This window comes from Nicotiana tomentosiformis, chromosome 5 (genome assembly GCF_000390325.3).
Source record: "Nicotiana tomentosiformis chromosome 5, ASM39032v3, whole genome shotgun sequence".
NCBI lineage: Eukaryota > Viridiplantae > Streptophyta > Magnoliopsida > Solanales > Solanaceae > Nicotiana > Nicotiana tomentosiformis.
Genome location: NC_090816.1, coordinates 106,428,674 through 106,500,762, shown reverse-complemented (window position 1 = coordinate 106,500,762; position 72,089 = coordinate 106,428,674). Strand labels below are relative to the sequence as shown.

General features: G+C 38.0%; 4 protein-coding genes across 4 annotated transcripts; 2 read left to right on the top strand and 2 right to left on the bottom strand.

Moving 5' to 3' along the window:
• Window positions 1–11,201: 11,201 nt before the first annotated feature.
• Window positions 11,202–12,084, bottom strand: LOC138892947 (uncharacterized). The gene is made up of 2 exons (XM_070176708.1): window positions 11,837–12,084; window positions 11,202–11,745 (listed from the first exon to the last, which is right to left on the bottom strand). The coding sequence occupies exons 1-2, from the start codon at window positions 12,082–12,084 to the stop codon at window positions 11,202–11,204; spliced, it is 792 nt and encodes a 263-aa protein (XP_070032809.1).
• Window positions 12,085–29,806: 17,722 nt separating this feature from the next.
• LOC104111606 (bifunctional aspartate aminotransferase and glutamate/aspartate-prephenate aminotransferase) lies at window positions 29,807–37,808 on the top strand. The gene is made up of 10 exons (XM_009621340.4): window positions 29,807–30,089; window positions 33,746–33,980; window positions 34,080–34,173; window positions 34,252–34,355; window positions 34,964–35,212; window positions 35,322–35,435; window positions 35,579–35,662; window positions 36,582–36,752; window positions 36,868–36,981; window positions 37,436–37,808. Exons 1-10 carry the CDS (start codon window positions 29,959–29,961, stop codon window positions 37,574–37,576), a joined length of 1,437 nt encoding a protein of 478 aa, XP_009619635.1. The 5' UTR covers window positions 29,807–29,958; the 3' UTR covers window positions 37,577–37,808.
• A 1,333-nt stretch (window positions 37,809–39,141) lies between these two features.
• On the top strand, window positions 39,142–40,954 carry LOC104111605 (protein NEN4). Its single transcript, XM_009621338.4, has 6 exons — window positions 39,142–39,665; window positions 39,757–39,803; window positions 39,887–39,950; window positions 40,054–40,131; window positions 40,230–40,403; window positions 40,502–40,954. The coding sequence occupies exons 1-6, from the start codon at window positions 39,213–39,215 to the stop codon at window positions 40,589–40,591; spliced, it is 906 nt and encodes a 301-aa protein (XP_009619633.1). The 5' UTR covers window positions 39,142–39,212; the 3' UTR covers window positions 40,592–40,954.
• Window positions 40,955–41,338: 384 nt separating this feature from the next.
• Window positions 41,339–54,493, bottom strand: LOC104111603 (low affinity sulfate transporter 3-like). Its single transcript, XM_009621337.4, has 12 exons — window positions 53,934–54,493; window positions 53,794–53,842; window positions 53,484–53,691; window positions 53,224–53,395; window positions 53,047–53,115; window positions 52,100–52,330; window positions 51,852–51,978; window positions 47,791–48,077; window positions 42,394–42,587; window positions 42,220–42,308; window positions 41,852–41,928; window positions 41,339–41,720 (listed from the first exon to the last, which is right to left on the bottom strand). Exons 1-12 carry the CDS (start codon window positions 54,405–54,407, stop codon window positions 41,577–41,579), a joined length of 2,121 nt encoding a protein of 706 aa, XP_009619632.1. The 5' UTR covers window positions 54,408–54,493; the 3' UTR covers window positions 41,339–41,576.
• Window positions 54,494–72,089: the final 17,596 nt, after the last annotated feature.

The following is a 72,089-nucleotide window of genomic DNA, read 5'->3' as shown; positions in this document are numbered from 1 at the left end:
TCTATGTAGTCGGCGATGTCGTTCTCCCATCGGATGGTTTGAGCCCGGTGAGGCTAAGTTATATGATACTGATTTGTAGAAGGATGCCTTGGAAAAGGTAACATTGATTCATGAGCGACTTCGCACAGCACAGTCCAGACAGAAGAGTTACGTAGATTAGAAGGCGCATGATTTATCATTCATGGTGGGCGAGAATGTTCTCTTGAAAGGCTTGCCAATGAAGGGGATCATGAGTTTGGGGAAGAAGGGCAAGTTGAGCCCAAGGTTTATAGGTCCATTCGAGGTGTTGAGATGAGTTGGGGAGGTTGCTTATGAGCTTGCTTTGTCTCCCAACCTATCGGGAGTTCATCCGATTTTCCACGTGTCTATGCTCCGAAGGTATCATGCCGACAGGTCACATGTGTTAGACTTCAACACGATTCAGTTAGATGAGAGCCTGGGATATGAGGAGGAGCTTGTTGCCATTGTTGATAAGCAGGTTCGCCAGTTAAGGTCCAAGAGGATTTCCACGGTAAAGGTTCAGTGGAGGGGCCAACCAGTCAAGGAGGCGACTTGGGAGTCCAAGGAGGACATGCTGAGCAGATATCCATACTTATTCAGCACTCCAAGTACAATTCTAGACCCGTTCGATGATGAAAGTTTATTTAAGAGGTGGAGAATGTAACGACCCGACCGGTCATTTTACTTTCTAGAACCCCGTTCCCCTAAATAAGGCTCCCCGTATATGCTTTTACTATTTTATGACTTGCGAGGATGGTCAGTTTGGGATTTGGAAGAGTTCGGGTTGAAATCGAAATACTTGGTTCCTTAAGGTTGGCTAAAAAGGCTAAGTTTGACTTCGGTCAACATTTTGAGTAAACGACCTTGGAATCGGGATTTGTCGGTTCCAATAGGTCTGTATGATGATTTCATACTTAGGGGTATGTTCGTATTGGGTTTTGGATGACCCGGGAGCATTTCAGCGCCCAATAGTGAAAGTTGGCTCTTGGAAGGTTTTAAAGTTCTTTAAATTTGGTTTGGAGTAGATTTTGGAGTAATCGAGGTCCGTTTGGGACTCCTAGCCCGGGAATAGTTCCATATGGTGATTTAAGACTTACATGCAAAATTTGGTGTCATTCCGATTAGTCTAAGTATGATTCGGCGCGTTCGGGGCGATTTGGAATCTTAGAGTTCAAAAACTTGATTCAATTTGGTTTTGGGGTGTGATTCTTGGTTTTGTTGTTGTTTTACATGATCCGAGAGTTTGAGCAGGTCCGTATTATGTTTGTAGACTTGTTGGTGTGGTTGGACGGGGTTCTAAGGGGCTCGGGTGTGTTTCAGACCACCCGGAGCCAAGTTAAAGAAACAGATTTTTCCAATTCTGCTTTCCTTCTTTGCGTTCGCGTTCGCGTTCGCGTACACCCTCTCACGTTCGCGAAGATGGATTTTGGCAATGGGGCAATTAGCCCTTCGCATTCACGAAGTCCCCCACGCATTCGCGTAGAAGGAAGGGACCTAGGGAGGTCAGTGTCATTGCTCTTAGCGTTCGCGAAGGTGCCCTCGTGTTCGCGTAGGGCAGGGCTATTAAGCCTTCGCATTCGCGAGTCCCCTGTCGCGTTCGCGTAAGCCAAGTTTTCCTGGGCCTGGACCATTTGCCTTCGCGACCATGAGGCATGTTCCGCATTCGCGAAGAAGAGGGCAGCTGGGCAGAGAGTTTTAAAATCAGGACTTAGCCATTTGCTTGGGTTTATTTATTGCACTCTTGGACGATTTTGGAGCTTCAAAAAGGGGGATTTCAACCTAGTTGTTGAGGGAAAGTAATTTCTACCTAATGTGAGTTTAATACATAGATCATGGGTAGATTTTAACATGTAAATGTGTGAAAAATATGGGTTTAGATAAAAAACCTAGGTTTTGATAAAAATGGGATTTAATCACGAAAATAGTTATGGGATTTAGTGAAAAACATATATATGAGTTCATGAGGTTATGGGTAATAACTTTCTTCAAATATTTTCGGAATTCGGGAATGTGGGCCCGGGGGTGAATTTTAGAAATTCTTCAATTGGGGTTGGGTAATCACTTTAATAATTATGATATGAACTTTTGAGCATGTATTGACTGTATTATATAATATTTGATTAGTTTCAAGTCGTTTGGCACCGAATTGAGGGTTTAAGCACAATCTTGGATCGGAAAGTAGGCTTTGAGACGAGGTAAGTCTCTTTTCTAATCTTGTAAGAGGGAATTAATCCCATAAATGAATTTAATTAATATGTGCTTCTATTTGTGGGGGCTACGTACGCACGAGTTGACGAGAGTCCACACGTAGCTACTAATTACGCTTGTGTCCGGGTAGTTTTCCGGTTTACACCATACTTTGTTGACACCGTTAATTGATTATGCTTATTAATTGTCTTGGATAGAGCTGAGGTTGAGGATTTCAATATTTTAAAAGCTTCCAGTTGAATTTCTTGTTTTGGAAACAGTTGAGGGATATTATCATAACTTGAGAAATCTATGTTCAACCGCGTCGCAAGTATATTCCGCGAGCGGGATAAATTTCCACTACTCTCATGGGAGCAGGCCGTTCGCTTCGGCAGGTTAATAGATACATCTATGGTTTATTTCGTTCGACCCTCGGCAGTGCACACAGTATATGTATATGTATTTTGGATCGGGTCATACGTCCTCGGCATAATTCGTGCGTAATAATACTGGGAGCCCAATTATAATTGATATTGTTTCATTGGTTTAAGAGGTTAAATGGTTAAATGAGGGAAATTGATTTGGTACTAACCATCAGTGAAAGGATTATTTATTTATCTCTTGATTCCGAGTTCTATTGCCATTTACATATCCCATGTTTAATTAGAATTTTATATCTTTTATTGTTGGCCCATAGTAAGTGTCGAAGTTGACCCCTCGTCACTATTTTTTTGAAGTTAGACTAGATACTTATTGGGTATATGTTATTTATGTACTCACGCTACACTTCTGCACTAAATGTGCAGTATCTGAGGCAGGTGCATCTGGATATCAGTCTGGCGCGCATCCTTGACTACTACGAGACTTTGTAGTGAGCTGCCTTTCGAGTCGTTCTGCAGCAGCTGAAGTCTTTCTTTTGCTTTATTTTCTGTCTATTTCATCACGGACAGTAGGGTAGTACTCTTTTGTATATTCTACTAGTAGCTCATACACTTGTGACACCAGGTCTTGGAGATTTATGCTAGTAGACACTTCATGGTTTTGGGTTATTTTACTCATCTCACTTGCTTTAAAAATGTGATCTCTCATTTTCATTAAACTCTTACTTCTTATTTATGCATAAACTAAAAATCAACTATTTCAAATCTTTAAAAGTGAGGATCACAGAGTTAGTTCATGGTCGGCTTGCCTAGCGGTGACGTTGGGCGCCATCATGGCCTATAGGAGAATTTGGGTCGTGACATAAATCCTCCCTTGGGTGCATCCCTGGCCATGATATGCAATACATAAAGCTCTCAGCCAGGTGTACAACCAAATTGACAGAATTCAGAGAAACATCATATGGGGTATCACTGTAGCTAAAAGGAAAATGCACCTAGTTGGGTGGAAAATTGTTGTCACACCTCCTTTTCCTGAGGGATAGGGAGTTTTTTCAATTAAAGTGATATTAATCGAAATGAGATTATTTATTTAATTAGAATCACCACTTAGAATAATTATTATGATGTCCCAAGTCACCGATTTATTTTAAAATCCCAAATCGGAGAAATTGACTCTAATTATGGTCCGCGAACACAGAATATCGGGTAAGAAATTTGATTAACCCGGGAGAAGGTGTGAGGCACTTCCGAGTTCCGTGTTTTAGCACGGTCGCTCAACTATTAATAATTGGCCTAATTATCTGATTTATTACATGTTTAAAATCTATTGTGTATTTTATCTTTTTACCACTTTTAATTATTTTACAACAATTACGCAATTTATTTAAACAAGTCGCGGTTTTGCGCACTTGTTATTTTTGTACACATTACAAATCACGTCACATGAAACGTACCCGTTATTTACAACATGTCTATTTTTATTATTGAAAGTTGTGGTCAAGTCGCGTGAACGCGCACTCGAATTGGGGATTATGTATCATGACTATGCCACGGGAACCGTACCTATAGTCATAATAATTTATTAATTGCGCCTAAAGCAAACTACGATGTTTATAAATTATTTGAACTAATTTGAGATGATCGTGAAAAGGCAAGGATTATGAATCTCATTTTGGACAAAGTGTATGCGAATTGATAAAAGTCTAAAAGAATATGTGAATATTTAAAAGAAATTGTTCCTCTAACATAACTTAGTTTAACTAAATTGATGGCGAAACTAAAGGGGATAAAATCGTTTTGGATTATGTTTAAACCCAGGGTGAGTCCAAGGTGAATAACACTAGGTTTATGATGAACCCGAAGCTCCAAATTTAACTTTAGCATTCTATTAATTCTAATCTCATATCCGGCCTTGTTGGCTCATAAATAAATGTTCAAATTCTAAAAGAACGTGAATGCAATGCTTATCCTATCCACTGAATTTTACAGACTATCAAATACATGATAAAAGAAGAAGCAAAGAAAATTGCAAGCTCTTCACCAAATAGCCACTTCTGTGAATTCACAAGGTTGTTGTTGCTTAATAGTGAGCAACGGTAGGGATCAATGACAAAGCCAAAGAAAATCATCATGGTTAGTTCTAAATCGGCATTCAACTTCAAAAGAAAAATTTGACTGAACTCTCACATTTACAGTTCTGGCCATTTCAATAATGATTCTCAATAATGGTAATGGGCATAAATTGTTCTGAATATATACATGAGTTGTTCACAATAATGGCTAACTTAAACAGGATATGATCGATCTTCGGCTTAACTTCCATTCACCAATGACTCCAAATCCACCTCTTAGCCTTAGAGTTCACTGATCTGACCAACTAGTGGTCAAATCTGCAAATCACAGCCATATATTCAGTAATAACAACTCTCTTGCATTCCAAAATTAACACAAATCCACATATTTCACACACAACACTAAAGTAAAGCCTCTATTTAAACTACTGCCAAGTCTACATGATTTAAACAAAACTTCAACCTTGTTCAAGACTAAAGAAAAGGTTTAACAACTGATGCCACATGCTTGAATGACCATAGATATCAGATTGACCCATACGAGTGATCTACTTCATTATTTTCGCCCAGATTAAAGTGAAAAACATATTTAAACTAACACATTAAGAGAGCAACGAACAAATACTCATAAATCAATCAAGAATAATAACATTTGATCATTCGATAAAAATATAACAACATAGGGAACTTGGTACTAACCTAGCTAAATAGGAAAACACTAAAGGATAATCCAAAGAAGAGTAGAATCTGATTCAAGTTAAAATTCTAGCAGCAAAATCAGCAGTAAAACCAAGGTTTCAACAGTTAATCACACTTGTAAAACCCAAAAGAAATGAAGCATGAGGACAAAACAGAGAAAAGTTTGGAATTTATTTTTCTATATTTTTTGTTTATCTGTATTTAGACTGAATGTTTCAAAGTGTTCTTTTCTTTGAGAGAAATTCAGAGAATTGACGTTTGTCTGAGTGAAGGAATGGGGGTCTTATATAGAGAATGATGTGTAAGAGGATATTGAATAAGAAAGAGTCTAAGAGGAATCTGTCAACTCCTAAATTTCAGGGGAATGACATCTTTTTTTAACAACTTTTTGGACAATTGTCCTTGTTTCCAGATATTTATCTTTTTTTCAGCATCTTTGCTTAATAAATTAGGACAACTATCCTTTTTTTCTAGCTGCTCTTTTTCTAGTAACATCTAAAAGATTCTCCTAAATTTGTTTATTTCAATTAACTCTATTAAGTTCGTAATATTTACAAAACAAGGTTATCAAAAAAATACAAAAATCAAACGAGGCAAACAGTGAAGCAATTTATCCTAGCAAACAATTTTAACAAACAAAATGTCCCAACATCTAATTAAATTCAAAACTTGATTAAACCTGCAATTTGCATTTAAAACTAGTTAACATGCAATTAAGGACTCCAAACACACAAATGTGTTAAACTAGGTGTTAATATACGGGTTAATTAACTAACCTATGTGCTAAAGCTAATCTAATTAGGCTAATTTTAACACTCAAACAAGCAATTTCAATTATGCCTAAAGGACTGTTCCTCTGCTCTCTTTTTTTCTTAAAACAAATAAAAACCAAAATGAGATAGAACAAGGTGAGGATGTACCTAATGAAAAGAAAAATGGTTCAATTGAAGCGACTTCAACGAGATTCGGCCGGATTCCGATGTCTTCGACATGAACTGAAATTAACATCGAGAACAATCGATTAATGTGATTTTTTGCTCGAATCAAACCTTGAAACTTGAAGAATCAAAAAGGAAAGAACCTAGGGTTTTTGGGATTTTTTAGATCTGGAATTAGTGGAAATCTAAATGGTTTTTGAAAAAACAAAAGGGTGATATAGGGTGAGGATGAGACGAGGATTGTAGGGTAAAGGTTTGGGGCTGTTTAGAGTGGTGGCCGTTGGTGAGGGATTTGGGGATTTTAGGGCGGCTGGGTTTGAGTGAGAGAGATGAGAGGGAATAAAAATGGGGAAATGAACCGGTCTCTAAGGGTTTGGGGGAGGGGGTATTCGGATAGTTAAATGTAAAATGGGGTTAGCTTTAGGGCCGTTGGATGGGGTTTGATGGACAACTGAGATTCAAAAGGGCGAAACAGGGTCGTTTGGGGGTCTTTGGGGCTGGACCGACTTTAATGGGGTCTAGGCTAGGCAAAATTGGAGCAAGATTTGGGTCGTTTATCACTGGCCCAGTTTGAAAATAATAAAGTAAAAATCCTCTTTCTTGTCTAAATATTTTTCTAAATTAACCAATCTAATTCTAATTAAAACTAACTTTGCAAAATTAACCTAATTATCTATTTTTCTAATAATTAACTAATCATTTAACTAACGAATGCATGTAAAGTTACTAATGTATTTTTGGTATTTTAGTATTTTTTTTACAAATGCAATTAAAATCTAAAAATATAAAGATTAAAATATTTTTGTTATTTTTTAATATTTAAAATGCTACTAAAAATGCACCAAACAAAAATACGCACAAAACAAATCAAGTAAAATATAGAAAAATTTCTAAAATTCTATAAAATAATTAAAAACTATTTTTTGAGATTTTTAGGAGTAATTTCATATTTTGGGCAAAATTTACATGCTCACAGCTGCCCCTCTTTGCTCGAGAATATGAAAAGTTTTCGGGCAAAGATAAAGTGAGCAATTATGAATAATATTTTGCCCTCTTGACACTCCATGGGAAGCATTTTGAAAATGTTTGACCGAACCTTTCTTCCGAGGTTGCCTACATATCCTTGGCTATAAAGGAATTAGGTTAGTGTAGTTCTGGAAGTTTTGGTAGCAGGGACTACCGAAAAGCAGTGATTTCACTGTTGTTACTACTGTTACTGCTTGCTGAACTCCTTATTACACCAAAATTAAAATGAAATTAAACTAAACAAGCCTATCAGTTATGAGTTACAAGGTTCCTATCTCTAAGTCTTCTGAAACTAGATTTTGAGTCTTGGTTGGTTCTTCATGCAGACTCTGATCTGAACCTTGATGCTTGCTAGCTGCAGGTGCTAGTTCATTATTCCACGACTTTTTTTTTATCAAAACGGGAAATGCAATGCTCGTGACCTCAGTCATGTCTTGAGCAGTCCACGTCCCTTCATCCGCTTCTGCATTTTGGATTCACTTCTTTTTATTTTTATTTTCTTATTTTGGATTGATACTTCTTCTTTTGGTCACCTCGAACCCTGTGCCTCGAGGGAAAACCTACTTAGACATCAAAACAAACAAGCAAACGAAATTTTTCTGCCCCAATTTTCACTATAAAAATTTCATGAGTTATTTGTAACAAAACTCTATACTACTTCATTATTGAAAGCGATAAAAGGGTCAGGAATGGTGTACCCGGAGAAAACATGGTCCAAAATAAAATTAACTAGGGAGTGGAGACCCTATATTGGAAAAGCGACTAGGGAGTGGAGACTCTATGTCTAAAATATAATCAACTAGGGAGTGGAGACCCTATGTTTGAAAAGCGACTAGGGAGTGGAGACCCTACGTCTAAAATAAAATCAACTAGGGAGTGGAGACCCTATGTCATAAAAACGACTAGGGAGTGGAGAACCTATGTTGGAAAAATGACTAGGGAGTGGAGACCCTATGTTGGAAAAGAGACTAGGAAGTGGATACCCTATGTCTAAAATAAAATCAACTAGGGAGTGGAGACCCTGTGTTGGAAAGGGTGACTAGGGAGTGGAGACCCGATGTATAAAATAAAAATTAACTACGGAGTGGAGACTCTATGTTGGAAAAGAGACTAGGAAGTGGAGACCCTATGTCTAAAATAATATCAACTAGGGAGTGGAGACCTTATGTTGGAAAAGAGACTAGGGAGTGCATACCCTATGTCTAAAAATAAAAATCAAATAGGGACTGGAGACCCTATGTTGGAAAATATACTAGGGAGTGAAGACCCTATGTTGGAAAAGATACTAGGGAGTGGAGACCCTATGTCTAAAATAAAATCAACTAGGGAGTGGAGACCCTATGTTGGAAAAGAGACTTGGGAGTGGAGACCCTATGTCTAAAATAAAAATCAACTAGGGAGTGTAGTTCCTGTGTTGGAAAAGATACTAGGGGGCGGATACCCTATGTCTAAAATAAAGCTAACTAGGGAGTGGAGGCCCTATGTTTGAAAATAGACTAGGGAGTGGAGACTCTATGTCTAAAATAAAATCAACTAGGGAGTGGAGACCCTATATTGGAAATGGCGACTAGGGAATGGAGACCCTATGTCTAAAATAAAAATCAACTAGGGAGTGGAGACCCTATGTTGTAAAAGAGACTAGGGAGTGGAGACCCTATGTCTAAAATAACATCAACTAGGGAGTGGAGACCCTATGTTGGAAAAAAGACTATGGAGTGGAGACCTTATGTCTAAAAATAAAAATCAACTAGGGAGTGGAGACCCTATGTTGGAAACGCAGCTAGGGATTGGTGTACCCTATACTACTATGATTTTGAACTTTCTTTCTTTTCTTTCATTTTCATCATTTTAATGTTTTTTTTTCATTTTCATTTTTTTTAAAATTATGTTTTAGAGAATGAGTAAATGTAGGAAAGAATTTGAAGAAGACTTCCCTTTTGGAGTTGTTGCTGCAGAGTTGTTTCTAGCTCCCGTGCGGTTTCTTCTTCTTCTTATTCTTCTTCTTCTTTTCTTTTTTATTTTTTGGCTTCACCTACTTCTTGCAAGGTTACTTTTGGGTTGCACCTATTTCCTATTTTTTCAAACAAAGGACAATTGTTAGTTTGAAAGGGTGGTAGGTTTTGCGGCCTTGTGTGTTTCAGTCATTTGATCTTGGCCCATATTCTTTTGATGATGATTTCAACCTGCCACTAGTTGTTTCCTGGATACCACTTGCATTTCTGTCCCTGGAGAGCCTTTGACCTTTCAAACTTTTATATGATGGTTGGCCACGTGAGATTTAACCTTTTCAACTTTATTTTGCCTTTGTGGTATTTCACTTTCGACTTCTTTCCTCCAAAACTTTTAATTTCAGAGCATTGGGGAACCTTTGGCTTTTCAAACTTTGCCAAAACTGTTAGCCACTTAGGACTTAACCTTTTCAACTTCATTTTTCCCTTGTAGGCACTTTCAATTTGATTGCCTCCTTTTGAGAGTTTTTGATTTCGAAACATTAACCAACATGGCCAGTGGGGTCGACTTGATGCCCCTGCCGAGGCTGGGTTCCTCTTGAATATTAGCTTGTATCAAACAAAAGCCCTGTAAATCAGTATTGCTATCCCTTCTTTGCCTTAGTTTTTGGAACAAACTTAGACCGAAAAGGATTCAAACAAAAACAAACAATGGAATGGAAAATGAGTTTAAACAAGAGATGTCCCTTTCGGGGAAAGGAAAGAAGGACTTATCTGGAGTACATGCGTACTTCAATGAACATGACATGCCTTTTGGACTGGATGCCTGATCTGTGTAAACCATCCGACTCTCAGCAATTCATCACAACGTTTGCCTCAAAACTAAAAAACCTTGCCCAGGATTATGTCAATGCCAATGGCTATAAAGATCCTCATTTCGATCAGTAGTGCCCTTTGCGGGTTTTTACCAGCTGACCTCTCTCATTTCTCTTCTCACCATCGTATAGTGCCCTTTATGGGTTTTCACTAACAAGACTCTCATTTTCATTTTCTCTTCTCGCTATCGCCCTACGGTGCCCGTGAGGGTTTTCACCAATAAGACTCTCTCATTTTGGTTGCATCAGATCCAAGTGACTGTATCCTCCAATTCTTGAACATTCTTCTTGATTGATCGGAAGGACTTGAAGAGGATTTGGGTTAAAATGATTTGGATTGAATTACAACTTTGAAACCTTTAAGGGGAAACCATCGCCGAACCATTGTAACATCTGCCCCAGTTTTAACTTTTGGGGGAATGTGGATTTTTATTTTGGTGTGACTGAATCCTAGAGAGAGGCTGCCTACGTATCCTTTCAGAATCAAGTTGAATATAGTTCAATTAAGCTTCGTTTCTGATTTTGTTTTTTGTCAAACATAGTAAATTTCAGGTTCCAAAGAGGGTAATCAAAGAAAGGGAACCGACTCAACGGATATGAAAAGGGTTGGTAGTGTTTAGATAGCGAGAAAGAAAGCCTTCGTCATCCCAATTGGAGCATGTTAAAGCTGTGAAAATGGTCAAACATAATACCTTTTGACCGCGTCTGCATTGACAGCTGTCTCGGGGTCATTTCCTTCGATGTCTTCCAAATACAGTGCTCCCTTTGGCAACATTTTTCTTATAATATATGGACCTTTCCAATTTGGAGCAAAATTTCCTTTGGCTTCTTCATGATACGGGAGAATACGTCTCAGAACGAGTTTTCCCACTTTGAATTTTCTGGGCCGCACCTTCTTGTTGTAAGCACGGGCCGTTCTTTGTTGGTACAACTGCTCGTGGCAAACTGCGGCCACCCATTTTTTTTATCAATCATAGTCAATTGTTTCAATCGGGATTTGACCCATTCATCATCCTCTATCCCAGCTTCAACAATGATTCAAAGAGAGGGAATCTCAACTTCTGCAGGTACAGCTTCAGTGCCATAAACCAATAAGTAGGTGTGGCCCTAACGATGTGCGCACGATTGTGCGATATCCCAATAGTGTAAAAGGCAGCTTTTCATGCCATTGTCTTGAACCCTGAATCATTTTCCTCAGGATCTTCTTTATATTCTTGTTGGCAGCTTCAACAGCACCATTAGCTTTGGGTCGATAAGAGGTAGAATTACGATGTGTAATTTTAAATTGTTCACATACCCCCCTCATCAAATGGATGTTCAGATTTGCAGCATTGTCTGTAATGATAGTTTTAGGAATACCAAAATGACAAATAATGTTAGAATGCACGAAGTCCACCACTGCTTTATTGATGATAGCTTTGAAAGTGACTGCTTCGACCCACTTTGTGAAATAATCAATGGCAACCAAGATAAATCTGTGTCCATTTGAAGCTTTTGGCTCGATTGGCCTAATAACATCCATGCCCCAAGCAATGAACGGCCAAGACACTGACATAGGATGTAGCTCTAAAGGTGGTGCATGAATCAGGTCACCGTGTAAGGTCACCATGTATCTGGCACTGATGGCATTTCCGGACAAAACTGAAACAATCTTTTTCCATAGTCATCCAGTAATAACTCGCTCGGAGGATTTTCTTTGCAAGGACATACCTGTTCATGTGAGGCCCACATACTCCCAAATGCACTTCATTCATGATCTTTTCATCTTCTTGGGAATCTACAGACCTCAAAAGATTCAGATTTGGAGTTCGTTTGTCTAGGACCTCTCCACTCAGAAAGAAACTGCTTGCAAGCCTTCTGATAGTTCTCTTTTGATCTCTACTGGCCTGCTCGGGATATTCTTTTATTTTCAAAAACCTTTTGATATCATGATACCATGGCTGAACATCTGGCTCCATTTAAATTGCGTTACAATAACCATGCCTTTCTTGAACTTGGATTTCTAGCGGGTCTATATGAACATTACCCGAGTACGGAAGCATTGAGGCCAAAGTAGCTAGTGCATTAGCTAGATCATTGTGGAATTTGAGGAATATACCTAAACTCGATGGACTTGAACCGTTTGCTAAGATATTCCAAATATTGCCTGTACGGGATGAGTTTGATGTCTCGAGTTTCCCACTCACCTTGGGCTTGCCGAATGATCAAATCAGAATCCCCCATGATTAATAATTCCTCCACATCCAAATCAACTGCCACATTCATGCCCATGATGCAGGCTTCATACTTGGCGGTGTTGTTTATACAGAAGAACCAAAGCCGAACTATGGTCGGATAGTGCTGACCTGTGGGCGAAATCAGAATTGCTTTGATCTCGACACCTTTTACATTTACGCCCCATCAAAGAACATTTTCCAAGCATTAGTGTTCTCTAGAACTACTTCAACTAAATTTACCTCCTCATCCGCAAAGTAAGTGCTTAGGGGTTAATATTCATTATCGACCGGGTTCTCAGATAGATGATCCGCCAAGGCTTGGGCTTTCATTGCCGTGCGGGTGACATAGACTATGTCAAACTCGATGAGCAAGATCTGCCATTTTGCTAACCTTCCTATAGGCATCGGCTTCTGGAATATATATTTCAAAAGATCCATCTTGGTTATGAGATATGTGGTGTAAGCCAGCAGATAATGTCTTAGCTTCTGGGCGACCCAAGTTAGGGCGCAACAAGTTCTTTTCAACGAAGTGTACTTGGCTTCATAACTGGTGAACTTATTGCTCAGATAGTATATGGCTTGCTCTCTCTTCCCGATCACATCATGTTTCCCCAAGACACAACCAAAATAATTTTCCAAGACTGTCAGGTACAAGAACAAAGGTCTTCCTGGCTCGGGTGGAACCAAAACTGGCGAATTTGACAGATATTCTTTGATTTTATCAAAAGCTTCTTGGCACTCATCTGTCCATTTGATTGCCGCGTCTTTCTTAAATAGCTTGAATATGGGCTCACAAGTGGTAGTAGCTGAGCAATGAATCTGCTGATGTAATTCAATCTCCCTAGCAGACTCATGACCTCTTTCTTGGTCTTCGGAGGTGGCAAATCCCGAATAGACTTTATCTTTGTTGGATCTAATTCGATACCCCTCCGACTGACTATAAATCCCAAGAGCTTCCCAGACAGAACTCCAAATGCACATTTAATTGGGTTCAATTTCAAGCCATACTTGCGCAGGCGCTCAAAGAACTTCCTCAGATCTCTCTTCTTGCGTTCTGGATTTAATGATCACATCATCCACATATACCTTAATTTCCTGATGCATCATGTCATGGAAAATGGCAGTCATAGCTCTCATATAGGTTGCCCCGGTGTTTTTCGGACCAAATGGCATGACCCTGTAACAGTAAGTGCCCCAAGGCGTGGTGAAAGCAGTCTTTTCTGTATCTTCTTCATCCATCAGAACCTGGTGATACCCAGTATAACAATCCACGAAAGACTGTATCTCATATTTAGCATAATTGACAACAAGGATATGGATGTTTGGCAGTGGAAAGTAGTCCTTGGGACTTACCTTGTTCAGATCCCGGTAATCAACACAAACTCGGGTTTTTCCATCTTTATTTGGCACCGGCACCACATTAGACAACCATATAGTGTATCAAACCACTCGGATCACACCAGCTTTCAGTTACTTGGTGACTTCTTTCTTGATCTTATCACTGATGTAAGTTTTGCACTTCCTTTGCTTCTGTTAGACTGGTAGATAACCGGGATAGGTAGGCAATTTATGTACCACCAGATCAACACTCAGCCCTGGCATATCACCATAAGAACATGCAAACACGTCTTTGAATTCAAACAAAAGTTGGATCAAGTCATCTCTGGTTCTTTCATCAGGGTGAATGCTTATCATGGTTTCTCGGGCCTCTTCTGAACTGCCCAAATTAACTGGATCAGTTTCATTTAATTTTGGCTTAGGCTTATTCTCAAATTATTCTAATTCTCGATCTATTTCCCTAAAAGCCTCGTCTTCATTATATTCTGTCTCTTGATTCATTATTTCAAGGTTAGACATCATTAATCTGGGCATGAGGTCCGCAAGCATGTCATGTTATTTAAGTTCGCATTATTAGAAGTGAAAAGAAAAAGATAAGAAAATAGCAAAATTAAAATAAAGAAAAAGAGATATCTATGGACGATAAAATATTGATTCCATTTCATTGAATTAAAGATATGAGGGTTTACATCAAAATCAAAAGACAGTAAAATAAAACATTCGAGTTACACTCTGAAATAACTCGTAATGTAGAAGAGATGGCAAGACTGGACTACCGGGACTCCCGTCTTACAGGGAATGGGGTAGCTTTCCAATTCTAGAGATTGAAATCTGGCCCCATATACTGCACCTCGGCATTGCTCGTGCCTTCTCCTGGCTGGACCATATAGGACTCATATAGAATTTGTTTCAAGGCTTCACAAATATCATCGATTTCTTCGGCCGTGAAGGCCTCTTCTTCTTCTTCCACATATTTTGGCTTGACAAATGATTGGTCGAGATGTGGAATAGGCTGGGCTAGGACCCACCCTTTTTCTTTGCGCTTATCAGCCCATTTTCTGTCGGCCTCTGTAGCTCGAAAACCCACACCGAAAAACTTCTCACTGGCGATTGAAGTAATAGGCTCTATGATGCCCTGCAGAGACACCCCAAGCCCATTTTCGCACTTGTACCCATGTCTAATCATTTGAGTGGCGACTATGACCGAAGCATTAGACAAACAAGGTTGAGGTAGTGGGGGCCCTTCTTCATATTGGTCGACGACCACAATTTCGAAGGCTTGGTATACAATATGCTCACTGCCTTCCCTAGCTTCGAGATGTGGGACTGAAGGGTCCCGGTAGATGGATTGCTTGTCCTCTCTATAGACAATAATTTTTTGATTTTCATATTCAAACTTGATCATTTGGTGGAGAGCGGAGGGAACAGCTCCGGCAACATGAATTCATGGTCTACCCAGGAGGAAATTATATGAGGTTTCCATGTCCAAAACCTGAAAAGTCACCTCAAAATCCACGGAGCCAATAGTTAGAATTAGATCAATTTCTCATGTGGTGTCTCTTTTGACCCCATCAAAAGCTCGCACACAGACATTGTTAGCCCGAATTCTTTCTGTTCCAATCTCCATTCTCTAGAGTGTTGAGAGAGGGTAAATATCGACCCCAGAACCACCATCTAACATCACTCTCTTCACATAATAGCCCTCGTATTTGACAGTCAAGTAGAGGGCTTTGTTGTTGGCGGCTCCCTCTGGGGGCAAATCATCGTGGCTGAAAGAAAATCCTATTGACCTCAAAGAATCTTTCAGCCATTCTCTCCAATTATTCAACATAAGTATCAACCGGCACATATGATTCATTTAGTGTTTTCAGGAGAACTTTCTGGTGTTCATCCGAACTCAGCAGCAGAGATAAGAGTGAGAACTGGGAAGGAGTCTTCCGGAGTTGGTCAACTATTGCATATTCTGAAGTTTTCATCTTTCTAAAGAAGTCTTCTGCTTCCCCATTGCTTATAGGCTTCTTGGATGGCAACTGTTTATCAGTTTGGACTTCTTTATCTCTTCTAGGCTATGGTACTTCCCAGACTGATTCATTTCATTCACTTCTCTCATGACATATTTCCTCTTGTATGTGACCACGATTCTGTTGCAGTTCCAGGGGACTATGGTGGGATCTTTCATAGGACTCTGTAGTGCGCGGTTGATAACCACGGGCTCAGTCAGCCTTGGTGAAATTACAGGCCCCCGTGCCACATAGGTCCCCTTTAGCACATACAATCTTGGCACATTCAACGTAGCCTTCCTTTCCCCGATTTTGATTGTCTTATCAAATGGTTTGCCCAAAGCGGACATCTTATTCTGAAAATAATCAGCCTCTTGGGCCTGCAGGAAGACTGTAACCATTCCGGCCTCTTCCATGGGTGGTTTTACTCTGGCGGCCTGCTCGCGCCATTTGATAGCATACTCGCGAAAACTTTACGCGATTTTCTTCTTTAAGTTAGACAGGGAGTTTCTGTCCAGAGTTATGTCAACACTGTACTGGAATTTTCTAACAAAATCTTGGCTAAATCATACCATATGTGCCAGTGGGAGATTTCTTGATCCATATACCATTCCGAGGCGATTCCTGTCAGGCTTTCTCCGAAATAGGCCATCAATAACTCTTCCTTCCCACCAGACCCTCGAAGTTGATTGCAATATCTCTTAAGGTGAGCAATTAGGTCTCCGTGCCCATCATACTTCTCAAACTTTGGCATTTTGAAACCGACAGGTAGATGAACATTTGGGAACATGCATAAACCTGAATAGGAAACACTTTTTTGGCCACTCAGGCCTTGTATGTTTTTCAAGCTTTGTTCCAAGCTTCTCATTTTCCGAACCATTTCTTCCTGCTCGGGGTTCCTATCGCTCTTTCCTGTTCAATTGGGGACTCATATTGTGGTTGTTGAGCGTATGAGTCTGAAGTAACATGAGTTATGTCCGGCTAAAATGGCACGCCCTGGAAGGTGAATGTTGAAGGCTCAAAGCATGGCCTGGGCCCAGTTGGTTGTGCCATGGTGAAAACCGGTGGTGCAGAGAATAACATTGATGGTACTCTGGAGAACAGTGCCTGGGGGCAGACCATAGAAGGCACACCGATGAAGGATGATGTAGAAGGGTACCCAAATGGAACAAATGGGTTAGTCATGGGGATGTTGGTGGTTCCAACTGTCCTCGGGACCAGCTCGGGGAATCCGTAAATTACGCTTGGCATTTCCCTACCGTTGGACCAGGCGTCCCACATTTCCAACATGTGGAGACATAGCATCTTGTTCTCTTTGGCAGTTGCCGACTCGGGTTGTGAAATAGGAAGCTCAAGGCTATCCTCAGTGTTAACAAGGCAGAGATTTCTTTCTAAAGCCATTGGGACTCTTCCTTTTGATCTTGTAAAGTAGGGGTGAGAAGCTAGAGTACCGTCAAAACCAACCACCTGAACAAGACCTAATAATTTTTCACACACAACACACTTGTCAATTTTGAGACATTTAACAGATAGGGAATCGCACATTGGGGATACAATGCACCGGAACAGTTAAACATTTCTAAATATTTTTGCAATGGCTGTGTCTTTCATCCCGGCTTTCACTACCTCTTCTGTAGCTCTTTTCTTTCATTTTACTTCATATATTGGTTTCTTTTTCTTTCTCTTTTTGTTGTTTTTCACTCTTTGTTTTTCTTTGTTATTTTTGTCACTCTTTCTTTCTTTTTTTCTCTCTTTTTTTTACTCAATTTATTTAATGGCTATGATTGAATCCGATGGGGATTGCCTTTGTATCATAACGCCGCATGAATCAGATCATTATGTAGTTCAGGGAGATAAATGCAAAAATGAAAGAAAAGAAAAATTTTGGGGTTTTTCAATATTTCATTAAGAAAAAATATTTCTGGTTTTTGCTATTACATAAACTCGAAGACACTAATAACTGAAAAGGAAAACATACAGACTCAAAACAAACAACAAACAGACTTGACATGGATAACAAGACAAACAGACTCGATAAGGGTAAAATACAGACTCAAAAACTGAAAAATCAAGAACAAAGATGATGCTTAAATGTTATTCCGGGAGCCCGAGTGGCTTCAGTTGGTCTCGGCGCAGGCCTTCTTGTAAGCTCTTCTTGAAGAATCTCGAGGTCGGCCATGATCTGGTGAGCGAAAGATAGTACCGAGTGGAAGAACATAGCTCGAGTCATATTTTCACATTCATGGCATTTCATTGCCGCGTAGTCGGTTATTTCCTTAATTCTAAGCTTGATGGCGCCTTTCTCCTGGAGCAATCGCCCAAACTGTTGCTCCCAAACTTCTACTATTTGCATGGCCTCATTGTTTTGGTTTTGCAACTGCATCGCCCTTTCTTCCAATTGGTTAATCAGTGCATAGAAATGTTCTCTCTCGGCCCTGAAGTCTTTCATTTGTTGACCTATCTTGTTTTCAACAACGACCGACTCTTTCATTAAGATCGCGACATCTCTATCATAGCTTTGCTTCACCTAGCGGGCTAGCCTTGTTTGTTCTTCTGCATCATTTGCCAACTTTGCTCGAGCTTTTACCAAATCTTTCTCGGCCTTTTTCAGATCGGCCGCATAATCATGCACTTTTTGCCTCAAGTTGCTTATGATTTTTTAGTCCCTCTCACTTCTTACCGGCGTCTCGGCGGCTATCTTTATTTCCTGAAGCTAAGCTCGGAGGGTTTCATTTTCCTGGGCTAACCTTTTATTTTCCCCCTCATCTTCAGTGGCTTGCAACCCACTTTCAAATTTGATGGTTCTGGCTTGATGTTTTAGTTTGCTAACGGTGGTCCGATGCTCCTTCTCTTTTGCCAACCAAGCCCACTGTTCTTGTGTTGTATCAATAAATTCCTGGACATGGGGCCTTTTAGATTCGTCATTTGTTGTGACTCTCTCTCTGTACCAAGAGATGTACCCAGGTAGAACCTTGCCTTTGGACAAATTATGTACTCAGGTATTTGCCCCCAAATACTGTCTCTCGCTCCAATTTTGACGGACCATGTCTTCGGGGAATTGAGCAGCATAGCGAATTATAACCACATAAGTACTGAGGTCCATATCCTTGGGAACTCTCTAACATCTTCCAAGTTGTCTGATATAGTTGGATGCTATGGAGACCCATCAGAAGGAAGTAAGGACCCGTGGCCGGCATATGAACAATCTCATCGACAGGGAGCCAACCTATTATCCATTCTATCTTATCTGCGGTCAAAGTCTGAAGGCGGGTGATCCAATTTTTGACTCCCTTTGGCATTACGAATCTTGTCACCCGCGTACCAAATTCTTCGATACAGCTTTTCCCGGTAGAACCGTAATTCATGTATCGGGGACGGTGACAAAGGTGTTCGATCATCCACATTTGTAATAACAGATTGCACCCCTCGAAAAACCTAACTCCGCCTTACATGATGTGAGGTCTCGGAATATATCTGATATGATCATGGGTGTGAGGGCACTCTTGTCCTCAATAGTCAAAAAATGGACAACTCCAGTTACACGTAAATCAATGTGCCCGTCCTCCCTCGAAAACACCAAAAGGCCTAAAAATGCTACCACGAAGGCGAAACATCTATGCATTTCCCACTTTGACCGGTTGCCTTTACTATAGAGTCCATTTTCTGGGTCTTCGAATCCTCTTAAATGCCTGTGCTGCTGGTATAGGAAGTGAAAAGTGGAATCTCCACATGCCAAACTTTCTATTTTGATCTATCTACTTATTTTCAGTAAGTCTAGAAACTTGTGGGGAGTGACGGTCCTTGGAGACACCAGGTACTTGTGTCTCAATCCTTCCGTACTCCCAGCATAGCCTGCCATTTCTTCCAGAGTGGGTGTAAGCTCGAAGTCTGAGAAATGAAAAGCATTGTGGGTTGGGTCCCAAAATGACACTAGTACCTCTATCAGATCACTTCTGGGTTGAATCTTTAATAGTTCGGTGAGCGCCCCCAAGTATTGATTGACCCTGTCTAGTCCTTATTTTCCCAAATCTTCCCACCACATATGGAGTGACAATGAAATTTGATCCATAACCCTCACGGGTAAATTATGAACAGTGCACATTTTTAAATTAGGGTGACTGGGTTAAAACATGTGAATTTTGTTTAAGAACTGACCATGAAGAGATTAATTTTTTAAATCCAACAAATGACGGCTATTTTTGAAAATACGACCCTTCAGCACTTCAGAAGGGAAGGTTTTAGGGTTGTGCTTGCTAAGTGGCCTAAAAATTAGAAAAAAGAACCATAGGCGGCTATTCTTGCAAAAACAGCCTTTCGGTATCCCGTCGAAACATTTATGGCTATTTGGAAAAAAATGGCATCACCTCACTTTATTTATGACAAAATGACAACATTTCATATTTTTAGTTATTTTTGCAAAAACGGGGCTGAACCTGATGCAGGTTGCCTATGTATCTCACATCCGGTAAGAATCAAACCCGCGTAGTTCGGCAAGTTTTGACACAACAGGAAAATATGACTTTTGGACACAATGACTTTTTCTTTCTCTTTTTTTTTTCAAAATTTTGGCAGAGTTTTGGGATATTTGGAATACCGCAGTTTTCAAAATCGGGTGAATTTCTCTCTCCTACTTCACTCTTGACTTTTTTTGATTTTCTTTCCCTACTCTAGAAGCCGGTCAACATACAATCCGAAACAAATAAATGCACAAGTAGCACGTAAAATGTATTATGATGGTCTTTTTAGTTTCGGGTACACCTGTCCTAGACGGACCCAACCACTGTGTTGAGTCCCCAAAGTCAAATGCACGTGATGCAAACAAACGTTCCTACTAGGGATCTGGCATGAAGCTTTGTTATTCTAGGTTTGAATCCTGGGGGTGTGTTGTTCTAGACCTGGCTTACCTGAGCGGACAACTCGAACCGAGATGGGGGGGATAACGTACCGGGAACCAAGAGGCCATCTGGCTTTGTAACTGATCCTCGTTCTAAAATAAGGATATGACACTCTAACAGAAAAAAGAAGCCACGCCAGCATGCGCTTCCCAGAAGATTTAGAAGACTCAGAGAGAAGCGGTAATATCAAAGCGGTAAAGAGCGGCAATTAGCACATTAGGCCCAAGCATGTAATATCAGACAATCACAAGAAATCCAAGCATAACAGTTATTCTAAGTTCGAATTCTGAACCCTGAATCAGAGATTCTGGGTTCGATCCCCAGCTGAGTCGCCATAGCTGTCACACCTACTTTTTCCCGAGGGATAGGGAGTTTTTTCAATTAAGGTGACATTATTCAAAATGAGATTATTTATTTAATTAGAGTCGCCACTTGGAATAATTATTATGGTATCCCAAGTTACCGGTTTATTTTAAAATCCCAAATCGAGGAAATTGACTCTAATTATAGTCTGCAAATATAGAAGAACGGGTAAGAAAATTATGTTAACCCGAGAGAAGGTGTGAGGCACTCCCGAGTTCCGTGGTTTTAGCACGGTCGCTCAACTATTAATAATTGGCATAATTATCTGATTTATTATATGTTTAAAACCTATTATGCATTTTATCTTTTAACCGCTTTTAATTATTTTACAATAATTATGAAATTTATTTAAACAAGTCGCGGTGTCGCGCACTTGTTGTTTTTGTACACATCGCAAATCACGCTACGTGAAACGTACCCGTGATTTACAACATATCAGTTTTAATTATTTAAAGTTGTGGTCAAGTCGCGTGAACGCGCACTCGAATTGGGGATTATGTATCATGACTATGCTACGAGAACCATACCCATAGTCACGATGATTTATTAATCACGCCTAAAGCACATTACGATATTTATAAATTATTTGAACTAATTTAAGATGATTGTGAAAGGGCAAGGATTATGGAATCTCATTTTGGACAAAGTGTACGCGAATTGATAAGAGTCTAAAAGAATACGTGAATATTTAAAAGAAATTGTTCCTCTAACAGAACTTAGTTTAACTAAATTGATGGCGAAACTAAAGGGAATAAAATCGTTTTGGATTATGTTTAAACCCAGGGTGAGTCCAAGGTAAATAGCACTGGGTTTATGATGAACCCGAAGCTCCAAATTTAACTTTAACATTCTATTAATTCTAATCTCATATCCGGCCTTGTTGGCTCATAAACAAATGTTCAAATTCTAAAAGAACGTGAATGCAATGCTTATCCTATCCACTGAATTTTACAAACTATCAAATACATGATAAAAGAAGAAGCAAAGAAAATTGCAAGCTCTTCACCAAATAGCCACTTCTGTAAATTCACAAGGTTGTTGCTGCTTAATAGCGAGCAACAGTAGGGGATCAATGACAAAGCCAAAGAAAATCATCATTGTTAGTTTTAAATTGGCATTCAACTTCAAAAGAAAAAGCTGATTGAACTCTAACACTTACAATTCTGGCCATTTCAATAATGATTCTTAATAATGGTAATGGGCATAAATTGTTTTGAATATATACATGAGTTGTTCGCAATAATGGCTAACTTAAACAGGATATGATTGATCTTCAGCTTAACTTCCATCCACCAATGACTCTGAATCTATCTCTTAGCCTTAGAGTTCACTGATCTGACCAACTAGTGGTCATATTTGCATATCACAGCCATATAGTCAGTAATAACAACTCTCTTGCATTCCAAAATTAACACAAATCCACATATTTCACACACAACACTATAGTAAAGCTTCTGTTTGAACTACTACCAAATCTGCATGATTTAAACAAAACTTCAACCTTGTTCAAGACTAAAGAAAAGGTTTAACAACTGATGCCACATGCTTGAATGACCATAAATATCAAATTGACCCATACGGGTGAAAAACATATTTAAGCTAACACATTAAGAGAGCAGAGAACAAATACTCATAAATCAATCAAGAATAACAATATTTGATCATTCGATAAAAATATAACAACATAGGGAACTTAGTACTGACCTAGCTGAATAGGAAAACACTAAAGGATAATCCAAATAAGAGTAGAATCTGGTTCAAGTTAAAATTCCAGGAGAAAAATCAGCAGTAAAACCAAGGTTTCAGCAGTCAATCACACTTGTAAAACCCAAAAGAAATGAAGCATGAGGACAGAACAAAGAAAAGTTTGGAATTGTTTTTTCTATATTTTTTGTTTGTTTCGTATTTAGACTGAATATTTCAGAGTGTTCTTTTCTTTGAGATAAATTCAGAGAATTGACGTGTGTCTCAGTGAGAGAATGGGAAGGTCTTATACAGAGAATGATGTGCAAGAGGATAGGGAATGAGAGAGAGTTTAAAAGGAATCTGTCAGCTCCTAAATTTCAGGGGAATGACATCTTTTTCTAACAATATTTGGACAGCTATCCCTATTTCCAGATATTTATCTCATTTTCAGCGTCTTTTCTTAACGAATTAGGACAGTTGTCCCTTTTTCCAGCTGCTCTTTTTCTAGAAACATCTAAAAGATTCTCATAAATTTATTTATTTCAATTAACTATATTAAGTTCCTAATATTTACAAAACAAGGTTATCAAACAAATACAAAAATCAAACGAGGAAAATAGTGATGCAATTTATCCTAGCAAATAATTTTAATAAACAAAATGTCCCAACATCTAATTAAACTCAAAAGTTGATAAAACCTGTAGCTTACAATTAAAACTAGTTAACATGCAATTAAGGAATTCAAACACACAAATGTGTTAAACTAGATATTAATCTACGGGTTAATTAACTAACCTATGTGCTGAAGCTAATCTAATTAGACTAATTTTAACACTCAAACAAGCAATTTCAATTAAGCCTAAAGGACAGTTCCTCTGATCTTTTTTTTTTCCTTAAAACAAATGAAAACCAAAATGAGATAGAACAAGGTGAGGATGTACCTAATGAAAAGAAAAATGGTTCAATTGAAGCGACTTCAACGAGATTCGGCCGAATTCCGATGTCTTCGACACGAACTGAAATTAACATCTTGAGAACAATCGATTAATGTGATTTTCAGCTTGAATCGAACCTTGAAGCTTGAAGAATCAAAAAGGAAAGAACCTAGGGTTTCTGGGGGGGGGGGGGGGGGGGTTAGATCTGGAATTAGTGGAAATCTAAATGGTTTTTGAAGAAACAAAAGGGTGATATAGTGTCACGACCCAAAATTCACTAAAGGTCGTGATGGCACCTAACACCGTCGTCAGGCAATCCAATAGTGAATGATTAACTTAATTACTCATTTTATTATTTTTGAAATCATAATTTTCATCAATTAAATAGTAAGAAATAGGATTTACAGGGTAAATGGTAATGTTTTCACGATTACAATAAAGAACAACCCATAAACACCCCCAAAACCCGGTGTCACAAGTGCATGAGCATCAACTAGGAAATATAATACAATGTAACCCCTGTATGGCATACAAATTAGATAGGAGAATATAAATAACTCTGATAGAAACTCTGCAGGCTACGGATCGTAACATGAAATGCAGCTCACGGTAAGTCCCCGCAATAGTCGCGCCTCTGCGTCCGAAAGACCACCTGACATATATGTACCTGCACAAAATGTGCATCAAGTGTTGCATGAGTGCGTAAATCAATGCGTACCCAATAAGTATCTAGCCTAACTCTAGAGAAGTAATGATGAGGGGTCGACATCGACACTTACTAGTGGTCAAATAAGACAAATACATTAAGAAGTAAAATAGATATGGGGCAGAGTAAACGAACAAAATAAACAAGTATAAATACGTAGTACAATCCTCCTCTCTATGATAAACTCAAGCTCTCAATTAGCAATTTCCTCCTCAATTGGGCATATATACATATATATAATGGATCTCACTAGATAGGTTCATAATCCAAATTAGGAAGACTCATAGATACACTGACTTTTTGTCAAATATTACTCCCGATTCCATGAGAGTATTTTATAGAAATGCCGAGGCGTACAGCCCGATCCCATCATAATCTGTGCACTGCCTAGGGTCGAACGACACAAACCATAGATGTATCTATTATACTGTCGAGGCGAACTACCCGCTCCCATGAGAGTGTGGTATATAAGCCCGCCGAGGCGAGTGGCCCGATCCCATTAGAATAAGAAACTTAAACAGGTCCTTGACCCCACTCACGAATAAACGTGTGAGTTATAATTTTAAGGAAAAACCTTTTGTCGAAAATGCATAGCGCGGGAGAAATCCGAAAGAGGAAACACAATTATTCTGCGGCAAATCATGAAACTCGTCAAATCTCAATAATAGCAAATCTATCACTCTACGCATGTCTAGTCTCAAGTCGTAATGTGAAGTAAAAGTATTTAATAGGCAAGAGATAACTCGAACAGTACAGTTATAGCATGGCGTGAACCTGAGTCTACCTGGACAATAACATGAATGTAGCTACGTACGGACTCTCGTTACCTCGTGCGTACGTAAGCCCCCACAACAAGTAACACATATAAATTACAACACCTAGGGGTAGTTTCCCCCTCACAGAGTTAGACAGGAGACTTACCTCGCTCCGAAGTTCCATAACTGACTCCAAGCCGCTCTAACACCTCAAACTGGTGCTTGTAGCTCCAAAACTAGTCAATCAAAATGAAAATCCATAAATATATACTCTTATACTTATTATAAATCAAATTATAACAAATTTCCAACTCCGCTCGAAAAAATCGATAAATTCAACCCTCGGTCCCACGTGCCCGATTCCGAATTTTTTGAAGATAAACATTACCCATACTATTACTAACTCAAATATATGATTTATTCCCAATTGCATGTCCAAATTCGTGGTCAAAATCCAAAAATACCAATTTCTAAGTTTTTTTTTTCAAAATCCCAAATTTATACAAATTTCCATATTTAAATCCATATATATACCATGTATTTAACTTAAAATAGGTGGGAATCACTTATCTTGTGATTAATGCTGAAAATGGTGCTCCAAAACGCTCCAAGGTCGGCTCCCATGGAGGAAATGAGATGAAAATGGTCAAATTCCTATTTTAAAACTTCACTGCCTAGGTCCGTCCTTCTTCGCGTTCGCGGAAAGATCATCGCGATCGCGAAGGCCAAAAATGCACTACTTCCAATTTCCTCTTCGCGTTCGCGTCAGCTAGGCCGCGTTCGCGATGCCTTCAAGCCCTACTGCTTCGCGTTCGCGGTTGAAGCTCCGCATTCGCAAAGGCTTAATGGCTCCAGGTCCCCCAGTCCTCTTCCTTCTTCGCGGTCGTGGCCCCTATGTCGCATTCGCGAAGGCTTTCCTAGCTTCTGCCTCGCGTTCATGTCCACTGATTTGTGTTCGCGAAGGCCAAATTCCAGCAGCCCCAAAATTCCTCTTCGCGAACGCATGAGATCCTTCGCGTTCGCGAAGAAGGAAACCAGACACCAGCACAGCAGCTCCAAAGCAGCCCAACTTGGTCTGAAACACACCTGAGGCCCCCGGGACCCTGTCCAATCACATCAACCTGTCCCAACATATGACATGAACTCGCTCGAGGCCTCAAATCACATCAAACAATATCAAAATCATGAATCGCACCCCAATTCGAGCTTAATGAACTTTAGAACTTCAAACTTCTACATTCGATGCCGAAATCTATCAAATCACGTCCGATTGATCTCAAATTTTTCACACGAGTCACATTTGATATTACGGACCTACTCCAACTTCCGGAATCGGAATCCGAATCCGATATCAAAAAGTCCACTCCCGGTCAAACTTCCCAAAAACTTTCAAATTTTCAACTTTCGCCAAATGAACCCGAAATGACCTACGGACCTCCAAATCCATATCCGAACGTGCTCCTAAGACTAGAATCACTATACGGAGCTATTCCCAGGCTCGAAATTCCAAACGGACATCGATAACATTAAAATACACTTCAACCCAAATTTATGAAATCCTTCCAAAATGCCAACTTTTTACAATAGGCGCCGAAACGCTCCCGGGTCTTTCAAAAATTGATCCGGACATACGTCTAAGTCCAAAATCATCATATGAACCTGTTGGAACCTTCAAATCCCGATTCCAAGGTCGTTTGCTCAAAAATCACACCTTAGTCAATTCTTCCAACTTAAAGCTTCCGAAATTAGAGATTTCTTTCCAAATCAACTCTCAACTTCCCGAAATTAAATTCCGACCACGCGTGCAAGTCATAATACCTGAAGTGAAGCTACTCAAGGCCTCAAACCACCGAACATCGTACTGGAGCTCAAAACGACCAGTCAGATCGTTACATATAGGGTGAGGATGAGACGGGGATTATAGGGTAAAGGTTTGGGGCTGTTTAGAGTGGTGGCCGCCGGTGAGGGATTTGGGGATTTTAGGGCGGTTAGAGTTTGAGTGAGAGAGATAAGAGGGAATGAAAATGGGAAAATGAACTGGTCTCTAAGGGTTTTGGGGGGGGGGGGGAGGGGTATTCAGACAGTTAAATGTAAAATGGGGTTAGCTTTAGGGCCGTTGGATGGGACTTGATGGACGGCTGAGATTCAAAAGGGCAAAACGGGGTCATTTGGGGGTCTTTGGGGCTGGACCGGGTTTAATGGGGTCTGGACTGGGCGAAATTGGAGCAAGATTTGGGCCGTTGATCACTGGCCTAGTCTGAAAACAAAGTAAAAAGCCTCTTTCTTTCCCTGTTTTTTCTAAATTAACCAATCTAATTCTAATTAAAACTAGCTTTACAAAATTAACCTAATTATCTATTTTTCTAACAATTAACTAATTATTTAACTAACGAATGCATGTAAAGTTACTAATGTATTTTTGGTATTTTAGTATTTTTTTACAAATGCAATTAAAATCTAGAAATTATAAAGATTAATATATTTTTGTTATTTTTTAAGATTTAAAATGCTACTAAAAATGCACCAAACAAAAATACGCACAAAACAAATCAAGTAAAATGTAGAAAAAATCCTAAAATTCTATAAAATATTTAAAAACTATTTTTTGAGATTTTTAGGAGTAATTTCATATTTTTGGCAAAAATTACGTACTCACAACTGTGACAAAACCTAATGAAGAGGGGGGTTGGTTATGTAGAAAAATAAAAACAGTGCCACCCACATTGGCTTGGCCTGGTCGGGAGGATGTACAGCAATACAAATGTCATGTGGGCTAGTGTGCTATTCCATAAGTATTGTACTAGCAGAAACCCTTCTAGGCACATTGCCTCTAGGATTTGGCAAAATATCAAAAATGGATGGCGGGTCTGTAGTAAGGTCACTAGGTGGGTAGTATATAAGGGGGATAAAATTAACTGTTATGGTGATAGATGGATCCTTGACATGGAGTCCCTTAGAAGCCTTATCATGGCACACTCAACCAGGGGGGAGAGAGTTTGAAAGTAGACACTTACTACAACGAGGGTCACTGGGACATTACTAATATCTCATTTGACCTCCCTGAGGAGGTAGTGTCTACTATAAAGTCTATCTTTGTTAATTCCAACTCGGCAAATCTGGATAAGATGGTTTGGAACCTGACTAATAGTAGCCTCTTCTCAACCAAAGGCTGAACCATCATTAGGTCCATAATCCTGGTAAAGACTTCAACTGGGCATGGGGCCAAAAGCTGCCCAACAAGATTAAATATTTTTTTTGGTTAGTAACCCATGCCAGGCTCCTTACAACTCAATACCTCCACTCAAGGGGTATGAACCTAAACCCCAATGTGTTTCTTTTGTAACAAGGAGAAAGAAACCATAGAACACCTACTTTTCAAATGTGACAATGCTACCCAATGCTGGCAGAAGATAGCTGAGCAAAGCCATTCCAACCTTAATATCCCAAACCTTGTTACCAAATAAGCTAACTGGGTGTACACCTTTAACAAGGTTAAATACCAACCCTTCAATGACTTTCTTAAGTGGGGCCACCTAATCCCTTTCTGTCTTTGGCAAATTTGGTTAACCAGGAACACCGATAGCTTCAACCATAAGAATGATCATGTCCTTTTTAAAATGGCCATTAACAAGGCTGCAGAATTCTTGCACATAGCAATAGGAGAAAAAGATCACATACATAGTAATGTTATCTCTGTTAAATGGCACCCCCCAGATAGGGGTTGTTACAAGCTAAACACTATTGTGCTTACAATAAAAAAGATAAAAAATGGGGGAATAAGAGGAGTAATTAGAAACAGTAATGGGGATTGGGTAACAAGGTACATGGGGAAAGTCAAGTGTACAAATACCCTCCATTATGAGCTAACAAATTTTTTGCAGGCCTGAAAAAATGGTATCATCAAACAATTTAGTGCCCTTGGAGGCCACTGTGGACTCGACAGAAGTAATACAATGTATTAACAAAGGTCATCTGATATATGATCCCTTGGTTTGTGAATGCAAGTCTCTCCTAGTAGCGTTGGGCCATCCACCGGTAAATCACACATTCAGAGAGGCAAATAGAGTGGCAGACAAGCTGGCAACAGAAGCAGGGAAACAACTGGGTGAAGGAATCAACTTTTTGATAATTCCTCCAGTGTTTGTCAATGAAGCACTATGGGCAAATACCCTAGAAACTATTTTTGAAAGAAGCAGTAACAATTGTAATATTATAAATGTAGCTTTGGACTATTCACGGTTTGGTACAATGGGCTTAACTCCTCAACAACCCAATGTAAGAATAATTTAAACTAGTATTATAATATAGTATGCTCTTGACCAAAAAAAAAAAAAGAAAGAAAAGTAGCACAAATCAAAAAGTTGGGAAAAAAAGTAAATGAAAGTTGACGACAAGTGTGGCAATGGTAAAAGATAATTGGCCTCACAATATTACACCAAAATTATATTAGTTTATCATGATTGAATAATAATTAAAGCAAGAAGATATATATTAATTGAGTACTAATTTAGTGATAGACATTTTATGTAAAGAGAATGTCATATATTTGTCACCAAAAGTAAATAAATATTTGCGTGTGTGTCATTTGACCAAGTAAAGAATGCAACCTCAAATATTATCCTCAACTTGGAATTGTATCATTGATAAAATATTTTTTTAAGACAATAATTATTTACAGTAAGCTCATATTTGTTGTTAAATCATGATAGGTTTACTCTAACAAAACACAAAGCAAACGAGAAAAGAGAAGAGAAACAAGTTCACCAACCAAGGAGAGCAGAGTAGGCAAAATAGTAGGAGTATATCAATTTCCACAGCCTCCAACAACTACTACGCTTGTTCCTCTAACCTTACCAACCCCTCCTTCACTATATATAAAAATGCAATGGAATCATCAATTCAAAACCCAACATTGAAATTGGATATAAATCCCACCAAATGGCTGCTACTACTACCGCATCTTCGTCAAGAATTGCTTCAAGACCCTCCATTCCTCCTGGACTTCATTCTGATTCATTCAATCCCACTTCAATCTCTTTCTCTTCTAACCTTCACAGTCTTTCTCTCAAGTAATTTTCCTCTCTACCCTTTTCGTTTCTTGGTTTTTAGTTGCTATTACCTCAAAGAATTTTGAATCGCTAGCTCGTTTTCTTGAAATGGTGAAAGTTTCGATTTTTACGCAGTAGAGGTTCCTTTTTTTTTTGGGGGGGGGGGGGGGGGGTTAGGAATCTACTATTTGTTTTAGGTCTCTGATCTTCCCGAATTGGTCTGTTAGTATTTATTTGTTTACGTATTACATATCTAAAGAAATGAGGATAGAATATCTTTCTATGTTCTTGGATTTGAGAATGTGGAAGTCTCTGATCTTCCCTTGTGCTAGAATTGCTCCGTTAGTACACATTTTCTTTGCTTAATAACTCCATTAGATAAAAAGAGGAATAAGGATAAAGTATTCGGCTATCTAGAATAGCACTAATATGGAGGTGTAAGATATGAGGGTTGGAGACTACTGTCTGTAGAGAACACTTTGATACAGTTTCCCTATCACCTTTGTCTCTTTTGATGTCTTATTGATGTGGCCATTTTCCTTAATGGTTGAGCCTTTTGTTTTAAACTGATGATCCATCATGTGATAAGTAATTGAGTAAAATTATCTTATGATTGATTTGAATTTTTTGTACTCACGGATTTTAAAAAATACCAGCGTTTTGGGGAGCGAGAAGTGGAAAAAAGCGACGAGCGCGCTTTTTTCATGTGAAGCGCAATTTAATACAAAAATAAAAAAAATTAAATAGGCATAGATAAATGACCAAGAACTCAATAAAAATAACATATTAAGCAAATCTTTCAATTCTTAAATTAAGAAGTAAATAATAGATACAAGAACTAGATAGTCAATAATCCTCATAAGTCATAAAATATTAAGCAAATGCAAAACCATATCACAAAGGGAGCAACATCCTCTTCGTCAACAAGATCTCCAAACTCTTGAAGTGTCATCACATTTGAGAAGAGAAAAAAACAAAGTTGAACAGAGAAAAAAGAAGAGCAGAACATAGAAAATAACTGATGCAAGTCAAAGAACCGAAAAAAATAGAAAAGAAGAAAAGAAAAAAGAGAAGAAGAGAAAAGAGAAGAGGAGTCGAGAGGACACAGGTAAAGCAGAGAAAAGAAGAAGAGGAAGAGAAGATCAACAACAACAACAACAACCCAGTAGAATCCCACTAATGGGGTCTGGGGAGGGTAGTGTGTACGCAGACCTTACCCCCCTACCCCAAAAGAGTAGAGAGGCTGTTTCCGAAAGACCCTCGGCTTAAGAAAACAAAAAAACAAAACGACAAGAGGAGACAATATTAGTATCACCACAAAAATCATAGAAAAAATAGGAACACCATGAAATACAGAAGAAAGATGCAAAGCAAAAATGATAGCTAGTAAATAGGACATGCACTGAAAAGCGAAGTAGTAAAACACAACATTGTCACTAGCTATCCTAGACAAAAACCTTACGTGGCCAGTCCCACAATGGTACGAAGTAAGTCAAGACTCAACTACATCCTAACCTACAACTCTAATACTCGACCTCCACATCTTCCTATCAAGTGTCATGTCATCGGAAATCTGGAGCCTCGCCATATCCTGTCTGATCACCTCTCCCCAATACTTCTTAGGCCGCCCTCTACCTCTTCTCATGCCCTCCACAACCAGCCGCTCACACCTCCGTACCGGAACATCTGGGCTTCTCCTTTGAACATGTCCGAACCATCTAAGCTTCGCTTCCCGCATCTTGTCATCAATGGGAGCCACGTGCACCTTCTCCCGAATAACATCATTCCTAATCTTATCTATCCTAGTGTGCCCGCACATCCACCTCAACATCCTCATTTCTGCTACTTTCATCTTCTGGATATGTGAGTTCTTAATGGGCCAACACTCAGCCCCATACAACATGGCCGGTCTAACCACCGCTTTATAGAACTTACCTTTGAGTATTGGTGGCACTCTCTTGTCACACAGGACTCCAGATGCTAACCTCCACTTCATCCATCCTACCCCAATACGGTGTGTGACATCCTCGTCGATCTCCCCTCCCCCCTGGATAACCGAACCAAGGTACTTGAAGCTGGCTCTACTCGGAAAGAAGATGAGAAGAGAAAACATACCTTGAAAGAAGTTGCAACAGTCAAGAGAAGAGGAAGAGATGTGGCAAGGATTGCAGCAGTCCACTCGAAGCGGATGTTTTGGAAGAGAAATAAGAATGTATTTGCAAAATTTTAAAATAAAACCCTAGACAGTCGTCGACCTAGCTTAAGCGAGCTTTTCTCGCTTCTGGGCCTGAAGCGTGCGCTTTTTAACCCATGCCTCGCGTTAGGGCAGAAAAGCGCAAGGGTTGCGCCTCGATTCTCGCTTAAAGTGCAGAAGCGCTCGCTTTTAATAACACTGAAAAATACTTTGGTTGAAAGAGTTGAACAATCAGATTGGGTTTTATCTAGATGTTTAGATTTTTCAAGTTTGAAGTTCAAGTTTAAGTAACTTAAGGTAATAAAGTTTACTCTAATTAAAGGAGAAATTAACTTAAACTAATATTCTCAATGTTGCTAATGCCAGCTAATTTAGTTTTTCGATTTTTATTGAATAAGCTTGGCCAACCTATAGTACATTTTGACGATCTTGCGAAAACATTGTTTACTTTGTGATGTAGTACCGATTTAACAGACCTCGTTAGATGGTCCTAATAGGTACTGCTTGGAGTTTCTGAATTTGCTAAAAAACACGAGTACATTTTGGCTAATGTAGTTTTTTCTTGGATGCATATATCTTTGGCTAACATCTTAAACTGCAGAGAGAAATTAAGTAGGAGTAGTACGATTCTGAATGGAGTAATTAGTTTAGGCCACTGCATGCCTGTAAAATAATTGAAACCATTATGCTTTTGACTTTGTCTAAGATAGCAGTGCTTATAGCTTTATCATAGTAATTGAAACTCTATGTAAGCCTTGGGTCATGAAACTAAGTATTATCATAACTGTTATTAGTTTTCTAATTATTAATTAGTGGCTAAGAAAAACGATAATGCTACAGAAAGAGCCACTGTTCTAGAATCTTAAGTAAAATCATTATTAAATGATAGTAATCGTAATTGTAGTCTTACATGTTTCTTCTCATTTAACAGGGACGATAGGCCTTCTCTTTCCTTTTGTTCTCTCCCTATCGTTTTTCTAACCTAGCATGGCATTATTTTTTTTGACATTTTGTCTTCAGCTACCCATGGTTCTGTCTATATTATGTTTCCAATTGCAAAATTAGTAAAAATAGTATCTCCACTGTCAACATCAGTACAGTACCTTATTTTCATTCTAGGCCATCCCAAGAAGGTTAATCTCTAACCATAAGTGACAAAAGTTTGATATTGAAATGTTTGAATGAACATGTAAATGCTACTTTTACTATTTGAACTTAATTTCACAACTTTACTAATCAAGAAAAGAAAGGGAGAAAAGGAAAGAAAGAAAGCTTGAAGAGATATCTTTTCACCTTTTTAACCTATCTCTGACAAAGTCAAACATATAAACATAAACTTTCTTATATGTGCAGTTGTCTAATGATTTAGACAAAATTTGACATATGGAGTGTGCCATCGGACCAGGATAATCATTCAGTAGGAAATACTCCGCCTAGATGTTTTTGCTGAATCAGGATATTTTTCCATATATGTCTTTGGCAGATCTTCAGGCTCAAAGAGACAGCTATACTCACCTAGAACAGGTGCAGTTGTCATAACACAGAGCATGGACAGAGTTGAGGTTGATATCTCGCTCAGCCCTAGGGTAAATTCAGTAAAGCCTTCAAAAACAGTTGCTATAACCGACCAGGCAACTGCTCTTGCGCAAGCTGGTGTACCTGTTATTCGATTAGCAGCTGGTGAACCTGATTTTGACACTCCAGTTCCTATAGCAGAGGTAGTATTTCATAATCACGGAACCTGATCTACTCCTATTCTGTGGAAATCAATGCTCTACTCTTTTCTGTACTATACTAAATTAGTCTTAACTTTTCAGGCTGGGATAAATGCAATTCGCGAAGGTCATACCAGGTATACACCAAATGCAGGTACTATGGAACTTCGTTCAGCGATTTGTCATAAGTTAAAAGGTACTAATTTCTCTAGTTGATTTTTTTTACAGAGATTTTTGTTTATATTTGCTTTTCTGATCTAATTTCTTGATTTAGAGGAGAATGGGCTATCATACACGCCTGATCAGATTTTGGTAAGCAATGGGGCAAAACAAAGTATTGTACAGGCAGTGCTTGCAGTTTGTTCCCCAGGAGATGAGGTATTTCTACACATTACTAACTTTCCATATAATTCTCATTTCCTTGTCAAATTGTAATTACGGGTCTTCCCACAGTCTGCCTTATGGAGGTGAATACCTTAAAAAGTTGACAACTATTTGATTATTTAAGCATCTCATCTTCTTCTTTTGACTGCTATGTTGATTGCTTGGATACAAAATTTTAACTCGGGAGTTATTTTGTTTTCTTCATAAAAGGAACTGCCAGCACATTTTTCCTTTTCTCTATTATTTAATAATCTCTTGGGAAAAATACTAAAGTTGGTTTAATTGAGACATGAATTATAATGTAAGTACCATTACTTCTATCAGTTTGCATTTCCCCCTGAAAAAAAGAACTTTTATTTGGTGAAGTGCAGTCCATTTGTCTTTTCTCCATCTTAAAGAATGTCAGATGCAGAAGATATGGTTGGATACTTTTTAGTTTCCCCCCATCAAATATGGATGCTAAGCGGTTTGATTTTTCGGACAAAAATCAGTGTTGACACAGAATCACAGTTACTGTAATGAAGATTGTTTGTTAGTTGTGAGATATAAGAAATACTTCTTTCTGAAGTTTGTCAGCTTATTAACCCACATACGTGGGACAGGTTCTTATTCCAGCTCCCTTTTGGGTGAGTTACCCTGAAATGGCAAGGATGGCAGATGCAACGCCTGTGATTCTTCCAACCAGCATATCTGAAGATTTTCTCTTACATCCAAAGCTTCTTGAATCTAAACTTAGCGAGAAGTCAAGACTTCTGATTCTTTGTTCTCCATCCAACCCAACAGGGTCTGTTTACCCTCGGAAATTGCTTGAAGAGATTGCTGAGATTGTTGCTAGGCATCCGAGGCTTCTTGTAGGTTCATCATATCTAACTTGTCTTGAATATGAATGTGATCTCAGTCTGTTTTCCGAATTTTGAATACCCGCTTCCTGCCCCAAAAAATATTTTTTCTGGTTTCCAGGTGATATCAGATGAAATTTACGAACACATTATTTATGCACCAGCAACTCATACCAGCTTTGCATCTTTGCCTGGTATGTGGGATCGGACTCTCACCGTAAATGGTTTCTCTAAGGTAATGTAGCTCTCATCGCATAAAAATTATAATTCCTTACTTTTTTCCTTGTGTTCCTTGAATTCTTTGGTGGTGGCTATTTCTTTTACAAATATGGGGAAATGTTTCTGGAGGTGCGCCTTGTAATATATGCATTGTTGTAGGCATTTGCGATGACTGGTTGGAGACTTGGTTATATAGCTGGTCCTAAACACTTTGTTTCTGCATGCAATAAGATCCAGAGCCAGGTAATATTTTATATTCTTAACAACTATATTGACTTAAATGAATGGTCTTTCTTATTCAAACTCTTATTAACAAGAGGTCTGGAAACTGAATTTCATAGTTGGATTTAGTTTAGTATGATTGACAGAAATCCTAATATAACTGCTAGTGCTGTGTTGGAGCAGCAAGCCCTTATGCTGTCACCTTAGTTGACCAGAAACCACTTTTAAGAATTTCAAATAGTATGCCAATAGTTGCGTGGAACATAGTTTTAACTTTTAACCTGTTAGTTGAAGTCTTACTCTGGATTTAAAGGGCACTTGTTAAGTTGGTTCAGTTCATCTCTTATATATTGGTAATGTATGCCCCGGCAAAATAATTGGTGTTTGGCACTAGTCTCTTGTTTCTAGAAAAGGTCTAAATCCGTTTTAACTTACCTGAATATTTTCATCTTATTTTTTGAGTATATGTGAATAAGTTCAAAACATGTTGAATGGCCCCAGGAAAATTAAGCTATCAAAGGCATGCGATTGAGAACGAGACAATTACTTTACATCGATAATGTGAGAATTATGGATTTGCTGAAGAAACTTATACAATAAACAATGTATAGCTCACTTCTAAAGGCATAATCAAAGATCTAAAAACTTGTGAAGCTAGAGCATATTAATTAAATAATGTGTCATGTTGCTTTTGATCACAAATGATCATTGACAAAACCAGTTTTCTTCCGATCATACTTATTGGAGTGTGACTAATGTATGCATTCAAGTACTTTCCTTGAATATGATCTTTTGTTTGGCCATAATTAACCTATTCATTATAGACTCAGTGAAAATAGTAAATGACCTGTTCATTGTCTAAATAGTTCTTCATATTATCCGGTGTCTCTTTCCCCCTATGTGAGAGTTCACTTCTAAATCTGTGTCTCTGATGTTGCAGTTCACATCAGGTGCCAGTAGCATCTCCCAAAAAGCAGCTGTGGCTGCTCTGGGACTGGGCTATGCTGGTGGAGAAGCAGTTGCAACTATGGTAAAAGCATTCCGTAAGCGGCGAGATTACCTTGTCAAGAGCTTTGGGGAAATAGATGGCGTCAAAATTTCAGAGCCTCGGGTAACAGTCCATTCATATGAATTATGAGTGTACTTAAGAGTAAAATTTCTGAACTAAGGACTTACAAAGTAGAGAAACAGGATATAGTGAGCCCACTTTCTGTTTTCTTTTGCAGGGAGCTTTCTATCTATTTATTGATTTAAGCTCTTATTATGGAGCAGAGGTTGATGGATTTGGCTCCATCAACAACTCAGAATCTCTTTGCCGATATTTGCTGGATAAAGCTCAAGTAAGATTCACGTTTTTTTGAACTTTGAAAAACATAATTACACATGGACAGATGCGCAGATGTTTACTTAACTATAGGCCACAAGTTGTTTGCACTAAAAGTGACTCTAGGATCACACTCTGTTGACAAAATTTTCCGAAAATACAAATGCTGCAACTTTCAAACAACTCAATACTTTTGAGTCTTTGACCATGTGAATGTGTAATCTACTAGAGCATATAATCTGGGAATTCTGCAGAAAAGATTTCCTCCTTAACAATGTAATTCTTGAATGTTAGGCAGATATAATTAATAATTGGTCAAAATTTAGAAAGACAATCCTAAAAGAATCCTATAGTTCCTCGTGGTTTAGTGAATGTGCATTACATTAGGATGCATGCTAGTACCGGCCTTGCCTACCTACCATTTCTTTTCTCCATGTGCTAACGCCTGCGCTTTCTCTTACGTTAAACAGGTAGCGCTTGTCCCGGGGGATGCATTCGGGGATGACACATGTATCCGTATCTCCTATGCAGCATCGCTCTCAACCTTGCAGGCAGCTGTGGAGAGAATCAACAAAGCATTGGTTACTCTTAAACCTACTGTCCCAGTTTAGAACATGCATCAATTACTGCATGCTAATTTGAATGCACCAACAGACAAAAGGTTGTATACTAGTTTGTAGTCTGTCCTTCCCTGTTCTGTTTTCATGTATTCTTAAGTGCATTACTGGCGATTATTTCTCCTGGATCTTTGAGAAAGTTCCTATACTCTGAAGTTGTTGATTTGTGTGCAAATTCTTGGTTGATGATTAAAAATGCAAATAAATGAGTGTGAGATATCCAAAATTATGAGTCCATAGAATTTCTTTGTTTTTGTATCCGGAGTATAGCCCTTTCTACATTTTTTTTCCTATTACATAATGAAATAATGAATGGTTATGTAGAAAAGTCTGTCAAAAAATTGCCCATTTGCTAGACTTTTGCTTAACTATATGCCTGAGTTGGAAGTTGGTAATAAAAATTCTCTCGCCGTTAATATTAAGAGGGGAACTCGACCTGAAAGTTTAATTTCATATTAATGCGACGACACCACATTGCTGAATTTAATTTATTTATGTTTCACTTTCCTTACCGAAAGTGGATTATGATTATAATTTAATTTATTTATTTTTGATTTTATTTTCTTTTGAAATAAAGCGAGACATAATGGTCAAAAAAAGAGTTAACGTGTGATATGGTGCCATGTGAGCATGCTTGCCCCACTTTTCTGGTAACGTTTTATCTAACGGAAGAGAACAGGGAATTACTTATCTTGTTGGACTTCCCCTTTGCTTCAACTCTAATTACAAAATAAAAATGCTAACTATTAGGATTGGTATACTACTAATATTTTTAACTTCTCAAAAAAGCAATAGTGTTTGCATATTTATTTTTCGAATCACTCGTCTACCTTCTTCTTTAGTTAAATAAAAGACGTATCTTTTTATTTTTATTTTTTATATTACTATTCAAACATGTAATGTTTTATTTTTCCTTTTATTATAATGTTCATCTCGAGTCCAACGTAAAGTTTTACTTTTACAGAGCTGAACTATTTTAGCTTTACCAAGTATTAAACCTTTTCAGAACTACTTTTATAAAGTTATATAAACTTTTTTATGCTTTCTAAATATTCATTTTCCATCTTAATTTTTAAAGCGGTCAAATTTTTCCTTAAAATAGAAAAAGGCATATTCTAATTAAGACGAAGAGCATACTGGCAAAATATTCAATTACTAGAGAATGCAATTTTACATCCGAATAAAAGAATAGATTCACGTTAAATTGATTTTGAAAACAATTCGATTGTATGTAAAAAAAAATATAATTTTGGAATATGCAAGTAAAATAATTATAAAATGACAACGCAATCAACTAATATTATGTACAATACCAAAGGACTAAGGAGGCTAGGAAAGGAAAAGTTTCCTATCTAAATGGAATTCCGTAACAAAGGACATCATCAGCTAGAAGCTAAGGACAACTTTGTCCAAACATTAAAACTCTGTCTAACTTGAATTACAAGACAATCTACCAATTAATGTCTCTCAACACATGCAAGAATATTCTTTAATCTTTACATTCTTTTTTCCCTTCCCATGCATTCATCTTTCATATATATATATAACAAAGGAACCATCATTTAATTTCCATCACTTCCATCAAACAAACAAGCTATCTTACAACTTGAATATCAAAAAGAAAAAGAAAATGGCAATTCCTACCATTTCAAGCAACAAAAGAACACCAGAGATTGTATTTTTCGACTTGGAAACGAACGTTCCATCAAAAGCTGGACAAAAATTCTGGGTGTTAGAGTTTGGTGCAATGGTAATTTGTTCGCGAAAGCTTGTGGAGATAGAGAGCTACTGCACCCTTATTAAGCCAGGGGACTTGTCTGTTGTGGCATTAAAGCCAGGGAGAAGTGATGGAATTACGCGAAAAGCAGTTGCTAATGCACCTTCATTTGAAGAAGTAGCAGACAAGATTTTCAGCATATTGGATGGTAGAATTTGGGCAGGTCATAACATACAAAGATTTGATTGTGTTCGTATTAAAGCAGCTTTCGCTGAAATTGGTCGCCCTGCTCCTGTTCCTGCTGGAATTATTGATTCTTTAGGTGTTTTGTCTGAGAAATTTGGAAAAAGAGCTGGAAATATGAAGGTATATATGCACATTCAGAATAATATGCTTATCTCTTAGTCAATACAAAGTTCAATATTGACCATTGCTTCTTAAATTATCTTTTTTGTAGATGGCATCACTGGCAACTTACTTTGGTCTTGGGGAGCAAAAGCACAGGTTAGATTAAAACGGTTAAAATTCTACTATTATTTTCATGAAATTGGATCGAAATAATTTGAATTGTATCTCATGAATGGCAGGAGCTTAGACGATGTTCGGATGAATTTGGAAGTCCTAAAACATTGTGCAACAGTTTTATTTCTTGTAAGTTCATAGCTTATATTATCTTTAGCAGAACTTTGCAATTTGATCTTCCAAGTTATTTGATTATATATTATGGTTTAATGTGATTCTTTTCTACTGTTAGGAATCAAGTATACCAGATTTGTCTAATGGTAATTGGCAAGGCACATCCAGCATTACTACAAGAAGTAGAAGCCAAGTGGTATATATGCATGTGTTTTGATAAGATAAGCTAGTTTATGTTGGATCAATTTTGACTAATTCTTGAACTACAGTTTATTGATCATATTTTATTTTCAGCAAAATATTCCAAGTTCTTCGATTGATAGGTGGCAAAATTCTTCTTCAATTACAACTAGGAGTAGTAGCAGAGGGAAATTACCCTGCAGAGAAGAAACAAGCCGAAAATCTCCTCCATCGACAACTTTTGGATATCAAAGAGCTGTTCCTTATGCTAGGCAAAGCTTGGGAAAGGTTGAACTTGAATTAACTCTTATTTAAATACTTATGTGCATGATTTGTATCCATTTCTGACATTTGGAATATTTGGAATTGGAATTGGAATTTATTAGATGACTGCAGGTGTGAGAAATTTCTTATGTAAAGCTCAAAACAAGCCTCTAAACAATTTATTAAAGCATTCACAGACACTTTTCCGATGAACAAGAAGAACAGATCCTGCTCACTTTTAAGAGCTTTGATAATTGGAGCAACATCATCAAATGTTCAATTGTTTTGGATAAGTTTGAAAATATTCAAGTCACAAAATTCAAGCATATGTGCCTGTTTCTGTGAAGTTGATTAATAGTTTGGAAGCTAAGAAGATTACATCAAATTAAAGTCCAGATGCTTATTTCCAGTTTCTTGTTCAAGTTCTAAGTTGCAAGGCTGCTGACCTTATCATCTAACCAATTTGTATTCTTTAGTTACTGATTCTTTCATTCTTTCAGTTGTGGACTTGTGTAAATATTTATACATCCCAATAAATAAATTCCAGCTGATGTTCTTTGATTCTATGCACTTAATAGTTTCTTCCTTTATTTTTCTCAGTTATGGAAATAGTTCAGTTACATTTTTCTGGAAGATATCATTCATAGAATATAGTCCCTCTTCTAGATTGTTAATTCTATAACATGTTGCACGTAGTTATATATAAAAGCTTTCGATCAGTTTGGATCTTGGAACCAATCTCTCCAACGAGAGGAGGTAAGGCTGTCTTATTGGCGGATTGGAGCCAGAACCCATAGCGCGTTTTAGTTATTGAGTTTGTAATTTAATATTTATACATATTTAATGAATTTTCTAATATAAATACAAGATCTAAGAAAAATCTATTGGGTTCGTTCGAACCCGTAGCTAATGTTGTAGCTCCGCCAAGTCTATATTTGCTTTCTCCAAAGCCGGCAATGTATGCGAAAATTACTCACATATATTACATTCATACTGCAACATACATATATGTTACAACATAGTAATAACGTTTAATTCAAGCCAGATTGAAAGCCACATCTTCAAGTTTTTTCCCCTAAAGCTTCAGTGATAGGGAGCAACAATACTAGTATTAGCTCCTTTTATTATTGTTCCCTTGAATATATACATACTGAAGAAGTTTAGGACTATATTAAATTAACAAGCATTAAACCACATTCAAAGATGAAGCATGTTCTTGCTAGTAAAACATGCTTCAATGGCTTCTCCAATGGTCAAAAAGACCCTCCCTTCAATTTTCTTCACAAATTTGGTTAACCTCAATTTGTGGATCACATGCCACCTTGGGTTCGCTAGTGCCAACTGCAAAAACCAAACATAAACAGTGATTCATGTGTACATTCAACAACTAGGTTCAATAAGAGAGTCCTAAATAATTTGTTATTTGTCGTTTGTTTTTTAAGAATTAGACATAATTGAAGCGGATTACTCACCTTCATTCCATTTGATTCCAGCTCACTGTGCAGTTCCTCTAGAGAAGCTATACTGGTTGTGTCAATGTTGAGCAAATCTACATCCATCAATTCAATATAAATTAATAACAGTGTCATAGTTTTTTCGAAAAACTATATATAGCTAAATGTGCCGTGATAAATAAAACTAAATTAAACAAGCAAAATTTATGTGCCAATTGTCCCTCGTTCATTAAAAAATGAAATGCTAATGAGTTTATAGCTAAATGGCCCTCCCACCTAATGATTTTATAGCTAAATAGGTTGTCGCACTTAATAGACTATTCTTTTTGGTCGAGTTCTCCGTTTGTTTGGTCTATAACAAACTGAACTTTAACTTGGACACTTACTTGACATGTCAAGAATAACTAGTTGCACTCTATCTTCGGCACTTTCTATGGCATCCTCATTTTGTTCTTCCAGTGCCAAGTCCAAAATCCTGGTTAATAAAGAACAAAAAGACATTAAGATCAATAGGAAACAAAGAAAAACAGATTTAGTTTGTATGTAGTTTGAGGACATACTTTGCTCTAATGAAGTTGGCATTTGCAAAACAAAGCAAAGCAGACTTGACTCTGACAATGAGAGCCCCAGGTATCTTCATTGCCATGGGATATTGGTTCACATCTCCAAACAAATCACTTCCCGGAAGCCTTCCTAGTTTTTCTGTCCCGGGTTGAATTGAGTTTAGAATGACCTTTGCAAATGATATACCAACCTGAAATCATGTACATTAATAGAATATCCCCTAGCAAGTTAATAACATTGGAGATGTCATGTTGAATTTGACAAGATTAATGTGAAATAGTGTGAACATTTGAAGCCTCTTTTTTGAAAAAAATTGGTAGATGCATTTTTCATGCATTTACATTGCATAATCACACTTAATATGATGTCATGCATGACATTATTAAGACCATTTCCCTTCTATAAATAGCAAGAGTTTTACTCATTTGTAAACATCTTTCACTTGCCTTCTTATCTCCTAAGGCATTTGAATCTTCTTTCTCTCTTGTAGTATTTCACTTGTATTTTTTTGGAATGAAATAAAGTTTGAGTTGATTTTGTCCGAGGACTAGGCAAAAATCAAATTTTGCCGAATCTCGTTAATTTCTGGTGTTCTTTTTATTATTGTCTCATTTAGTATTTATTACCTACCTTTAGATATAGTAGTTGTGATTGAATCACTCTCTATATATTCGTCTTCCGCAACAATTGGTATCAGAGCCAAGATTTTATCTTAGTATGCTCTATGGCTGCAGCATAGTCTGAACTTCCACATCAGAAAAAAATTACTTTGGTGTTCTGTACTGTCAGCAAATCAATAGTATATGTAGCAAAATGGGAGATAATAAAAATGAAGAGTCCACATCGGGTATCAGTAATATGTCGTTGGCAACTTTGCTTATAACAAGAATTATGTCAAATGCAAAATTTGCAGTTGAAATTTTTGACGGATCAGGACATTTCGGGATGTAGAAAGCTGAGGTTTTTGATGTCCTTTTTCAACAAGGGCTAGATATTGCCATAGAAGAAAAGAAACCAGACAATATCAGAGAAGGAGATTGGAAGATTATCAACCACGTTGCTTGTGGTACCATTCGATCTTACCTCGTAAGAGAACAAAAGTATCCATACACAAAAGAAACTTCTGCAAGTAAATTGTGGAATGCGTTGGAGATAAATTCTTGAAGAAAAACATTCAAAATAAACTTTACATGAAAAAAAGACTGTTACGCTTCATTTATGTTCCTGGTACTACAATGAATGATCATATCACCAGCTTTAATAAGTTGGCGACAGATTTACAGAATATGGATGTGACTTTTAGTGATGGAGATATGGCCTTAATGTTATTAAGTTCACTTCCCGATGAGTACGAGCACCTCGAAACTACTCTACTTCATGGGAATGATGAAGTGTCTCTCAAAGAAGTTTGTTCTGCCTTGTATAACTATGAACAAAGAAAGAGAGAAAAACAAAAGAGTGGAGAAGGAGAAGCACTAGTCTTGAGAGGCCGTTCTCAAAATCATATGAAAATGAAGAAAGGAAGATCCAAGTCAAGATCCAGACCTAGTAAAGATGAATGCGCCTTTTGCCGAGAAAAAGGGCACTGGAAGAAAGACTGTCCAAAGTTAAAAAACAAGGCCAAACCTAACAATGGGAAGGCTGTCATGGATTCAAATGTAGCTGATTGTGACGACTCTGATTTTTCACTAGTTACAACTGAGCCATTCAAATCATCTAACATATGGCTTATGGATTCAGCTTGTAGCTATCATATGTATCCCAACAAGGACTAGTTCATTGATTTTCAAGAAGGAGAATATGGAGTTATTCACACCGCAAATAACAATCCTCTTACCGCATATGATATTGGTTTAATCCGATTAAAGAACCATGATGGATTGATCAAAACATTAACAAATATTCGATACGTACCGGAATTGAAGAAAAATCTCATTTCTGTAGGAGCCCTAGAGTCAAAGGGGCTCAAAGTCGTTGCAGAAAATGGGGTAATGAGAATATGCTCTGGTGCACTAGTGGTAATGAAGGGAATTCGGCGAAATAATATGTACCACTGCGGTAGTACAGTTATTGGGACAATAACAGTGACATCCAGTGATGACAAAAAGGCAGAAGCAACCAAGCTATGGCACATGCGCTTGGGACATGTTGGAGAAAATCCTTGAAAGGTTTATCAAATCAAGGATTGTTAAAAGGAGTAAAGACTTGCGATTTGGAGTTTTGTGAGCATTGTGTCAAGGGAAAACAGACAAGGGTTAAATTTGGAACACCTATCCATAATACTAAAAGTATTTTGGATTATGTTCACTCTGATGTTTGGTGTGCTTCCAAAACACCTTCATTAGGTGGGAAATACTATTTTGTAACCTTTATTGATGACTTTTCCCAAAGAGTGTGGGTGTATACTATGAAAATCAAAGATGAGGTACTGAGAATTTTTCTTAAATAGAAGGCGATGATAGAGACTCAAACATGCAGAAAGATAAAGTGTCTTCACACAAATAACTGTGGAGAATACAAAAATTATCTTTACAATAAGATTTGTGAAGATGATGGCATTTTGAGATATTTCACTGTCAAAAATACACCACAACAGAATGGAGTGCCAGAACGCATGAACCGGACTTTGCTGGAGAAGGTTCGGTGTATGTTGTCCAATACTGGCTTGGGCAAAGAATTTTGGACTGAGGCAATAACATATGCATGCCACCTCATTAATCGTATACCATCTGCCACTATTGGAGGCAAGACACCATTTGAAAAATAGTATGGAAAACCTGCTGAAGATTATAATTTTTTGCATGTGTTTGGCTCAATTACATACTATCATGTGAAAGAGTCAAAATTGGATCTGAGGGCAAAGAAAGCTATATTTATGGGGATTACTTCTGGAGTCAAAGAATACCGATTATGGTGTCCAAAGACAAGAAAAGTTATGTTCAGTAGAGATGTTACCTTTGATGAATCTGCCATAATAAATAAGGTGACAGTTGAAGATGTTAAACAAACCGATGATGCTTCAAAGCAGGTGGAGTTTGAGGGAAAATTAATTTTCCCAACACAGGGAGAAAACGAAGAAACGATAGAAGATTTTTCCTGGAAGAAGAGTCAGTGGAAGGGGAGATTCCAACTCAGGAACGCCAACAACAACTTGAATCAATAGCAACCAGCAAGCCAAAAAGAACAATAAAGAAACTTATTCGTCTCATAGAGACGGTGGCTTGTGCAACCTCAATTGTAGTTGATGGTGTTCCTACCACTTATCGCAGTCCAAAGTTTAGAAGAAGATAAGTGGAGGATTGCCATGAATGAAGAAATGAAGTCCCTTCATCAGAATTGCACATGAAAATTGGCTAATCTCCCGAAGGGCAAGAAAGAAATTGGGTGCAAATGGGTATTTGCAAATAAAGAAGGATTTCCTAACCAAGAAGATGTTCGCTACAAAGCAAGATTGGTGGCCAAAGGGTACGCTCAAAAGGAGGGAATTGATTACAATGAGGTGTTTTCTCTGGTCGTAAAACACTCATCCATTAGAGTTTTATTGGCTTTGATAGCACAGTTGAATTTGGAACTAGTTCAGTTAGATATAAAAACTGCATTTTTATATGGAGACTTGGAAGAGAAAATCTATATGAGTCAGCCAGAAGGATTCAAAGTTGTTGAAAAGGAAAATATGGTGTGCAAACTTGAAAAATTGTTGTACGGATTGAAACAATCTTCTAGACAATAGTACAAATAATTTGACAAGTTTATGTTGCGGCAGAAGTATAGAAGACGCAAATACGATCATTGTGTATATTTACATAAGCTTGAAGACGGATCCTTCATATATATTCTCCTATACGTTGATAATATGTTGATAGATTCCAAAAGTCAAGAGGAAATTGAGAAGTTGAAGATTCAACTAAGAAAGGAGTTTGAGATGAAGGATTTGGGTGGGCGAAGAAAATTCTTGGCATGGAGATAAAAAGAGATAGACATTCAAAGAAACTCTATCAATCTCAGAAAGAATACTTGAAGAGAGTAATAGATCGATTTGGCATGAATGAGAATATGAAGTCGGTTAACACTCCTCTTGCTCCTCACTTTAAGCTTAGTGCTGCTATGTCGCCGAAGAATGAAGTTGAACGAGAGTATATGTCAATAGTGCCATATGCGAATACCGTTGGTAGCTTGATGTATACAATGGTTTGCACAAGACCTGATATTTTACATGCTATCAGAGTTGTAAGCAGGTATATGCATGATCCAGGAAATGAGCATTGGCAAGCTGTGAAATGGATTCTACGGTATATTCATAATACTGTATATGTTGGATTGGTTTTGGAGCAGGAAGATAGTCAGTATCTGGTTAGATATTGTGACTCAGATTATGCAGGTGATTTGGACAAACGTAGATCAACTACTGGTTATGTTTTTACTTTTGCAAATATACCAATTAGTTGGAAGTCTACTTTGCAGTCAACGATTGCTTTGTCTACTACTGAGGCAGAGTACATGAAAATTATGGAGGCTGTAAAGGAGGAAATTTGGTTTCAAGGGTTGCTTAGAGAGCTTGGTATTGGTCAAGAAAGCATCACACTATTTTGTGATAGTCAGAGTGCTATCCAATTAGCAAAGAACCAAGTTTATCATGCAAGGACGAAGCACATTGATGGTCGATATCACTTTGTACGAGATATTATAGAAGAAGGTGGAGTCATAGTGCAGAAAATTAGGACTACAGACAACCCTGCCGATATGCTAACAAAAGTAGTGACTGCGATCAAGTTTCAACATTGTTTGAACTTGATCAACATTGTTGAACTTTGAAGATTGAAGTTGAAGACACAATCAAAATTTAACAGTGAGAGAAAATTGAAAAAGTCGAATCTTGCCAAGGTGGAGATTTGTTGAATTTGACAAGATTAATGTGAAATAGTGTGAACATTTGAAGCCTCTTTTTTTGGAAGAAATTGGTAGATGCATTTTTCATGCATTTACATTGTATGATCACACTTAATATGATGTCATGCATGACATTATTAAGGTCATTTCTCTTCTATAAATAGCAAGGGTTTTGTTCATTTGTAAACATCTCTCACTTGCCTTCTTATCTCCTAAGGCATTTGAATCTTCTTTCTCTCTTGTAGTATTTCACTTGTATATTTTTGGAATGAAATAAAGTTTGAGTTGATTGTGTCCGAGGACTAGGCAAAAATCAAATTTTGCCGAATCTTATTAATTTTTGGTGTTCTTTTTATTATTGTCTCATTTACTATTTATTAACTACATTTAGATATAGTAGTTGTGATTTAATCTCTCTCTATATATTCGGCTTCCACAACAAAAATTACTACTAGTAGATAATATTATAAGTAAAATAAAGCTGGAAAAGAAAAGGAAGAAGTTACCGCGAGTAGCAGGCCAATCTCCACAGATACAAAAAGGACACCAAGAAATGCAGCAATGCAAGTAAGGAAGTCCATTTTATCAACTTTCCAAATGTATTTAGCTTCACTTAGGTTGATAAGTCCAGGTAAAGCAGAAAGTATAATGGAAGCAAGAATGGCTATTGGAGTGAAGTACAATAGCCTTGTGAAAAATTCTAGTGATATTAGCACTGTTACAGCCATCACTATGTTGGACACTGTAGTTTCACAACCAGCACTGAAGTTGACTGCAGTTCTTGAGAATGAACCTGCATCCAGTGAGTTTTCAAGCATATGATTCATGGCATCCCAAGCAGCGGCGTAGCTAGAAATCTAGTTAAGGGTGTTCAAACTTTAATAAGATTTAAAAGAAATTCAATAAATAGGCGCACCAAACATAATAGTATTTAGCTAAATTATAGAAACACTAATAATAGAACTAACAATTGTATAAATCAAAACTAATATATATAAAAAATTCTACTAGTAAAAACATTATATTGTAAGGTACTTTGATTAGAAGAATAACTACATAACATAAAATCATACCCCAAAGTTAATTGTAAAAAAAAACCTGATCAGTTAAATAAAAGTGAAAAAAAGATAAGAATTAATAATACTACTATTTAATTAGAGTTCAAATATTGAGAATCTCAAGAAAGATATACAAGTAATATTAAAAGTTATAGAATTTAAAATAAATTGTACCTTATGTCATTTTCTAAAAACAATTGTAAAATATTTAAATAAGTTTAAAATAAGTTGTATTCTACGTAAATTTCTTATAATATTTAACCTATAATTTTTTGGTGAAGGATCATCTGATCGTCATTACAATAGTGTAGCTTCGCCACTGATCCCAACTATATATACTTACACAAGGTAAAAGTTCCGATTTGTACCTCAGAGGGCCATGATTTGCAGTTCTTTTATGTTCAATTTCTTCATAAAACATTTTGAAGTATGGGTTGGCTTGTTGAAGGGCGGCCCAAGGGTCAAAGTCACTAAAGCAAAGGCTTTAGGCCTCCAAATTTTTCTTTTGTTTTTCTACTTGTATTTGTATTAAGATCCCGATTAATCTAGATTCGTACTGCGTAAGACCTAGTAAAAGAGAGAACACGTTTTAACAGGATTTGTTTTAACCACAGGACTCGAACCCAATATATTTAATTAAGGTAAGTTGGATCAAATACATCTCACAACAATCTTTAGAGGCAGGGTCTAAATATATTGGGTATGTTAAAATAAAAAATAAAATAATTTATAAAAATTCAAGATAACTTTTAATTTAGTAGTGATGTAACCGTTTGAGCAAAAAATACAGAAAGAGAATCACTCCCCCTAAACCCTTGTCGCGAATATAAAACTTTTTATTATTTAAATTTTACGAGTGACATCATTAGTGAGGTATCTATATGAATTTGGTTCTATTATCTAAGATCAACAATATCTTAGGAGAGACTAAATTACTTATAAAAGAAACTATTAACAACTGATGTTAGGCCAAAATTTTATACTTTTAGCACATTACTCGCCCTATATTTTGTTGGTTTAAGTGAGTTATTGTACGACAATTGCGCTAAATTGTGTTGTTCTATGTGTAGGAACATCGGAATGAATAATCGATTTTATGATAAAAAAAATTTCCTTTTGAAAGACCCCAAATTAAAAATTGACTTTAGGTCCCCAATCTTCTTGGGCCGCCCCTGTGAAGAGGGGGTGGATAACTGTGCTAAGTGGCTCTACTTTAATTTTTATTTATATACTAGCAATGTTGTTGAGATCAACTTGTACACATTTTTTATTTTATCTCTTACTTTCATCACTATAGATATCCTGGGGCTAGGGGTGTTCAAAATCGAACCAAAACCGAAAAACCGAACCGAAATTGAAGCTTAATGGCTTATTGATATCGATTTAACGGTTTAACGGAAGGGGAACGGATTGAAATTTTTTTATTAACGGCTTATCGGTTTGGGGGCGGATTATTCAATTTTCTTAACGGATAATCCGTTAACCCGTTAAGAATATATATATATATATATATTAAATAATCAAAAATCCTTCTTTCACTTCTAGTACCTCTATCTATTACTAATTTACTATTAGACATTTAGTTATAATTTACTATTCCAGTTAGTTACTATTAGATAATTTTGATGTCATGTGTTATACCCGGTGTTCTCTTCTATTTTTTCTAATAGTTATAAGTTGTTAATAGGCTCATCCCCAGAGATGATTCTACTGGGAAATAAGCTGGAATGTAGCTCTATATTTCTTCTATTTAGCTCTCTTCTTAGGTGCCATATTCTATAGACTGGAATGTAGTCTGCTGAGAATAGAAATTTTATTTTGAGTCACAGCAGTTAGCAAACAATCCGATAAACCGCCCGATAAGAGCTAAACCGATACCAATCCGCCCGATATCTTATCGGGTGGCTAGCGAATTAATACATTTAAAAGCCGATAACCGATAAGCCAAACCGTTAAGAGCAAATAACCGCTCAATCCGCCCGATAAGCAGCCCTACCTGGGGCGGATGTAGTGTTTTAATGACGAGTTCAACTGAACCCATAACTTATGACTCAGAGTAAATATTTATATGTAAATATTCATTAAAAATTAAAAAAATAATATATATGAACCCATAACTTTAAAAATATAAAGACTTCAATGCTAAAAACCTTAAAAGTTGAACTCATAGGGTTTAAATCCTGGATCCGCCTATGTAGATATCGAGTAATTTTCAGCACACCAAGTACGTGTTTGGCCATAAGTTTTGGAAGTTCTTTTTAAAAAAACAATTCAAATGTGTTTGTTTATAATATTAATTTAGTTTTTGGGAGATTTTGAAAACCAAAACTTCAAATCCAAATATGGCTTAAGACCTCTTTTTGGGCAAAATCATGATCATTTGGGACTTTTTAGCCGATTTTTTTTTTTAACATGTCAAACTTCCCCCAAAATTCTTGTCCAAACACATTTTCAATTTCACATCAAACTTCACATAAATAAGTTTTTTCAAAAAATATTTAAAAATTTATATCCAAACGGTCCTAAAATTAAAGCCGATGGATGAAATCACCTATTCCCGCTTTTGTTCCGACACTCGGTAGAGACGAATTAAACGTTGACTCCTTAAGTGAGAGAAAATAGTAATTGAAGGGTTAAAAGAACTATTTACTCATTATTTTGTTTCTGGCTTCCTTTCAGTTTTTCAATTTTATATTGGGAATCTTATAAAAATGTCTAGAGTCCAACTTACCAACCTCTAGCCATTAATCATAAACTTATCAAAACTAGCAAAACACATATAAAAATTGAAAACTCAAATAAATAAGGTTCTTTCTCTCCAAGAATCACATGCAAAAATCTTCTTCCATATTTTAAAGAGTGATTAGCAACACTAGATGCAAGATGGAAAGGAAATTTCATGGATGTGGTAGCAAATAAGGTGATGAATTTGAGGAAGATTGGAGGGATTTGGTATCAAAATTCTTAGTTAAATCGAGTTCAAAAAATTCTTCTGCAACACATGTATCATGCATATATCTCACACACAAGTATACATGGATATACATGTGATACACATTTGAGACATATATGATACATATGTGATACACATAATTTTTTTTTAATGTTCATCTTCTACTTCGAATTTTCAATTCAAACCACATCAAACCACCACCAAGATCAAATCACCCCCAAAACTGAGATTCAAGCCCCTTAAGATGTACCCAATCTATTTTAATAATACTCACTCAAACGAAAGTAAAAATTTGACCTTTTTTTTAGCTACAAATAGCTAATTGGTTAATATCGGTAATATTTGACTAATATTTATAATAAGTTACTTATAAACGGACAATAGTTTCCTTGTGTTTGGCTGGCCATGGGCCAAACTTTTATAAGGTATAATTAACACGTTGAGCGACTCTAGTAAAAAAAAACTTCAACAAGTAAAAAGTATCCAAGGAGAGAATTAGTTTGCATTAAAACCTTCGTATTTGGAAATAGTAGTAATAAGTAATTAAAAGACTAACCAGTTGCAACATAACAAGAAGTTAAAGATCCAGTAATGTTCATAACACCCATAGCCAGCATTTCCTTGTTTCCATCAAGTCGGTATCCTTTCATTGTAGCAAACGATCGGCCTACAGCAATGGCTTCCTGGTAAATTAAATACTATAACACGTTAAAATATACTGATAGATAGATCTAATAAAAAGCTTTTTAAAGCCTATATATATAACATCCGTAGATTGTCTAACTAAATAAAGAATGGACGTACTGTGAGAGCGATAAGTGCAACTATGAGCCCAATTTTGGCAGCTTCAGCAGTATGAGGACTATTGAACTGCAAGTCATGGATGGAAGTCGGATTCAAACCTCCAGTGATGTGCTTCACTATCTTAACACCATGTTTATCAGCTCTTGTCAAGAAAACAATTAATGTTGACAGAATTACAGACAGCAATGGCGCCATTGCAGATAACAAGAAGAGTTTCTTGTGCTTTCTTGCCTGAAAAATCATGGTATATATTGGCACAATGCTATTACAAGTTTGATTTTTTCAAATCAACATCAAATTAATTCATTATGACTAATCTAATTATTGTTGCGTTTTCCCCTCTCTCTCTCTCTCATATTACAGAAACCATGTTAAAAAGGGAGTAGTTATGGAGTATCATAAAAATTTAAACAAGCTGTATCATAATTTAAGAATATGAGAATATAGTCTTTTAATTTGTGACTAAGAAAGTGCAGAAATAGGAGAAAATAATCTTGTTCAACTAAGAAAGTGCATTTAATAGTATTTCCTCTCTGATATTATAATTTTTTGTTATCCCTTTCTACAGGTTTAGCTTATACTACTCCGTTTCAAATTAGATGAGGTATTTTACACCTTAATTTGTTCCAAAATAAATTACACATTTCTAAATTTGGAAATAATTCAACTTTAAAATCTTTCATTTTAACTATTTTACCCTTAATGAGAATCTTTTATAACCACACAAATGTCATGGCCCCACAAAGCTTTTATCCCTTAAGCTTTTAAGACAACAAGCTTCAAAAGTTTTTTTTTTTTTTCCTTAAACTCCGTGCCGAGTCAAACTACCTCATCTAAATTGAAACGGAGGGAGTATGTGACAATATATCACAAGGTTTTTTTGTCCTCGATAGATCTTGTTAAGTATAGTCAGTGAATCTAGACTTATAAAGGATATAGCTACTTACCAGATAGTACTTGGTAAAAAGGATGAAGATCAAGAATGAACTCCCAATCATAAAGCTAAAAGGATTCCACTGCCAAAACAAACACTGGAATAATTAGCTGTCTAATTGAGTATCCAATATTAAGCTGTATATATTAATTGAGAGGGGATGGAGAAAACAAAAAGAGCAGATTTTTACTGTATGCATTGATTTGGAGATAGAACTTAAGACAGAGATGATATCAGTATTGTTTGTAAACTTTGAAAGCCCAAGCAATGATTTGAGCTGTTGTAGACCAATCACACAGGCAGCACCAGCCATGAAACCAACAATAGCAGCATGTGATAGAAAATCAACCAGAAATCCAAACCTGTAATTTATAATATCACTACACAATCAGCACATCCATTCATTAAAATTAACTGATGTTAGTTAACTTTTAAGAATAATTAACTTACCTAAGTAGTCCAAAGGCAGCTTGAAAAGTACCCGCGAAGAAGGTTACAGTAAGCACGAGTTTTGTATATGCAGCTGGATTAACAGTAGGATCTTCAAATTTCTGAATCATTGAGGACAAGAGTAGTGAAACAACAGCAACTGGTCCAATTGCTATATCTCTTGAACTCCCCATCATAGAGTAAATTAGCGGTGGGATAACACTTGTGTCTAGTGGAAATAATTAACAGAGAATTGTTAGTATGTTTTCTTAAATTTCATAAAATGGAAAATAAAATCACAATCTTGTAGTAAAAGGCTTTGATCACTTACACAGGCCATACTGAGGATCAAGTTTAGCAAGAGTCGCGTAGCCAATGCTCTACATAAGTAATAATAGGAGTGAATGAACGATGTCCTCTAACGATGAAAAGATCAATGTTGAGACAGGTTAGACTTAGGTGTTAATTTACCTGAGGGATGCAAAGGCTTGCAAGAGTTAAACCAGCCAAGATATCACTTTTGAATTTTGTCACATTGTATTCTTTACACCAAGTAAGTGGAGGAAATATGGTTTTGAGAATCGAAACGAGTGCAGGAACGGGCTGCTTTCCGAGGCAGTGAAGCTTGTTTTCAAGAGGAGAGAATATTGTTTTCTTGAATGAACTCTTCAGGTTGGAAAACAGGCCTGGTGGTTCCGGCACATTTAGTACCCAATTACGCGTTCGCTCATTCTCAGAAGCCATAGGTGTTTGAAGTGTTTGGGAGAACAAAGAAAGTTGTTTCTCTACTTGAAGTGTTTGGGAGAACTGATGACAAGTATTATTCTGACTCTCAACCAAAGTTGGAAGAGTTGTTTCTTCAACTGTTTGGGGGAGAACTTTGTTGTTTGATGCCTCAGGGGCAACGTGTGAGGACTCTGTCTCACCTTCTCTTGATACAGCCATTTTCTTGAAGGAATATTTTGAAGGTGAAGTTTAGGAGTTAAGGCCTCAAAGTGAATTGAAAGCCCTTGACAGACCTGAAGTTGTTCAAAAGCACATCTTCAACTATTTAAAAGGCTTTATGATTAACTTTTTTAACTTGGAAAATCAATTTTTTTTAAATAAATAAAAAAGTTGTTGGAAAGAAACTGAATAGTATTTCAAAAGGGAAAGTCGTCCCTCACTGGTTAAAAAGATTGGGCTTGCGCACATGAAAACTGGTCCAAAAGACAAAAGTGGTGGATTTGGCTCTTGAAGAATTAACCCAAATAGTTCCCTTATTTGTGTAAAGATCCCTTTGCTCTTCCCTTATGCACGTGATATCGGGCTATTTGCACAAAAAAGAGAATTCTGTGCCACTATTAATATTTTGGAAAAGGGCCACAATATCCCTAACATATTGAAAATGGTTCAAAAATACCTTTATTAACCTTTTGGTCCGCAAATGCCCCTAACATTTGTTTTTGGGCTCAAACTTACCCCTATATCTAACAGAACTAACCTGGTCAAATTTTTGACTTTACCTTCGCCATGTGGCATTTTCTTAACCCACCACGTGTATTATTTGTATTAAATAAAACTCACCTGTATCTTTTAAAATATCCAACGACCCTGACCCGCTCCTATATATTTGGATGGTCGGCTAAAAATAATTATATTCGCCAGTTAAATATATATAAAAATATACATTGATTATATATAAAAATATGTATTATTATAAATTAATATTTTAATATATATTTATATGATATTATTTTTAGGAGAAATTATATGGTGTAGTTCTCCCTATTAATTATGATCTATAACTCGAATTTATTAAGCAAATCTGACAATGGAACGACAATTTTTGCTAATATTTTAGCTCTATCATTATATATTAAAACACTATTAGTTCCCATTGAAAATATCATGTGAAGTCCACTAATGTGCTAAGAAGTTGGATATGTATATAATTAAAGGTTTTAAATAATTTTCTTTCCATTTGTTTTTTTGCTTCTCCTTTATAATCATATAAATAGAACACTATCATTTTTATGTTTGCAAATTAAAATTTATATTTGTTAAACTTGTTAAGATCTGCAAAATTTGAAGGCAAAACTACACAGTATAATTTTGCCTAAAAATAATATTATGTAAAATATATATTAAAATATTATATATATATATATATATATATATATATATATATATATATATATATATATATATATATAATCAATGTATATTTTTTTTATATATTTAACTAGCGAAAGTAATTATTTTTAGCCAACCGTCCAAATATATAGTAGCGGGTCAGGGTCGTTGGGTATTTTAAAAGATACAGGTGGATTTATTTAATACAAATAATACACGTGGCGGGTTAAGAAAATGCCACATGATGAAGTTAAAGTCAAAATATTGATCAAGTTAGTTCTGTTAGATATAGGGATAAGTTTGAGCCCAAAATCAAATGTTATGGGCATTTGCAGACCAAAAGGTTAACATGGGATATTTTTGAGCCATTTTCAATACTTTAGGGGTATTGTTTGCCCTTTTTCGTTAATTTTTTGACCATGATAACAAAAGTTATATAAAGGCCCAATGCCAGCATTTTAAAGCACGATGAGCAGAATTTTTGGTACAAACCCTGATGGATCACCCAAATTTTTCAACATTGTGGCTGAAAAATCTGGTGATCATCAGGATTCCTAATTCTTCAAAATTCTGGCGATCGTCAGGAGCATGCTTAAAATTCTGGCACTTGGCTATTTTTTCAATTTTGTTTTTAACAGAGTTAAAATATAAATGGTGGTTTAGAAAGGTCCGTCCAGTGTAATTTCTGGCGTGATATCACGAGTGAGACTTGATCCAAGTCACCTTTTAAAAAGTTAGATTTTATCTATTTATATTATATGAGCATAATTTTTGACTTATCTTGAAATTATAAAATTCAGCTTCTTGTTCAGTATTTAAAGGGTAGCCCAATGCACTAAATTTTTACTATGCGCGAGGTCTGGTCGGACTACAAGGGTCTATTATATGCAGCCTTACCCTGCATTTCTGCAAGATATTATTTTCACGGCTCAAACTCGTGACCTCCTGCTCACACAAGTCAAATATTTCGGTCTCACATGTCTAATATGGTTGTAGATCCTATATGTACTATTTTTAACTAGTTGTATACGGGTAAAATCGATCTCACAGTGTACCCCAACATCCGACGCGATAAGCCAGGCTCGAGATATGGCAGTAAAGGACCAAGGGTCGATCCCGAGCCTCATCGAATTAATAACCGGTACCAAAACATTCGTCTTCGAGAACACCGAGGCCGCAACTTCCGGAATCGGTCCCGGCTAAAACGACCTCGAGGAAACATTGACCAGCTTATCCGACGGGGGTCCGAAATTCTTAGGACCGGCCGGATATTATGGCAAAAATCACGGGACATACTAAAAAAGGGACCAACGGTTAGCAAATCAAGGACTTTTACTTTTTACAGAATAATAGAATAATACCTTAAAAAAAGGTTACTCTAATATATAAAGGGGGCCTCACAACTCATGAAGGAAATTGTAACATACACTCATAAGCAATACATTACTATTGATTCTTGAAATTCTTATTCTTTGGTGTCGCAATACCAATCTAAGCACGTTTCAGCTCAAAGACAGCCAACCTCCCTAGGTTGAAATTATCCAATTTGTGTGATTTGCTTTCACTTTATCGTCATTTATTTAAATTGTATTCTAATTTATTATTCAGTGTCAAATCAATCCGCATATCCTTAAAACCACTAACAAATTCAATTGTTATCTGATTTCGAGGGTAAACAGTTTGGCGCCCACCGTGGGGATGAGGATAATAGCGGCAATTTGGTACAAATCACCATAACACACCACATTTTACACTTGTTTTTTGAAGTATTTCTGATTTCAGGTCAAGATCGAAATGTCAAATCCACAGTCTGTCTCTCAAAACATGGACACGGAATCCAGCCACCATGGCAGGGACAACAATGCAGCACTCGACAACGAGATACCCCTGGTCGATCCTGGCAGAATCCCGGTGGCGGTTTCCATAGATGCCTGTTCGCATATGGTCATCGACACAAATCAACCTACCGACCCCAAAAACAGCGTGCGAAGGGAAGTTTGTTCAATCGCCCAGAACACACACGACGGTGAAAATGATGGGATCAACCTACGAATGATCTTCGAAATGCTACAGTCCCAACATGTGGCGATAGCTCAGTTGCAAAACCAAGGTCGAGCACCGAGCAGAATTGAACCCGAGCTCCCTAGGGAAGTCGTCCGTAGGAATGAGCCGATCACAGAGAGGATGAACGAAAATGAATCAGGATCAAACCCCGAGATCATAAGAATACTCAAAGATCTGACGAAATGGCGGCTCCAAAGACGATCCCCAAGAAGTTTCGCATACCCGAGATTCCTAAGTACAATGGAACGATCGACCTAAATGAGCTTGTGACCCCCTATATATGTGCCATCAAAGGGAACGACTTGGAGGATGATGAGATCGAGTCTGTCCTGTTGAAAAGATTCGGGGAGACCCTATCGAAAGGAGCTATGATATGGTATCACAACTTACCTCCTAATTCTATTGACTCATTTGCTATGCTTGCAGATTCCTTCGTAAAAGCACACGCCAGGGCTATAAAGGTCGAGACTAGGAAGTCAGACCTTTTCTAAGTAAAATAGAGGGATAATGAGATGCTTAGAGAATTCATGTCCTGATTCCAAATGGAACAGATGGATTTGCCCCCGGTCGCGGACGATTAGGCCGTTAAGGCTTTCAACCAAGGACTCAACGTTCGAAGCTCGCTGGCTTCACAACAGTTAAAACAAAACTTGTAGAATATCCAGCAGTCACTTGGACCGATGTCCATAACCGATACCAACCAAAAATCAGGGTCGAAGATGACCAGCTTGGGACCCCTTCCGGATCTGTACACCCCATCAGGATCATCGATCGAGTCAAGAGAGACACCGATCATGAACCTAGATTAAATCGGGATCAGTATCAACCGTACAATAGGGACCGGAGAAGCAGTGGGTTCGGACGAAACCCTATGAGAAATGAAAGAAGAAATGATCGAGGACAGAACAATCGAGGACTCATGAGCAAAAACAACTTCGACAGGCCTATCGGGCCCAAAGAAGCACCGAGGCTATCAGAGTACAATTTCAGCATCGATGCCTCTGCTATCATGTCTGCCACCGGACATATCAAATATAACAAATGGCCTAGACCTTTGCAATCCGATCCAGCCCAAAGGGATCCTAACCTAATGTGCAAATATCACGACACTCATGGTCACAGAATGGAAGATTGTCCAAAATTAAGGGAAGAGGTAGCCCGACTATTCAACAACGGATATCTCCGAGAGTTCCTCAGTGATCGGGCTAAGAGACATTTTAGGAACATGGATTCTAATAAATGAAACGAACTAGAGGAACCTCAGCACGTCATAAACATGATCATCGGTGGGGTCAACATCCCCCAGAGACCAATGCTGAAGCACACCAAACTATCCATCACGAGGGAAAAACGGACTCGAGATTACCTACCAGATGGAACCTTGTCATTCAATGACAAAGATACAGAGGGGATCACACAAACCCACAATTATGCACTAGTAATATCGGTACTCATAAATAAATATCGAGTTAAACGTGTGTTGATTGATCCAGGTAGCTCGGCCAACATTATCAGGTCGAGGGTCGTTGAACAACTCGGTCTACAAGAACAGATCGTCCCTGCAGTCCGAGTCCTAAACGGGTTCAATATGGCATGTGAAACCACTAAAGGGGAAATAACATTACTAGTGAATGTCACCGGAACCGTTCAGGAAGCCAAGTTCTATGTAATCGAAAGGGATATGAGATACAACACTTTGCTCGGAAGGCCATGGATTCACAACATGAGAGAAATACCTTTGACATTACACCAGGTGCCGAAATTCCCGACGCTCGCAGGAATCAAAATAGTTTACTGGGAACAACTGGCCGCTAGGGAAATGTTCGCGGTCGATGAGGTCATCTCGACATCCACACTCTTGAATCTAAGGGTCCGAATCCGGTGGTCAAAAATAGGGCCAAATAGAAATCACCGATACCAGCCTCAACAGAATCGGAGGAGCGAGGGGTAGACGAGGGCAATGATTACGGAGTCCACTGATCTTTCATAGCCCCCAACGATTTCGACACTACGAAATCAATGGTCGAGGAGCTGGAGCAAGTCGTACTAAGTGAACACCTGGCTGATCGAAAGGTATCCCTGGGCATATGGTTAAACCCCGAGCACAGAAGAAAATTCATTCAATTTCTTATAGCTAACAAAGATAGTTTTTCTTGGTCCCACCTCGATATGACAGGGATACTACCGGAAATAGCCACTCACAAGCTAAGCTTGGACCCGAAGATTGACCTAGTGAAGTAGAAGAGGAGACCCCAGTTCAAGGTCAAACATGCTTTCATCAAGGACGAGGTATCGAAACTCCTGAAAATAGGGTCCATTCGGGAAGTTAAATACCCAAATTAGTGAACAAACGTAGTAGTAGTCCCTAAAAAGGGAATAAATTAAGAATGTGTGTAGACTATAAGGATTTGAATAAAGCATGTTCCAAGGGCTCCTTCCCTCTGCCAAACATCGATCGAATGATCGATGCCACGGCCGGCCACAAGATCCTCAGTTTTCTCGATGCCTACTCCAGGTACAACCAAATACGGATGAACTCGGATGATCAGGAAAAAACTTCCTTTATCACTAAATACGACACATACTGCTATAACGTAATGCTATTCGGGTTAAAAAATGCCGATACCACTTACCAACGCCTAGTAAACTGGATGTTCGAAGAACAAAATAGGCAAATCAATGGAGGTTTACATTGGCGATATGTTAGTTAAGTCCCTACGAGCAGAGGACCATTTAAAACACTTGCGTGAAACCATCAACATATTGAAGAAATACAATATGAAGCTAAACCTGGAGAAGTGTGCGTTCGGAGTTGGATCAGGTAAATTTCTTAGATTTGTGGTATCCAACATGGGAATCAAGATTAACCCCGACAAAATCAAAGACATCGAAGATATCACGGTTGTAGATAACATAAAGGCCGTGCAAAGGCTAACTGGGCGCATAGCCGCCCTGGGGCGATTCATCTCGAGGTCCTCCGATAAGAGCCACCAATTTTTCTCATTATTGAAAAAGAAGAGTAATTTCTCATGGACCTCGGAGTGCCAACATGCCTTGGAAGAGCTCAAGCGATATCTATCCAGCCCGCCGGTGGTCTACACGTCGAAGATAGACGAACTATTATACCTATACCTGGCAGTATCAGAAATAGTGGTAAGTGAAGTCCTGGTCTGGGAAGAACAAGGTACGCAATTTCCAATTTACTATGTTAGTAGAACTTTAGGTGAGGCTGAAACTAGATACCCTCACCTAGAGAAATTGGCACTTGCCTTACGAAACGCCTCTAAGAAGTTGAAACCGTATTTTCAATGTCACCCCTTACGTGTTGTGACTACTTACCCATTGAGAAATATAATGCATAAACCCGAACTCTCGGGACGGTTAGCTAAGTGGGATGTTGAGGTCAGCGGGTACAATATTGAATATCGGCCCCGAACTGCCATTAAATCTCAAATTCTGGCAGACTTTGTGGCCAACTTTATGTCGACGCTGATACCCAAGGTCGAAAGAGAGTTATTATTAAACTTGGGGACTTCTTCGGGGATCTGGGCCCTATTTACAGATGGTGCCTCGAATGTGAAGGGGTTTGGACTTGGCATTGTGTTAAAGCCACCCAAGGGCAATGTAGTTAGACAATCTATTAGAACTATAAAATTGACTAACAACAAGGCCGAATATGAGACCATGATTGCAGGTCTCGAACTATCCAAAAGCTTGGGGGCAGAGGTGATCGAAGCTAAGTGCGATTCCCTCATTGTGGTAAACCAAGTTAATGAGACGTTCGAGGTAAGAGAATAACGAATGTAGAGATACCTAGATAAACTACAGGTAACATTACACCGGTTCAAGGAATGAACTCTACAACACGTGCCTAATGATCAAAACAACGAGGCTGATGCCCTCGTTAATTTGGGATCGTCGGTAGAAGATAATGAGCTCAATTCAGGGGCAGTCGTACAACTAATGAGGTCGGTAGTCGAAGAGGGCCATGCCGAAATAAACTCAATGAGCCTAACATGGGATTGGAGAAACAAATTCATAGAATACCTGAAAATCGGAAAATTGCCCTCGGATCTAAAGGAATCGAGGGCCCTACGTACGAAGACAACTCGGTTTAGTTTATCCGAGGATGGAACCTTAGTCAGAAGAACATTCAATGGCCCGATCGCGAAATGTTTAGGACCGAGAGATACCGAATACGTTTTGAGGGAAATTCACGAAGGCACATGCGGAAATCATTTAGGTACCGAAGCACTGGTCTGAAAAATAATCAGGGTCGGCTACTACTAGATCGACATGGAAAGGGATGCAAAGGAATTTGTACGAAGATGTGGTAAATGTCAAAGGCATGCTCCAATGATTCATCAAGCTAGGGAGCTGCTACATTCGGTCTTATCACCATGGCCATTCATGAAATGGGGGATGGATATCGTTGGCCCCTTCCACGGGCACCCGGTAAGGCTCAATTTATTCAATTTATAATGGACTATTTTTCTAAATGGGCGGAAGCACACACATATGAGAAGGTCAGAGAAACGGAAGTCATTGATTTTATCTGGGACCACATCATATGTCGGTTTGGAATACAGGCCGAGATCGTGTACGACAATGGAAAACAGTTCATTGGTAGCAAAGTAAGCAAGTTTTTCAAAGAATATAAGATCAAAAGGATCTTATCAACTCCCTACCACCCTAGTGGGAACAGACAAGCAGAGTCCACCAATAAAACCATAATCCAAAACCTCAAAAAGAGGTTGATAGACGCCAAAGGAAATTGGAAGGAGTTCCTGCCCGAAGTCCTATGGGCATATCGTACGACTTCGAAATCTAGTACCGGGGACACCCCGTTCTCACTGGTTTACGGCGCTGAAGCTCTGATACCGGTCGAAGTCAGAGAACCGAGTATCAAGTTTCGATATGCTGCCAAAGAAACAAATAACGAGACCCAGAACACGAGCCTGAAACTACTCGACGAAAGGCGTGATGCCGCCCTCATCCGAATGGCAGCCCAGAAATAATGAATTAACAGATATTACAATCGAAGATCCAACCTTCGACACTTTAATATAGGGATTTGGTATTAAGGAAGGTCACGCCGAACACTCGGAATCCGAAGGAAGGAAAACTGGGACTGAGCTGGGAGGGTCCATATCAAATTATCGAGGTCACCGGAAAAGGATCGTGCAAATTCGGAACAATGAACGGTGAATAATTACCGAACAATTGGAACATAACCCACTTGAAGTGATATTACTGCTAAGGTATGACCCCGATCACCTTCTTTTACTCAGCTAAATTTTTGACTAACACTTGCAGGTACCCAACACAACTTTTTAGGCCTGAAAGCGCGCGTTACACTCTTTTTACATTGATCCGATTTTGTCCCAAATGGATTTTCCGGTAAGGCTTTTAACGATGCAATAGTGAAATTGGGCTAATTTAGAATTGAAGTCAACAGTATTCGAGGCTTATCTATGACAAACCCCAAACATTGGGGGGCATAATCCGGGGGGAATGATTTTATATTCTTATACTCGAACAATCTAGGCTAGGTCAATAAGATTCTCTGTAAAGGCCAAACAATCGATTGAATTGTGCCCACATAGATCACCCGAATCCGGACACAAAATACATGTTTAACTTTGTATACTACTCACAAAATTGAAAGGAAGTCTATGCCTTATGGAACAAAGCCTGTCCTTTCAAAGATATTTCATTTGGCTCCCCGAAGATATCAAGCATAAGGGTCACACCGCTCGGGGACTACCGCAAAAGGCTATGGCCATTCTGGGATATAAAAGCCTGAGGGCACAAAGCCTATTTGGCATTACCCAAATTAAAAGGCTACGGCCATTCCGGGATATAAAACCCCGAGGTCACAAAGCCTAATTGGCGTTGCCCGAATTAAAAGGCTACGGCCATTCCGGGATATAAAAGCTCGAGGGCACAAAGCCTATTTGGCGTTGCCCGAATTAAAATGCTACGACTATTCCAGGATATAAAAGCCCGAGGGCACAAAGCCTATTTGGCGTTGCCCGAATTAAAAGGCTACGACTATTCCGAGATATAAAAGCCCGAGGGCACAAAGCCTATTTGGCGTTGCCCGAATTAAAAGGCTACGACCATTCCGGGATATAAAAGCCTGAGGGCACAAAGCCTATTTGGCATTGCACGAATTAAAAGGCTACAGCCAATCCGGGATATAAAATCCCGAAGGCACAAAGCCTATTTGGCATTGCCCGAATTAAAAGGCTACGGCCATTCCGGGATATTACAACCCGAGGGCACGAAGTTTATTTGGCATTGCCCGAACTAAAGGCTACGGCCATTCCGGGATATTACAACCCGGGGGCACGAAGCTTATTTGGCATTGCCCGAACTAAAAGGCCACAGCTATATTTAAACGGCTCGAAAACATTCGAAGCCCATAACAAAACATACTCTCGACAAGTTATATTCTAAAAAGTATAAACACTTCAGGGAAAAGTTTCCGGTCATACCGAATCCCCACGATGCCTTAGGAAAAATGAAATCATAGGCAAAGCCTATTCGAAACTCCGAACGTAGCTACTTAATGCTAAGGCATTTCAATCTTTACAAAACATTCAAAACTCCGAACGTAGCTACTTAATGCTAAGGCATTTCAATCTTTACAAAACATAAAAAGTAAGGCAAAGAAAAAACTCAAGAATTATCGAAGAGAAATAGAAAATTTGTATTGATGAGTATAGTCTTTACAAAGGCCAAGCAGCCTTGACAAAAAGTACAAAATACAAAAAAGAAGAAAAAGAAAATCAAACAGAGGCACTTAAGCAGCCTGATCCTGGCCGGAGCCCCCCTCGTCACCGGTATTTTTGAGGTCTTCTCCACCCTCGGATCCGCTTGATCCCTCGGAATCTTCTCCTGGGGTAGGCCAACTTCTTGGCCTCGGCTTCGAGCCCCTTGGCAAGTTCGATTTCGGCCGATAAGTCAAAACCCCGAGCATGAACCTCCTCGAGGGCCTCCCTTCGGGATTGCCGCTTCATGTGCTCGATGAGATTTTTTACAAGGTCTTGGGCCACCTTGGCATCGTCCTTATATTGAGTCACCATGTCATCATCTTCGGCCTTGATCACTTCGGCCACTGACTTGGATGTTTCGAGCTCCTTGGCCAGATTTTTTTGATCTGAGGAGGCTGAACCTAACTGAAACTAGAGCTCTTCGACCTTTTTGGCCTGAACCTCGTCCTTTTCCTTTGTCACTCTAAGTTGGACCTCAGCCGAAGTCAGTTGCGCCCGATCAACCTCTTTTTCCTAGGCCAGACGATCCATTCTGCTTCTCTATTCATCGGTCTCGGCCTTGATCACGTCCATTTCAGCTCGGAGCTGCTCAATCTGATCAACTTCTGTTGGACCTACGTATTTTGACCATCAATATCCTAATATAGTTCATAATCACTATTTTCACATATTTTTACCTGCTTGGATAAGTCAACATATTCCTTTCGAGCAACTTCCAGCTCAGCTCAAAGGCTCTTAGCCTCCCCTTCGAACTACTTGCTGAGAAGTTTATAAGCATCTCTCCTCTCAGTGAGCCCTCAAACCTCGACTTCAAGCTATCTCAGCACGAAGAAAGATGTCAAGTTATCTATGACATAACTAATTACAAAATTGAAACTCATCAAGGAAAATATGAAGATTACCCAGTTCAGCGCCTGCTGTGCTTTGTTGAATAAGCACGGTGCTTCCACCTCATTCATCTTGGCTTGGTCATCCTCGGTCACCAGACACCGAAGGTAACTTGCCATTCCTACAGGGGCGGAGAGGACTCGGGCATCTTCCGGAAGGGAGATAATAATGGATCACTTCCGATCAGGATTATCACTTGGGGCAGGGAATTGATCGACAAATTTCGGGCTCGAGGAAGGCCCGCTTGCTTCATAGGGTGAGCTCTTCCTCGGTATTTCTAAATTGCCAAATCTGGTGGCATCCTCTGTGGCTGCCGAATCCACGCCTTCAAAAAAACTGTGGAAGGGGTTGTTCACTCTATGGGCCCCCTCGATGGGGAATTCTTTCACTGCTTGGGCCTCGTTATATATAGACTCTATAAATAAGGGTGACTCAGCAATCTCTATCACACTGAGTGCTTCCTTCGGGACATTGCCCATAGCCCGGGAAGCTTCGGTCCCGGTCTCCTCCTCAACTTACCTAACTTAACGAGGATCAGCCTTGCCTCCCTCTGGCTTTGAGGCTCCCTGCCCTTGGGGCTAAGGCAGCACACTAGCTACCAGATCGAAGGTTTCTCCTTCCCTCTCGGACTCGTCCCTCAATCGATAGAGTGAATCCGGAGACGGTGCCCGAGCACTAGTGCTTTACTTGGGTTTACGCACCAATTTTCTCTTCGATTTCTTTTTCTCAGAGCTCAGAGCCCTTTTTCTTTTCTTCTCTTTATCCTGTCTCAAAGCGGGGGGCTCGCTGAAGATATAATCGCTACTAGATTGAGGCCTTATTGCGACATCTTTTGATAAACCTGCAAAAAGAAATAAAATAAGTAAGAACCCAATAGCGCAAAAAGGAAATCAAATATTACTTAAAGAAAATCTCACCAGGGGAACGGGCCTCCCATTGGCTTTTCGAAAGCTCATGCCACGAATGCTCGGAATAGGCCCTTTGATTTGCAATGCTCTCGACTCACTCCTTGAGACGAGGAACTGCATCCAGGATCCGAGCAACAACTGCACCACCACAAAACACCGATGAGAAGAGATAAAAAATGAAAGCAATGAATTGAATCTTGAAAGCAAGATTATACTCACGTGAAATATTTCACTTCTCAGGGAATAGCATATGCTCGACTGGGATCAAATCCGAGGTCTTCACTGGGATGAATCGGCCTAGCCAGCCTCGATCCCGATCTTTGTCGATGCTCGAGAATGGGGCCTTACTGGCTCGACGGGCGAGTTTGATTAGTCCCCTACGATAGAGTCGGGGACTATATATGGTAAAGGGGTTCCCTTCAATCTTGCTTACGAAGAAACAGAGGAGAATTACAATCCTCCAAAAAAAAGGGTGAATTTTACCGAGAGTCACCTCAAACCTTTTGCAAAAATTGATGATGACTGGGTCTAGGGGACCTAGTGTAAAGGGATAAGTGTAAACACTTAAATATCCCTCCACATGGGTAGTGATGGCTTCATCGGGCTTGGGGACCACTACGTGTTTGTTGTTCCAGTTGCAATCCTTTTTGACCTCGGAAAGGATGTCTTTGGTGATCGAGCAGATATATCTCGAGACCACCTCACACCGACCCGGTACCGAGGAGGGATTTTCGATCTTGAAATCAGCACCGATCGAGCACCTCCTGGGGATGAACATTTTCAGAGGAGGTTCCGGTGCCGGTTCCTAGGTAGCAGCAGACGAAATGTTTTCCTCAACAGCCGGTCGCGAGGCAAAGAGAGTTTCTTTTTGGGAAACGAATTTTGAAGTCTTCTCCATTGCTTTAAAATTAGAAGAAAAGTGAAGAAAAGAAGGTTTGGATGAAGGAAAATGGGTGATTGGCAACTAAGAACCCTTATAGAAAGTCTTAGAAAACCAGAAGGAAAGAGTTTGAAAGTGTTAAAATCTCTTAGACACGAGGGCAGAAGATTTAGATGTAAAGTTTGAATGAACAGAGAAGGAGGTATTTATAGTTTTTCAAGTGACGGTTCATATCTGAGAGTTATCCGACCGGCAAGTGACAAACAAATGCCATTAAGACTAGACGGACGGGACGTTTCGACTGTTTTGTCGTTTGAGCTCATATCGTTTCTCGTCATCTATTCTCCGAAAAATGAGGGGACTATCTGTATACGGATAAAATCGAGCTCGCAGTATACCCCAATATCCGGCGCGATAAGCCAGGCTTGAGATATGGCAGTAAAGGACCAAAGGTCGATCCCGAGCCTCATCGGATTAACAACCAGTGCCAAAACATTCGCCTTCGATAATACCGAGGCCGCAACTTCTGGAATCGGTCCTGGCTCAAACGACCTCGAGGAAACATTGACTAGCTTATCCGATGGGGGTCCGGAATTCCTGGGGCCGGCCGGATATTACGGCGGAAATCACAGGACATACTAAAAAAGTGACCAACAGTCGGCAAATCAAGGACCTTTTGCTTTTTACAGAATAATAGAATAATACCTTAAAAGCAGGTTCCTCTAATATATAAAGGGGGCCTCACAATTCATGAAGGACATTATAACATACACTCATAAACAATACATTACTATTGATTCTTGAAGTTCTTATTCTTTGGTGTCGCAATACCGACCTAAGCACGTTTCAGCTCAAAGGCAGCCAACCTTCCTAGGTTGAAATTATTCAATTTGTGTAGTTTGCTTTCACTTTATCGTCATTTATTTCAATTGTATTTTAATTTATTATTCAGTATCAAATCAATTCGCATATCCTTAAAACCACTAACAAATTTAATTGTTATCATATTTCGAGGTAAACACCAGCTATTATCCGTTTCAACTGGTTTCAATTCTAGTCAACATTGCTGTTACTTTTTTGTTGTTTGAATCCGGATACACACATTGGCAAAATATATTTAGGAACATTGTTCTAAATATGCCTCAAAGTTCAAAGATTATATTGCAAGGGATTATATATTCAACAAAATTTTCCTTGACGTACCATCCCAACAAATTTACCACTAGAAAGTAAGTTTCCCCCCTTTTATAAAATTTTGTTTGACTATTGAGCACTTGGAATGTAATTCTCTTAGTGGTGCCTGCGTGAACTTGAGGTAGCCAATCCGAGGTAAATTTGTCGAAAAGGTGAAGTAGTCTATGAGTTTTCAGAGAAAAAGTGAAATATTCTCCGCTTAAAAAAATGTGATAAAAATCTGAAATCGTACACCACAGATAGCGCCTAGAATGCAATAAGGGGTTATTCTATAAGCGGACAAAATTATCTCGGGATTATAGTCATGGAATTATAATTTCTAGACTATTTATTGGGAGGTGGGATAAAATAATATCAAGTTTGAAGGGATAAGATCGAATATCCAGGATTGAGTCTGGACTAAGTTTATATTATTATGTTTGGTTGACGGTATAAATATATCGATATACCACATATAGCGCCTATCGATATACTCTTTAGTGCTAAGTTTATACTACTATGTTTATACTTTATACTATACCGGTATAAATGGTCACCAGGGTATATTGATGTAATGCTTCACTATTTAGCTGCTTTCATTTGAGCAGTGCATATGAAAGAGATGTCCTAATTAGATGATCAAAATCTTATCTCCGTTGAGGTCTTTATCCTCAATTACTCCAAGAATTTGCCTGGACGTTCAAGCAAGCTTCAGCAGATGAGACCTGGAAATTAATTAAGTTTGAAGTTTATGTTCTTATTTTGCCAATGAAAAAGTAGTGCAGCCAATGGAGGGCCAAGAACATGTATCTTCACTGCTGAGAGATATAATGCGGTACATTGATTGAACAGTAAGATTCTCTGTTATAAACTGATAATGCTCTAGACTACTTCAACAATCAAGATTATGCTTTAGTTATTATCCATATGTCAGCTTCTAATTAAAAGTTCAGTTCTATCTGGTCAATGTTGAGTAAGGTACCGAGGAGCCACTATCATCACATCTTTTCCGCAACTATCCTTAATCCGTTAAAGTGTGTCACAATCTCATCTAAACATTTAATCTATTAGACAGAATACGCCCTTCATGTGCAGGGCTGATTCTTTTTCATGGGTCATTAATCATGCAATTGTTTTTAGTAATAGTAGCTAGCGGTGACACTTCAACTAAAAACATAATTTTCCTACAATATATATCATCTAAAGACAAAAGATGTACATTTTTATTTACGTATAATTAGTTATACTTTCACAATATTCTCACCATTTTGGTGGAACAATCAAATTATTTAACGCTGTTTCTTTAAACTCCAGAATAGACATGCATAATCAGAAGCTAAGCTTCATTCATATAACAATCTTCTTTTAAAGTGGCTACACCAATAAGTGAGGAAAACAGTATAGCACTTCAAGTTTGACTCTACGTTGTTTGTGCTCCACTGATTACTACTGCTACAGATCTGAGAAATGGTTCTCGAATCCACTCTTTTTTGGGTTCCACGGTCCACGGTATTCTGATGACGATGCTATTAACGAATAAACAAAGTAGAACTTTAATGAAAAGTTAAAACACCTTTCTGTCAAAGGACTATATTTAACTGAGTGGAATTGGTGAACTAGATCTAGGTTTCTTATTTAGCCAAATATCCCGTCTATATACAATCTTTACTGTGTACATTACCTATTTTACAGGCTCTATTCATTCACCAATTAATTATGTTCATTATATAAAGTATTGAATGCTTTAGTTTAGGTCATGATGTGATATGTCATGGTTAAATTAGCATGATCTTGAGGACCACGAGTTAAAAGAATACCAAATGAAAGACTGTAGACAATACTATATATTCCACAAAAATAGAAGCACTAAAATTTTCATGTCCAATTGCTGTTAACTGTATAGAAGCAATTTTCATCTTGACGAGTTAAGTCATGCTGACCTCTTTCGCCGTTTCTCTTTTTTCTTTTTCTAATGGTTGAAATAATGGTTTAATAGTCAAGGTACATTCTTTTTTCCTTTCACGTTTCTAAGAAAGATCGAGACTAGCTTCTCCTTTTTTTTTTTTTTTTTGTGTGTGTGTGTGTGTGTGTGTTATATGTGTTTTGCTTGGGTTGGGGCGGTTGGGAGCTTTAGGGTTCATCCACATTTTTATTGCCCATTGAGAAAGATTGTCTGCCCAACTTTTGGTCAATGTAAGCGTTGCAACGCTTACTTATTTTTTGAGCTATAGTTTTACGATCTCGAAATCAAAACTTACAAAAAAAGTTTTTTAAAGAGTTAGAGGTAATTGGCCCAGTTTTTAGGAAAAACACTACTAGAATTATGCCAAAATCCGTCCAGCCCATACCGATCGAAATCGACTGGAAGAGAAAAACGATCGAAATCAATCGGAAAATATCTAGATCGGTCGCAAAAGTCAAATAAAAATTTTTACTAAAAAATATCGACCACTTTCGGTCGGAAAAAAGTGATCCCACAATAAAGAAACATTGCTTTATCTGACACATATAAATATTTCGATCGATTTCAGTCGGAAATTGGTCAATATTTGACCAAGTTATGGTCAAACTTGCATATTATCTACTAAAAAAAGCTTAATTAAAAACATTCAAGTATATCGACCGAATACGGTCGGAAATTTTGATTTAATTTTTCCTTCCTAGGCTCAATTATTTCTTTTCCATAACAAAAATATATTTTTACTATTATGATGAATATGCCGAACGATTTCGGTCGATATTAGTGGTCAAAAATAATCAACCACTTATAAATTATTGTATATATATATATATATATACACTCGATCAATTATATATATAATGTTTATCATCTGTGTGCTTTCATATAAATTACACTTCATATCCGTATGCGTGTAATAGATTCTAATAGAGTGTATGATTTTATTTCATTTATGATAATTTACAGTTACATACATATGACTAGCATTGATGATTTATTCTCAACTGTTCATACTCGAATGCTTGATCGGTAACTAAATAAGAAAATAAATCTTGGAGTTTAAGTGACTAGATGCTCCGGTATAATGAGTGATGTTTGGCCAAAAATACATATATTTAACAATTATTGCCTCATATTTTAGAACTTTTAATCGTCTTTTGAGTATTAGTTATATTACTTTATACTTAATATTATATTTTAATTGTGTAGGAATAAAGCAGTGTGAAGATAAAGAGATTTGGAGCAAAATTGAATAAAACACGGACGAAAGAAGAAAGTAAATTAAACGAATTTAAAAAAATGAGAAAATGGGGGGACACCCTTTGGTGTTTGTCCCCCAAGTGGAAGACAAAGAAATGCAATTGAAATCAAACAACTAAAGAAGACATGGCAGCACAAGAATTGAAGGATATGAGGCGTGAAACGCTACTGCCTCCAGCGCCAGGACTAGAGCCAGCGCGACGCGCTGCCCTGGACGCTAGGTGACGGGGACTTTTCCTAGTTTGCTTGGGACAAGGTTATTTCACCTCTATACGGTCCCAACTCGTATAAAAGGAGTTCTAAACCTAATTTGGAGGGGATCTAACATACTTTGAAGGAGAATTCACGTGGGGAACATACACCACGCTTGGAGGAGGTTTCTAACTAGTTTTTCTTCTCTTCTTTTCCTTTAATCTCATAGTTTATTAGTTTTAGAGTTTTGGGTGCTATATGAATGTTGTAGTTTGAAGCTTGAATTTTTCTTATTATTTTATCGTATTGGTTTATTTATTCAATCTTGTACTTAATTATTTGATTGCTTGATCACCAATTGAATACTATCTACGAATCTAGGATTGAACTCGGGAGAGGAAATTCTAG

What these genes read in the sequence shown, in the direction of transcription:
- LOC138892947 (XM_070176708.1), bottom strand. Translation starts at nt 12,084, where the DNA reads ATGGAGCCAGATGTTCAGCCATGGTATCATGATATCAAAAGGTTTTTG. An exon ending in TGTGGGCCTCACATGAACAG is followed by an intron (nt 11,746 to 11,836) that starts GTATGTCCTTGC and finishes AAATGCCATCAG; the next exon opens with TGCCAGATACATGGTGACCT.
- LOC104111606 (XM_009621340.4), top strand. Translation starts at nt 29,959, where the DNA reads ATGGCTGCTACTACTACCGCATCTTCGTCAAGAATTGCTTCAAGACCC. An exon ending in GCAATAAGATCCAGAGCCAG is followed by an intron (nt 35,663 to 36,581) that starts GTAATATTTTAT and finishes CTGATGTTGCAG; the next exon opens with TTCACATCAGGTGCCAGTAG. An exon ending in TCAAAATTTCAGAGCCTCGG is followed by an intron (nt 36,753 to 36,867) that starts GTAACAGTCCAT and finishes TTTCTTTTGCAG; the next exon opens with GGAGCTTTCTATCTATTTAT.
- LOC104111605 (XM_009621338.4), top strand. Translation starts at nt 39,213, where the DNA reads ATGGCAATTCCTACCATTTCAAGCAACAAAAGAACACCAGAGATTGTA. An exon ending in GTGCAACAGTTTTATTTCTT is followed by an intron (nt 39,951 to 40,053) that starts GTAAGTTCATAG and finishes TTCTACTGTTAG; the next exon opens with GAATCAAGTATACCAGATTT. An exon ending in CAAGAAGTAGAAGCCAAGTG is followed by an intron (nt 40,132 to 40,229) that starts GTATATATGCAT and finishes TTTTATTTTCAG; the next exon opens with CAAAATATTCCAAGTTCTTC.
- LOC104111603 (XM_009621337.4), bottom strand. Translation starts at nt 54,407, where the DNA reads ATGGCTGTATCAAGAGAAGGTGAGACAGAGTCCTCACACGTTGCCCCT. An exon ending in TGATCCTCAGTATGGCCTGT is followed by an intron (nt 53,692 to 53,793) that starts GTAAGTGATCAA and finishes TATTTCCACTAG; the next exon opens with ACACAAGTGTTATCCCACCG. An exon ending in AGATTGGCCTGCTACTCGCG is followed by an intron (nt 42,588 to 47,790) that starts GTAACTTCTTCC and finishes ACATGATTTCAG; the next exon opens with GTTGGTATATCATTTGCAAA.